Genomic DNA, 72,089 nt, shown 5'->3' with positions numbered 1-72,089 from the left:
GCTTTCAGAGAACTGGACTTTATAAATCCCGTGAGCTTCAGAACCAGTCAAATCTGGAAACCAAACTACAGAAAGTTTTTTTAAAAAATATGGTTCTTGTTTCAACAGCCCCTACAGCTAGTTATTATTTGGATGAATACAAAAATGTGGCAAGTTTATTAGCACTCTAAAACCTCTAATGAAATGATTTAAATTTAAGTCAGCTCTTTCAGGTGAGAAAAGTCTGTGCATCCTATTCCCCAAGGCCAGGTAAAGCAAGCACAGAACGCTCATTAAAAAGAAAAAAATCTTTCTAGAAGATACTATAATGCACAAATTTGTTAATTAAAAGTCAAATATTATAATTTTATTACAAAGGCTCAAGGAACTTTGTGTTATAATCAAAGAGAGGTTAGAGGAGACTTTATGAAGGAGTGGTAAATCATGGGAAAAAAAGTCTCAATTATTTAACAAATCTGAAATAAGACTCTAGGATCCAGGAAGTTATCATCTTGTCCACGATGTTGACTTTTATCTTCTCAAACTGAAAGTGTATGCTCAAAGACAGACAATGAAATTGTCTTTGTTATTCTAAATCCTACTCAAGGTATGTAGTCTGGATATCACTGTCTCAGTATTCTTTGGCTTCCCACTTCTAATACAAGACACCAATGCTGATTATCAGACTGGTGGCCAAAGCTTAGGACCAAACTCTGAATGTGCATCTTGCCTTGGTATGACAGTGAACGGTAGTTACTTATTAGCTTGTTTATGAAAAAGGAAATAAAGCAGTGTGTAAACATGTCAAATTTAGTATCAGTGTGAAACTTGTCCCGTATAAGTAAAAGAGTCAACAGAAAGCCTACATGTTATTTCAGCCCTTCTTGAATTTTAATTTTGCTTTGATTCCAGAAAGCTGCATTGCATTTTTATTCCTCTGTCACAAGGCAATTGTGAAGATTAATTATTGAGTGTTTCTAAATGGTTTGGTGATCAATGATAACTATCACTGTAACTTATGATAATTTGAACACCTAGAAACTTTTTTTTAGTGGCAGAAAGTTTAAAAGGACAATATCATCCTAGGCTTCACAAAGAATTCAAATGTTCAGTAAAAAACCCCACAACAAACCACAACCCAAACCAAACAAAAATTAATAAAGTAAGAGGATGATAATCAGTAACTCTGAATACAAATATTTTCTTCCTTTAGGGGAAAATTCAGTTCGTTCACTTTGCATCTTAAACATTCCCTTACAGTGATGTGAACTCAGGGCAACACCGTTGCTCTTGCATACAATCTAAGCAGTGAAACGGGTTAGGAGGGCAATGCCAGACTACATCACTTTGCATTCTGTGAGAAATGCAAAAGGACGTGTGATAAAATGGGCTTCAACAGTGTAACGATGGATATTGAATTGGTTTTACTAACATGAAAGCCTCAAAGAAATTATGCAGAATTGTTTTTAATTAAAATCACTAATTATATTCTTCAAGAATGATATTTCTTTTATTTTGCTGTTTCTTTTCTTTCTCTCTTCTCATTGATTAGAAACCTGAAGAAAATTGTATGGTTACAGTCAGTTGCCTAAATATCTTTATGTGCACATTAAAAATTGTTCCTTCATGACTTCTAAAACATAGGTGAGGTTATCTTTGCAGATGGCAGGTTTTGCAGTTTTGTTACCATAAGAGAATTAATATCTTATTTCTGTATGCCGTGCTGTCTGAGAACAGTATCCAAACTGGTAACATTTAGGAAAGGAAAATGTGCAGACTTTATTTTACTGCTTCAGCCAAAATTCTTTATCTCTGTCAGTCAGTTTATAGCTCTACATACAAATGTGGAAAGACAGAAATTCTAATAAAAAGAGATTCTAGTCTTAAAAACTTCTGTCGATAATATCTTATGATGGAGAGTATAAAGAGTTAATTGATTTTTGAATGTTGAACATTTCTAAAGCTCCTACTAGAGATATGTTTATTTTTTATATTAGAAGATTAATCATTCTGTCTGACACCTGGCTTTCTGCCTGCCTGTGTAAGCTTCTAGAGGTTTTCTTGGGCCTGCCAGCAGAAACTCGTTACCTAAGTCTATCTGCCAGGAGAAACTCACTGCTTGAGTTTACTAATGCCATCCCCAGACATAACAACCATGAAATTAGGTTATAATGAGCAGAGGAGGAAGAGACATGGCTCTTGTCCAAGCTGGTTGTGGGGAAAATAGTTAGTGAATTCTGACTCTGTGGCTCCTTCCAGTTTGTCTGGATTACACTTGAAACAATAAAGATGATGATGATAATGATGATGATGATGATGATGATGATGATGATGATGATGATAATATTTAGCCATTTTTCCCTAAGAAGCAGGGAGATATCAATGCATAGTTCTATGTAGCCACAAAAAAAAGGAGGATCTCAGACCTCTCATTTTCCTCCTGGTGAATACTGAGAGGTGCAGATTAACATCAGCACCAACTGATGTTGAATCCTTTCACAGACACTGTGTTGTCTGCAAGAGGGTGGAGGCTATTCTGTTTTATATTCAATTATCACCACTAATAAACACATCTCCTGAACCATCACCACCCACTTATTCTAAATGGTTCTTTCAGTTTTCACTTCAATTCTTTGAATGATCATGTTCTATCTTGCACCACTTAGGTGTAGACAGGTGTGAGGGTTTTACTGTCCTCACTTTAATTATCAGTGTTAATGAATGAAATAGCCTGAACCACCACCACCCTCTCACTTTGAATGATTCTACAGTTTTAGCCTAATTTTATCTTTTCAGCCATCATGCCCTAGCTTGTACTTACCTATTAGTATCTTTTTCTTCTTCATAATCATTGTCTTCTAGTACTTAATTTTCACTTAAAGGCCCAGTTCTGTACCTTTGTTGCAATCTCCTGAGCAGCTTTGACTTCATTTGAGATGAATAGGAATTCACTTATCTGAAATCTACACTTTTCTAGGTCTTAGTCTCCTGTTGAACTTCCTGCATCTAGCTTTGGTTATTACTTCTTTATCTAACTGGTCTAGTTGTCTGGAACAATTTGAAACACCAACGCTGAATTTTGCATTCTTAATGGAAGATTTTGCTCTTCTCAGTGTTTAGAATATCAGTATTAACATGAGGCCATTGCTAAAGTCTTGTTTTTTCTTCTAATTATTTTATTTGGATGTTGGACTATAAACAAGTGTTTGTGACAAATTGGAATAGAAATGAAAGATAAAATTACTGACATGTTTGAGATCTTTGTGTTTTATCCATTTAAGGCACTATGTGTAAAACTATTTAATTTATTTACCAATATTCAAGATTTGTCTATGGTAATTAATTTGTTTATAAAATCTGTTTTGCCCCAAGTGGTAAATAATTCCCTACGAACTGTCTGGAAACAAAAACTGGAAAAAATGAATCTCTTTCTACAAGTCTTGTTTTCTTTGAGTAAGATTAACCCTATGATGTCCCTGGGATTATGCAAAACAGCATTTGAAAGATTCAAGCATAAATACATGCAATTCAAAGCATTTCATATCTACATATTTTGATGCATATTAGCATGCTGTTGTTTGTTTTAGAAAAGACTGCATTTAAAATCTTCATGTATCATATTCAGTCATCATATTATATTCCATCATTTTCAGAGCTAGGATGGAACTTGAAGACTGAACATTCAACTGTTTCATTAGATGTTAAGATTTCTATAACACATCTTTTCTTATTGTTGATCTTGATTCTGGATTACCTATTTAAGTGAGTAACTCATTCAACATGTCAGCAGTCCCACTAGTTTCAAGGTATGTGCTTAAAAGAGAGTACATAATCCTCTATATTAAAAGTACATCTCTAACTCCTAGTGCAAATATCTAAAAAAGCTCTATGTGAAACAGATTTCTCTACCTCTCAGAAAAGTAGATGCACATAAACACTGTTTGCATATGTGGGTCCAATGTATAAAGAACACTCTCGTGAATACATTCCTCATATTAATACATATCTGTATGGAGATGTCTTAATGAGTAATTTTTACTACAAAAGCTTAGAAATACTAAAGACTGCTTCCTTAATTCAAACAAGTAACAATTACCTCATCAGTAAAGTATTGGAGCCCTCTAGTAAGAAGGACTGCAGTTTAGGGAGTGTTTTGAATTCAGTTGTCCAGGTCATAACTGACACAACCTGTCCAGGATATATTACCTGGAAATGGACTAAATTTTTGACCAAGTTATTTTATAATTAAAAATCCCACAGATTCTAATCAAGTATTTTGTAAATTCATGCTGTTTTGCTGAATCCTTTCTATTAAGTAAAAAAACCCATGACTACTAAAATTCTACTTTCAGAGCAGATTTCTTCTCACTATTTTAAGAATGCAAGATTTTGATATTTCTGTTTAAGAAAACATTTAATCCTGAAATTGTGAATAAAATCCAATATATTTCAAAAAGAAGTAAAAGAGTCTTGCAATAAAATAGAATTATTTATTTAAGCCAAAAAACACTTTTCGGTCCTGCCTGTGAATCAAACATTCCATTATCTATATTACACTCAAATAACTTTAATCTTCAAATATCTCAACTGTCGTTATGTCTTTGTTGATCTTCAATCCAAATGTTAAGTTCTAAAGCTTTCACAGCATCATGTTAGGATGTAGATAATGAATTAATCATAGGCAAGCACTCTGTAGCAGAAATTATGGGTGTGTGGCTTGTTGTGACAGGTGTCCGAACACCCAGACAATTTCTCCTGTTTTTGTAAAGTGGCATCTAAAGGGATCATGAGCTGATTCCCTCTGGCCTGTTGCTCCTTCAAGTCCATGAACATATTCATCTCCCAAGGAGCCCATGGGCCGCTGTGTGCTTGCGGGTGCCTGTTGAATGTGCTGAGATCCATATGGCCCTGGTTGTGTCAGAGGCTGTGCTCACAGGCAGACACTGTCCATGATGGTAAACATGTCGGTTGAAGAGAATGTCTTCTGTAGAGATCTCCTCAGCATATATTCGTACTTGCATCTTCCCCCTTGTTTTTCTGAAGTTACTCCACCAATTTTAGGTCTTACATTAATGGATCAGTAGAAAGGAGTACTCAGAATAATAACTTAAAAGATCCAAAGATGAAAATTAAGAGATTGCCCAATTTATATGACTTTTTTGCCGTTTACCAGCTTCTTCTTTTTTGTCTTCACCATCATTATTAATACTATGAACTGTATATATATATATGTATCAAAACAGTCTAAAGAAAGAGATAATATTTCCTTCAGTCATTAGTCTGAGTCTCATTTGTACTAATATATGCAATATCTCTGCGTTCAAAAACTCTTTTGAAAGTCAGTTTCCTCATTTGTAAGGTGGGTGTAAATTTCCTTGGCTTCTTGAAGGTTGATTATTTACTGTTTGCATATTACATTAAAGAGTTAAACATTAACATGGATATTAATAGTGTTATTATTGCATAAAAATAAGTATACATAAAGAATCATATAGTGTAATCTAATGTTATAACAGGTTCACAGGAAGTCTATCACTGCAAGTTGCTTGGTGTCTTCAATTAGGTAATCACAATGAGATTAGACAAGGTTAAAATTATCATAAAGGGAAAAAAATGAGCTAGTCTACTGTTGTAAGCTGTTCCTTGATATTATATCCTATATCCTGAAAAATCCCATAGTTCTAGTCAAAGTTTCCAGGACAGTGAATCCAAGAAAAAGTACAGTTTTGTGAAAAGTTGAAAACGTAGCTTTTTGCTAACGGCAATTTGTGAAATTTATTTTAAATGAGAAAGTAATTTCTCTCCTTACAAGGTTATCACACCTGCAGCTTTTCATCATAGTCATCCTGCCCAGTCTGTTTTATTCCCATACCTCATGATGTTTATCTTTTCATTTCCTTAGTGCTTTTTCTCTAAATAGCTGTATTTGCTCCCCTTAGTCCCTGCAAACTGGATCAAGAACTCTATGATGAAAGTTACATAAGAGGATTGTTTTTGTGTATATGAAACATTTCCTATGTAGAATGTTTTCTGGGGGTTTGTTATTGGATTCATGTGAAAATGCAGTGTCACGGCAATCACAGAATCACAGAATGGTTGGGGTTGGAAGAGACCCCTGAAGATCATCTAGTCTAACCCACCTGCTGAATATTTAACCACATGTACAATAGTTTCCTGAAATCTGGATAAATCTACAGACATTTGTTTTTTTTTTATTAGATGATCCTTTATTTCTTATGTACTTAGTCTCCTTTGAGGGCCAAATAGCATATTTTTTTCAGGAAGCTTTTTATTATTTTTTTTTCTAAGTCTGCATTCTATAGTCCTACCTATTTGTAACTCAGGGTTAGATCATATAATTAACATAATTCTAAAAAAATATGTGTAAGAGAATGATCCTCTCTATAGGCTGTTTGACAGAATTTGGAGCATAGTCTAATGCACAGATATTTTTGTCTGTGTCTCAAAAAGCAAAAAAGTAACCAGCCAGTTCAAGGGTCTATAACTGTAAACTCTTTTTTTTTTGGTGTGTGTGTGTGGGCTGGGAAAGTAATAGCAGAGCTCTTGCTGTGTATTCACCCTTTTATGAAAATCCATGTCAATCTTGTCCTTTGGAAACAAGTACATGACTCTGCAAAACACTGGTCAGCCTCTCTCCCATTAGGAGATTTATAAGGTCAAAAAACCCCCAAAGAATCCTTTGGTTTTCTTCTTGTCTCTGTAAAATCTAATCTCCTATCTAATCTCAGTCTGGACAAATTCTTACTTTATGGTGCAATATTTGCAATATTTGTATAGCAAATGTCTTTCAATGTCCTTCTAATTCTGAACTTCAACAATTCATGACAAACCCACTAACACACTCAGAAATTTCACAGATAGCAGTAGGATTAGTTCAAGCTGCTGAAGGATGATGAGATTACATGAGAAAAGTTGTGGGAAAAAACGCATCAGGAAAGAAGTTCAGTCAAAATGCATTACTAAATGCAGAAGACTAGATGAAGGTTGACACTAGAACTTTCCTCCTGTCATTTTATCTTCAGAGGATGAAATGGGAGTCTCCAGCACGGATCAGACTCAAGCTGCAGAGTTACATATACTGGCATTTTATAATGGCTTCTTAACTCTCTGTCATGTTCACCTCCCTCCCTTTAGTTTTAAGGGATTTTTACCAGCCTTTATGATGGCGTTAGCCAGGATATTCTACTGAAAGCAAATGTTTCATATTAGAAATCTGAACCCCATCATTCTGAAGACAGAGCTATACTCCTACTGCAGGTGTTCTCGGTTTTATGTCCTTTTAAGTTCTGTCTCGTGTCCCAGCTGCTGTTCTGAAAATGGCACACTGCAAATATGAGATTGCTTTTGGTGCCTGTTTGAATACCCTTTCACCTTTGAGCTGCCTTGACTGTAATTGTACAAGGCATAAGAAGATGTATAGATTCATGGGACTGTCAGACAGTCCTGTTTTACTGTGGTCCAAAATGGCTTTTGCGATTGATCTTTCTTATTCATCTATTTAATCTTCTCAGCATTAAATGATGAAAATTATTTCTTTTCAATATCAGCTTTGCTATCATTATTACAACTATCTTTTCCTCGTCCTGAGTCATTTTGTTTTATGAAAGACCATTTTTTCCTGATATGCCTGGAAATGAATGACATATGAGCGTTGGATGCTAAAATGTAACAAGAAATGATGCACACCTGGTTGCAAAGGTAATAAATCCAGATCGTCTGGACAGATGAGAACCAGATGTTAAAGTTCCTGTGGGATTTTTTTGTCGTCAACCAAGGAATATTACAGTCTACTGACTGAATGTAAAATGTCCATATTATTTTTGGCTAGTTCACTTAATATGTGATGTTTATCTGAATTGATGTTTTCAAACAGACCGTTCACATTGTCGATAATTCAGATGCCAGTGAGCTGTCTTGGTGTGCCAGACTACATATGCTAACATTTAATGCCAGACTGAACTTGCTGTGCTATTCAGCAGGATGAATCAACATGAGGGAGAATGGCTCCCCATGTGCATTGTGCCATATGTTTCATGGTGTAGTTCATAAAGAATCTAAAGTGTTTGACCCACATCTTGCAGCAGAAGTTCTACCATCTTCCTTGGCTTAGGTTCTGGGAACTCCTTTGATGGTTAATGTTTTACCTCAGTGTAAATAAATGATATAACACCAACTATAGCAAATCCCAGTGATGTTTCCACCGAAAATGTTGAATTCACCTAGCTGGAAGAATGTGAGGTATGCATTCACAAAACCAAGATAAAGAAAGGGTAACAGAAACTATAAGATAACATGTGCAAAGGTCCATTCAGATATGTTGAACTCCCAACTAGGAGTTCAACTGGAGCATCTTAGGGTTCAACATAGCTCCAAAAACCTTCTTCAGCATTCCTGTTAAAAAAAAGAATACAATAAAATCTTTCATTAGTTCTCTAATAGCAAAATGTATTAGTTTTTCACTGTACTAGAACAGAAGGATTTCCAAAATTAGTTTATTTCCCTGGTGAAAGGGAGGGGAGCGCGGCTGGTTTGATCTTTTTGTCTTGAGTGCTTAAACATTTGTGTTGCCACATGGGCACACTGATGTCACTGTCATCTCTACCTCCATCCAAAGTAAATAATTTTCTTAAATTTTCTCTTCATAGCAAACTGCTGTTTCCTGCAATAAACAGAAGGTAATTAACAATTATTTATATCTGATAAACCACTATGATTTGTTAACTTTGAAATGAAATATTATGACAGACTGGTGTAACACAACTGTTTCTCCCTTCTCTTGATCATGAATTGGACAAGAATTGGAACAGCTGGAGAGCAACCTATATCTAGCCACCATTTTCTTGTTGTAAAATAGCTGTATGTTGTATTTTTTGCTTTTTAAAAAGTTACTGTTATTAGCACATGATTACAAAATACATTTAAATAGCATTAAGGTTGTAACACAAAACAAAAAAAAATGGAGATAGTTAATTAAAATTATGCCCTGTTTAAAATTATTTGCCTGTCCCTTTTTGTAGCATTTTTGGTCTTATATTATGTCCTGCCGTTTGTTGCCTTTCAAGCCGGTATCCAGCAGTGATAGACACCCATCTCTTCTCTATTATGCAATATTTTTAAACCCTTTCCTCTTCATTTAATTTTTGGTGCATTACTGGAATTACTATATCACTTAAACTTTCAGCTACTAAATGTAGTCGCAAACAGAGGTATGGTTTTGTGTGTCTGAAATTATAAATGTCCCAGTGCCTTCCCAACCGGTCATACAAAGCTGTAGACAGTCTCTGCTTTATTCAATTCTCAGTTCTGTCTGGTTAGGCTACTCATTATTTTTGGAAATTATTTGTCCTTCTGTACTATTTTCTTCCTCCTCTGCCTTCAGTGACTAAGAGACTGTCCCTCTCTCTGTTTGCAAGGAATATCCAGAAATAAGATGGTAACCTTGATTCCTTCCAGTGTTTATTTTGAGAATAATGACATGGCATGGACTGTAATTCTTACTGCATATTGTATACTATAGAACTTGCTGTTATGTTGTGTAGTTGGCTTCACCTACAAAAATACGTAAATAAATAAAAACTGTCCAATGATTCAGTCCAGGCTTCATCGATTGGGACAACTGATTCCCATGATTCATAGCTTCCTAGCCCATCCATTATTTAAATGTCAGTATAAACATATTGAAATTCTTTCAGAGTTCTGCATCTTCCCACAAGAATGAGCCTAACAAACACTGCTGGTGGAGTGTCCTGATTGACAGGTCTTCCCCCAGAGATAGCAGAATTATATTCAAGCTCTTTCCAGTGAAAGAGCTAGAGGAAGTATGTTTGAAATTATCACTGCATTTCACCTTCTAGTATTTTCTCATATGAAGATGATTTCTGAAAAAAACTTGTTTTCTCAGAGGACTGGATGTTTTCAGAGTGATGGCCAGAAGCAAATAAATAAACAAGTGTGTTTGTGAAGGATATTCATCTTTCACTGCAGACAAACCTAAAACCTAGAGTCCTTGTAAGTGTCGCTCTAGTCCTAAGGGCTTACTTGTTAGCGAGCATGATGTTTGTGCTAGGCTTAAGTGCCAGCATAACTTTTTTTCCGGAACAAATCTTCAGAACATGGCAGTTACACCCAAGAAGTCTTGCCCAAGAAGTCATACTTGTTTACTCAGTGCCTAGCTGGAATCCCAGGCAATATTTACTTTAGCTAAATTTAATGCTCTGAAGCTGTAAATGCAATCTCAGTTAATATTATGTTCTCTCTTAAAATTGCAGTGTTGATAGAAAAACATTGTGCTGTACAAGCCATTAGCACATTCTGCCTATGGGGTGGGATACAAATAACAGAGGTAAGCAAATTATCTCTCGATTCTTTGCATTTGGGAGATACTGCTGGTATTTAGATCTATCTATCCAAGTATAAGCCTGCAGTGGCAGTTTTCAAAGTTCCACATATCTAAAATCCAAGAGCTTGTTTAGTACACTGGTGCAATTAGATGCCCAAAGCTAATCAAGATGTTTGCAGTGCTGTAAAATTAAAGAGTTTTACAATTATCCTTCAAAAGCTGCCCTGTTTTTGCTAAGCTTCTCTTCTGAACATGTTTATAGTGCTACACTGTATCTTTTGTTTGACCTAGGAGTTTCTGTGGCTGGATATCATCCTCAACCATCACATCAACCATTTTACTTGTACTACCTATCATTCATTTTACGTCTATTACATTTGCAAATAGTCTCTGTTCCTACAATGTTCTTATTGTCCCTTAACTACCCTGCTTCTCCTTCTGTCTTCACTCTTTTCCATAAAGGTGTGGGTTGATCTGCTTCACTTTTTCATATTTCTGGTTCTTTTCTTCATCTCTTCCTCTCCTCTTGACATACAAAGCCACCACAGGGAAATGTGTTGTGTGAGCTTCTAAGTGTTCCTTATCTACAGTCTAGCACTCAGGTAGTGATACACTTCCTGGCTATAATGACCAAAGTTCCCTTAGCCATAAACTTGTAATTTCTGATTACTTTTACTGTTTCTTCATATTCTCTTCGTCGAGACAGATCAGATGAAATTGGGCCATTTAATAGATTCTTATGCAGCACTTCATTCAGGTAGGCCCACCCATCTGTCTTAGCTCTACTCTTACATTCACCTTCTGTGAATGCACAAAACCTCTGTTTCTGGCCCTGCAAATCTTTTGTGAGATTGGATGCATAGGTATAGAGAAGAGTTCTGTGAATATGAGTAGCACTAGTGCAACTGCAGAAGGGGAGAAGAAGAAAGAGGAACACAGAATGTACTCTCTGTTCCTTGTAGATCTGCTGTAGCTTCCATGTTTTTTTCTTTTATTTTCATTCTATTTTTCTTTACTATCTCCCTTTTAATCTTCTCCCTCAGTTTTTGTAGTGGTTATGCTAACTCATCAGCAGTCTTCCCTGGCTGTTTCTTTAGGCTTCATTCAAATACATCATTTCCATTTCTTTCATTCTTGAGTGGGAGAATTGTTTTACCAGGGTTTAACCCATTCTGCCATCACTATTGCACCATGTGATACTTATTCCTGTATCATGTTTATGGTTGTGCTTTCTCCTTGACACATTTTTGTGATTCTTTCCACTCATCTGTATGTATGGTGTTCATATTTTTTCAGTCTTTCCTGACTTCTCTAAACTCATCTAGGTCGAGGTTTTGCCTCACCTCTTCAGATGAGCACCTACTGCTTGTTAGACAGGACACTACTGGAAAGGTGTATTTTTAGATTCTGTCTCTGCTGTCTTCTCTGGTTTCGAATATTCCTAGCAATTCTCCATTTGTCACCTGATCATATGCAACTTCTGTAACTTGACGCTTCATAAGTTTGCCCTTCCTCCATGTCCATGTTTTCTTTTTTACATTAACCCCTCTCTTTTTTTAGTACTCTGCATGTTTACAGCTACTACCATAATGGTCTTTGCTTCCTGCCGGTTTCTATCATAGTCACGATTCCTCTATGACCCTCACACATGATTTGGAATGACTGGACTGGGCATCAATTTCCAATCAATGGTGCCAGCTAACTTTCATTTCCCTTGTCATCATCCCCATCTTTTATCTTCTCTGAAACTAGACTGGGCACTCTTTAGGGTAGGAGATTGATGGACCTATTTGAGAATCTAATAGAAAAAGGCCTTGGTGCTCAGTGAAGCTTCTCTTTGCAATAGCAGAGCGTCAGTACAAATAAATAATAGTTTTCATTATCTCAGTGGTGCTAATTGCTTTGAATTGTACAAGACAGACTCAGTTTTGTTTTTCAACTGGCCTTTTTTTTTTTTCTGACAGGGAAAATAAACAGGAAAATAATATTTCTACAACTCAAGAAAAAAACCCAGACGATTTTACATTTGTTAGCTGGTGTTTGTTCTTTCATTAACTAAATGAAATAATGTGCTATACATTAGAGTAAAGGGCCTTATCTGGATTTATGTACTCAGAGGCTTATTACTTATAACAGTCAGAGATGAATTGCCATTTAAATAATGGCTTATTCATTAACATATACACTGAGGTACATAGTCATGCTGTGAAAGAACTCAAACAATTATCATGCTCACCAATATCTCATAATGAGCTGGTACTCAATACCCTATTGTCCTTTCTGTACTCTGAAAATTTTTAAGGATGAGAGAGGTGTAAGATCTCACAGAACCTTTTTCCCAGAAATGTAGTTCCAAAGGATGTGATTAAGGAGTGTATCCTTGTCCATTTCAAGGAAAAATATTAATGGGTGTTGTTTATAGTTCTGAAACAGCTGCACAGGCCGATCAGGCCCATAAGACCACATCTGAAGGTAATTCACTAAGTATTAAAGGCAATGAACAGCAGAATAGATTTTTGAGTTTGATGCTTTTGGTAAAAAATAATTTTCTTTTAATCAGAAGTGAAATAAAGGGATACTTTGTTTTACTTTAGTATTTAATTAATTGTAGAAATCATCTTTTCCTTATTTGTTTCTAGTCTATGCAGACCTGACATTTCCAGAGTTCCTGGGAGCTTGCAGATTTGCAGTGTTAGTCCATAAATTAGATCAATCTGTGAGGGATCCAAGGCTCCTGTTGGTTGCAGGTACCAAGCAGTGTCTGCAATAGACTGATCTTCCTTCTTTCCCTACTGTTGTGTAACAAAATCTTCACTCCTTCGATGGGTAACTCGCTTCAGTGATATGACAGCTCAAAGCCTGTGGTTTCCCATGAAGGTACACATCAATTAGCTAAGCCCAGAAATGAGAAAAATTAATTCCAGGTTTTTTATTCCCATGGTAAGTGCCAACGCACCTATATAAGCATGTACTTGTCCACCACCACAGTGCAGTATCAGTAACTTGGATGAGAAAACATCCATTTAACTTGGAGGATCTCTGGATAAACATAAGGTATGTCAGACCACAGCCTTGGACTTCAGGCATTGACTCTTCTGGTGGATGAGTTTGGCGATGGTGAAGTTATGGATTACAACTGTAAAGAATTAGAAGATGTCCTGGTCACCTTAGCCTGGAAGGACTTCACATACTTTGTTTCAAACTGAAACAGGAGGTTCCAGTCTTCTTCCAGAAATTGCCTGCTTGAGATATATTGTTAGACATGTGTCTAGTTCTAGTTAGTGTATCTGGTGTGTACTTCTCACCAGTTCTTTCCTTTGGTGTCCATAATATAAGAAAATAATGATCCTCCTGTCCTTGAAAATGCTGAAGTGATTTTGTTTCACAGCTTTCACTGAGCACTGGAAGCTGCTACTCCTGCAAAAGGTTTTCATATTGCATTTTCGATATGTATCAATAACATGGGCCTCGAGTACCTTCATCTGACAACAGTGCTGAATACCCAGTGATGTTGCTTTTTTGAATCTGGTCTCTCTGTCTTAATTTCATTAAAGATGCAAAATTCTCCTTCAAGAAAATTGTGCCTCACTGGGGAATATATCTTACAGTCCCCCAGTATTAATGTACCTATAACAAATACGCTAGAAAGAAGCTATTCACAAGTAAATTCTTCAGTTATTTTACAGATATGAGTCCATATATGTGCATAGACACAAAATGCACACACATTCAAAAAACCTTCTCAGAGAGTGATAGAGATTTCAAGGGATTTTTTAGAAGGAGAGAAACTCAGGAAGAGCAATGTGCACTGCCCTTTTGTGAGCCAGAGGTTACCATGCTGAGGAGTGGGGCTGGAGCACGCGGCTCTGGATGCTGCTGGAGGGTGAATTATTTGGCTAGTGTAGTTTTCATATGTGAACACTCAAAGTAGAAATGTCATCTAAGACTCATTGAGAAGGAGTAGGTACAAGTAAATGGGGTTTGTTACAGCTTAAAAAGGGACAATTTGTACTCATAAAAACTAGATAAAACATAATATGACAACCTTTTTAAAAAGGGCAAAAATGTTAGCATTTTAGAGGCAATGTATTTTCGATGTACGTTTCTATATTGCTATTAAAGCTCATGCAGCTATAAGTAATATGCTACCTGCCATGTTCTCATTTTGCTTTTAGTACCTTTGCACAAATACATTTAAAGTAAAGAAACAAAACTCTCAGTGCCTAGCAAAATTTAATTTAAAAATACAGAGCAGATTTTACTTTTTAGGAATATACCTGCCCTCCATCTCTGTGTATACACACATTTCTGTACTTTGAAATGCACCCACCACCCACACCAAGCCTCTAATTCTTTTCCCTCTTGCAGTATAAAACACCCAGTCTGATTTTCTCCAAGTTTTGTTATTAAAAAAATGGCTTCAGAGCAGTGAATGCCAATTTTCATCTCTCGGCAAATATTTATAGCCAAGATGTAAACCCCTGAAAAAAGGGGTTTATAATTTAAGTGCTGACACAACCTTAACTAGAGCAATGGGAACGCTGTTGCCACAATAACTACCATTCTCTGGAAAGTATTTATGGCAAGGCTTCAACCTTCCTTAAAGCAGAAATTCAGGCCTTTGGCTACCATTGACTGTGGGTAATGGCAGTGAGATCTGGATTCCTGGGGATGAAGCCATCAGTACTCAGAAACTGAAGCCATTTTTACGTGTCTGCTAAACCTGTTCGTGACCTTGGGATGTGTTTGATCCTGCAACCCTGAAGCCAATGGAAGCTTTTTCCAGCGGTTTGAACAAGAGCAGGTCTGAGTCCCTTGTGTCCATCAATATCACATTCTTTTGTTCCTATCAGGACCTTCCAATAAAACCTGTTTATATATCTGTCTTTCCTAATTGAAACCAGAATATATTTCTTTGCCTCCCACTTAAACAATGCTGGAATTAATATCTTTTTACACCATAAAAAGTATAATGTTACAATTCTGTAAATATACTGAAGGAAAGGCTGGATATGAGATTAAATTGTGACCTCTATTTAGAAAGACTTACTTGTTTTAGAAATTTATTTTGTGCTTTCTTGCTCTTTCTTTCTGTCTCTCTCCTCCTCTCGTCTTGTCTTTTTATTTCTTCCCATATACCAAACAAAAATAATAGTAAAGCTTACTTTTTAAACATATCAAACAAGGAGTATGGAAATACATATAAAAATATTGCATAACTGTAATGTGTAAAAACCAAATACAGTTACATTTAAGTGTGCGGTCTCATTCAATTAGATTTTTTTTTCTCAAGGTAACGTGGAGTTGCCTCAAATACACAAATAATAAATGTAACATGAAAAAATATCACACAAATGTTTGCAATATGCTATCCTATTGATGACTCTTACTTGTTCCCAAATACTCTGGTTTCAAGTCTCCAGCACTAAGATGGCTCCATGCCATTGTCATGTCTAAAACCAGAGCTAAAGTTAGTGGCTGCAGATGCTGAAACATTTTCCAAGCTCCGAGGGACAAACTTCTGCAGGATATTCTGATACCTCTTTCTGGACTTTTCAAGGGCAGAGCTGAACAGTTTTTTCTTCTCCCGTATTATCAGATCTCACCTTAGTGGTAGCCAGTATCAATTAAAGCAGCTTCTAGTTTTTCATTTGTCATGCAGAGATCAGATCATTGTGTTTCAGCTTGAAGACTTGTGTCATCAGAAACTCATTGCTGTTACCTGTTCCCAGTTCGAGCCACTTTGAGGAGGACAACAGGGAAGTTGAGGAGGAGAACAGTGGAGTTCAGTTTTTTGGAACATAATGCTACAAGGAAATATCACATTGCCACTTCAATTTGGCAAGCAGTCCCTGGTAAATACGTGACTGACTTCTTTGTGGCCTGGGTAATATAGGAAAAGGTAAAAGAGCAAAACATGTCAAATTAGTTTCAAATTGTGAAATGGGACAAAAAATGTATTTCATTCACAGATAATATAACAAATATTGTATGAGAGGGTCAGTTCCTTCATGTAAAAGATTCTAAGGTTTTGTGAGCCTCATGGGAGTTTATCTACAAAACTCTGAAGGCTTGCACACATTTTAGAGCATCACTGCAGCTCTCATTTTGAAGTTTGGGTTATAACTGTCATTTGTAACAGCACTTTCCAGCTTGTAGCACCACTGTAGGGTAAGACAAACATGATGAAATTGCCTCTAAGGATCTACCTGTTCAGTGGATTAACAGAACTGCTCTCTTTAGGAACACTGCTTTGAAATTTCATTCCAGCATGAAATTCACTCTTAACCAGGCATTCCTGTCTTTTATTGAAGCCTACAATTTTATTTTTTATTTTTGTTTTTTTATTTTTAGTTCTCTCAGAAGTAGATTTGATCATTTAAGTTGGGATATTTTATTTTCTCAGAGCTGTAAGGAGGATAAAAATTAGCATGACTTTGCTTTTTCTTTGTAGGTGAAGTTCATAAAGACTTTCCAAGAGTGAAATTTATATGCTCAAGTAATATTTAGAGTATGTAGAAGTGACTATTTGTATCTTCTTCCAAAAGGTATCTAAGCCAGCTGTTAAGAAATGCTGAAGATGTTTGAAGCCCTGTGTTTCCCAAGGTTTGATACTTCTCTGCAGCTGTGAGTGAGCTGAGTTTGTGTACCCACTTGCTGAGTTCAGGATTCAAGTTGTTGTTCCAAATATTGAACACAGGCTGATGCCTTATTGTCATAAGAATGCCTCATTCACCACCTATTGGCTAGTTTTATGCCATGCCAGCCTTACACTTACCCATTAGAACAAAGCTCTTGTGCAAGAAATGGTGCAAGGACTGGGGCCAGACTGAAAAAGCAAGCAAAAGAGGTCAATTGTGAGACAATGAGATGTGTCCATTGTGGGAACAGGAAGGTTCCCGTGTTTCAGTTTTTCTTCCAGTATTGCTAACGATTTTATCCTAAGACTGTTACATGGAAAATACATATTCTAGGCGGACCCTCGGGAAAGAACTATTTTAGCTTCCCCTCCTCTGCAGCAGAGTGTTTTGCCTATTAGATTACAGAAATAGACGCATCTTTGCAATTTTCTTTGCAGGCCAAACAAATTCCACATTCCTGGCTGCACAAAAATGGCACAGCTTCAACAAAAGCCATGTGGCTAGGGCATTCTCCAAAGAGATGGGAGCTGATGACGTATATCTTTCAATTTCCAGGACAAGCCCTGTAAGCAAAATACGATGACTTCAGCAAGATTTGCTAGTACCCTGTCTGGCAAACGAGTGGATGGATTTGAATGCCATGCTGTTTTGCATTCTGAGTGTTCTCCACTAATTAATCAGGTTCAGACAATCCTTGTTGGCTCCTGTTCCGATGGGCATTAGTACCAGGTGCCTTGTTTGAGTATCTCAGATGAGAGGGGTGTCAAACTGCTCAACTCAGCTCTGATGGAGACAATTCTATTTTCACACCAGAGCAGAACTTAAGTTACTGAAGTAAGTTGTCTTGCAAGATGTACTTCTCTATTCCCTCTCAGATGTCTGATTACTTGAAAGAGAGTTGTGATAGTTTGTGGCTTGCTGTTGTGACCAAGGGCAAGTAAATTTCGACTAAGTAGTACTTTGGGAAACTGAAATCTTTTGAGCTCTCTGTTTTTATTAAAAAGATCTCATATGAGGTTAGGAATTATTAGAGAGGGATTTGCTATATGCTACAACTCATGGGTCCTGAGTTACTCTGCAGGTTATTCAGTGAGAACACCACAATTTCCTCAGGGTCCATTTTATTTTACACATAACAAGGAGAAAGAATAATATACTTCCTCCTTTTCCCAATTTGTTTAATAGCTGCAATTTAAGCTACTGAAATCCTGATTAAGGAGTTCAGAAGGTGGAGTTAAAAGAAGCCAAGGGGTAGAGTCAAGGACTTCAAACACCTTAGAAACCCCCTTATTTTATGAAAAGAATTAAGACTTTGAATATCCCCAAGGATAATCTATGAGATTTTATCAGGATTCATTACCTTCTAACTTCATCTTTGAACCCTAATAAACTGTGAGAGTTCTCTAGTCTTTTGAACACAGAGGTTAGAATAAACAGCCAAGCATGAAACGCACTAGTATTTTGTATGAAACTTGTACACAGAAAGAAAAAGAAGCATTTTTCTTTGGCCACATCTGGGCTCTGTAGCATGTGATATTTTATATGCCTGATCCTTTACAGTGAAGTCTGCAATCCATTCTTCTGTTTTTATGAAGAAACTATGCATAGAATGTTTGCATTTTAAAATCAGCTTATATCCAGACCATGGGGAGGGAGAAAACTGCTTGAAATCAGTCTGTGAAAGATGTGATCACGGCTGAGTTCTGCTTTCATGAAACATTCCCTGCAGAGATCATTCTTTGCATCCTAAGCTGTGTGTGTGTGGGAGAGAAGTGCCTGCTGGTTACTGTGGTCTGAAAAGAAAGACAGCAGCACACTGCATCTCTCTCACTGTCGTGTGACATACCACACACTGCAGTGCACACATTGCTTTTCTTACTCACCCAGCTTTAACTTCTCACCACTTTTTCTCTTTGTTTGTTAAACAATTTATTCAGCATCCCTACTCATCCAGGAATGATTGCTGGAAGGTACATGGAGCTGAGTGGAAGTCAGCTTGCTGTTGCATGTACTAAAACTACCTTCTTTTAGGAAAGATCTCTTAAGTCTGTATTAATATTATTTTCAGTTTAACGGGAGAGTCTGTATACTGTTCTATAATTATGTATCTATGTTATGTGTTTTCTCACAAGCTCCTATTAAGATCTATATCTTAACAAGGACTGCTGCTTTTATTCAGCTAAAGATACTGGGACTGTTGTGTTCCAAAAACCCTGGATGTTTCTCCTGCTAGTAATGAAGCAGAAAAAAATCCACCTGTCTGTTTCTTGGGACAGTAGAAAATGAAATAAGTAAATGAAAATAAGCTATCTGAAAAACTAGAAACTGTATTTACTTCAGCACAGCTCCTCCAGAACACTTATGTTTTTCAGTAATAGAGAGTCAGTCAACAGTTGCCACTTCTGCCTTTTATCCTTGGATTTGATTCAGTAGAGTTCAATGCTATCTCTTTGCTAGGTTTGCACATAATGTACTATTTTGCTATTCACCCTTTTATGTCTAGGCTTACTGAAGCTGTGCACAAGGCTCTGGCAAATGCTCGACCCCTTTTAAGCTTCCTTTTGCCTACCTTTCTACCAAAATAGCTCCTACATTCAGACAAGCAAGTAAATCCACTTATTTTTTATTTCCTTACTCCTCAGAGTGCCGAAATAAAATAGCTTCTCGGAGAAAGTGCACTGAACACGTGGGGCGTATGGGGCAAACATATTATTTGTCCTCTTTCAATGCTATCTGTTCTTTTACTTTGGCACCTCCACCCTGAGCTGTTCATGATCCATAATGAACCCTCTCACTGTGTGGGCCTCTGCGGTTTATTTGATTTGGAGCAGTCTAGGCTGAATGCTGGCAAGAAATTAAAATATGAATGTAGGTAAAATAACACTACATTTTTGTCTGTTGTTAGAGAATCTCTCAGGTCACTAAAAACTATTGTGAACACCCGGTCCAGGATTAATTTTTTGTTTGAAATTCATTAAAATAAAAAATGTTTTGGTATCAGCAAAAGAATATTTAAATATCATGAAGGTTTTGACAGAAATCTGCAAAAGCATGGAAATGCCCAATTAAGGCAGAAATGCACCATATGGACTTGGATGTGATAAGTAGTAAGCAAGCTGCTATAGTGACACCCTGCTGTGGTTAGGTGTGGAACACATATGTCCCTCTTAGGCTTTATCTACAGATGTTCTTACTTTGTAGCTCTGTTTGTTCTACCACATATGAAAGGATTGAAATGGAGAGGGTGGGTGAGATTTTTTGCTTTTGCTTCCTTGGTGCCTTTTATTTTCACATTTGAATTTATAAATATTATTGAACATACTCGTATGGAATCACACTGGGCTAGAAGCTGTTCCCTGCTTGCACACTTGTTCACAGAGTTCAATTAACTCCATAGAAAAAACTCCTCTGCTCTAAGCTGTAAGGAAATCTATAGAAAAAAAATGAAGTTTCTCAATTTTTTATCCTCATCCTAAAATTCAATTTGGAATATAAAATCAGCTAAACATAATTTATTTGGCTTCATGCCAAGATAATCCATTCAAATTCTGTGGTTTAAAGGAAAGGTGGCAGAACCACTTCTGGTCTCTTCTGGTTATCAGTTCCATCACTCAATTTCCAGCAAGAATTTATGAAAGAATAACCCATTTGTGAGCAGAGTGTTCTAGGAATGGCCTCAAGGATATGCAAATCAATATCACAGTTGATACTCAAGATACTTCTGGCCGTATTTCTGCATACTTATCAGCTGGAACCTTAAGAATGTAAATTAGAATCACAGAATCATAGAATCATTTTGGTTGGAAAAGACCCTCAAGATATTTGAGTCCACCCATTAACCTAACACTGGCATTAAACCACATCCCTAAGAATATAATCTATGTATCTTTTAAACACCTCCAGGGACGGTGATTCAGACACTTCCCTGGGCAGTCTGTTCCAAAGCCTGACAACCCTTTCTGTGAAGTTTTTCCTAACATGCAATCTAAACCTTCCCTGGCACAACTTGAGGCCATTTCCTCTTGTTCTATTGCTTGTTAATCAGAAGAAACAAATTCCCTCCACGCTACAACCTCCTTTCAGGTAGTTGTAGAGAGTGATAAGGTCTCCCCTCAGCCTCCTTTTCTCCAGGCTAAACAGCCCCAGCTCCCTCAGCTGCTCCTCATAAGACTTGTGCTCTAAATTGATCAATGTATTCTAAATGTACCTATCTTGTGATCAGCATCTCCAAAGGTGGGGTTTTTTTTGTTTGTAACAAAATATCCTCCCATTGAATGTGCCTATCCCTGCCCACTCCCCACCCTGCCCCCAATAGACTATTTGGTCAATTTCTCACTTCATCCTGAGGCTGATTTTGTTTTTTTCTAATTCTAGAAATGCCAAGAATAACTTTAGGGTTCTCCTAGATCACGAATTGCCTTTTAATCTCCAATGTTGTTTTGTTTCCTGGTTTTCTGCACTTCACACAACATTTCTAAGGTGCAAAGACATGTGACTGTCTTTAGCCAACTTTCATACAATTTTACAATGCCTTTTTATGAGTTAAATCCCACCAACGTGATTTAAGTATCACAGTCATCAGCACTTAGTGAGATATGATATTAAATGTGTCTGGCAATTAAATAAACAAACAAGCACATAAATCCTGCCATCACAGGAGATTAATTGCCTCAATTTACTACTAATCTCTTCTTATTCAGCTCCCTCTTTTGGATGTCACCCTCAAAACAAAGTCTATGTGATAATAACGACTTGATTAAGTTCCAGGTTGATTGATCATTTTCTCACCTTAAAAATGAAAAAGCAAAAGAACTTAAGAGGATGCTGGTGAAAAAGTAATAAATAGTTTAAGGAATGCTTTCCTCTCACAAAATTTAATGTGAAGGAAGTAGAAAATCTCATAGAAATAAGATATATCAAAACTTTGGAAGCAGATGTATGCACAACTTCAGTTATTTGCCAATATTGGAATTTCTACTCAAAAAGGAGAACACTATTAAAAGAGTAAAGACTACTATTTTACACACAACTACTAATGCATGTTTGAAGCAGGAAAGGCAAACACACTTATAGAAGATACAGGATCAAATGAAAGAAAAATCACAAGAATAAAAACTTGCAAGGTTTGCCTGATTCTGTGGGAATGTCATTCTAATGTTAGAGCTGCTGTCTTAGTTTCAAACAGCAATGGAAACAAAGGGCTCTATCAGGATACATTAACTGAACCACTGCCTTAGGGCCACCATATGCCCCTTTGTAAGACCAGGAGAAATCAGGACTAGGTTGATAAGCACTTCCTTTGCCTATCTTCTTTGTGTCTCTTACTACCTTCTTTCTCCCTTTTTATGGGGAAGGCAACAAGTATACGGCAAGCCTAAGAAACAAAGAAATAACTGATTTGCATTTGCCCTTTTTCTTGTCAAGCCTAGCCTCTCCTACTTACTGAGAAGGAAAGCAACTATGGGCATGACATGGCAAAGACTTCTAGGATTGTATATGTATAGCTGCTGGTGATGAGTAGATCTTTTTAATTTCTGTCAAATTTTAACACAAAAGGTGATCAGACAGAGTGATAATGGGTGCTCTATGAGTACTTGAATGTGTAAGCACAAGCAAGTCAGGCTGTCAATGTAAATTATGATTAAAGTATGAAAGAAACAATTTTAAGATTCTTATGAGGCTGTCTGTTATTGTGCTTAGAGAGGGGATTGAATAAAAGTAATTGTTTTGTGGTTAAATCATGGAAAGAACATATGAATTTAAAATTTTGGCTCTCATGAAGAAAATGGCAAGTCTCCCAGTAATTTCTGTAGTGTTAGGATTTCACTCCAGCTTCCTATTCCTGTGCTGCTAATATGCTGGATATATAACCTGGGACAAATATAATGGCCTACATGGGTCTCTTCTATAATCATTAAAATGGGAAACTGTACTGTTTTTTTCCTATTTGTTCAAAGATATTGGAGACTCTTGGACAAGAGGTCTTATGTATGCCCATGTGATGATATCTGTGATGGGTCTATAACTGTCTACAGCTGAATATATTTTTTTTTTGTTTCCATTTGGCTTTACCAGTTTGGTGTCTTTATGATGTAAACACGCACAAACAAAATGGCCATTGTTCACATCCTTATTATGAATCAACACCTTTCTTCAGGGGAGAAGATTATCAGATTTCTTAAAATATTTCAGCTGATTTTGAAAGTTGGACTTTGGGCAAGCTGCAGGGATGAGAAGAGGGGTGTGTGGGGTGAGAAATTTAAGGAACCCTGATCACTGACAGATCCAAAAGAAGGTGAAGATTCTCAGTCACCCTTCTTCAGATTCCACCTCTTGACCTTCACCAGAGAAGTGGTCTTTGGCAGCCACAGTATTTCGGAACTGTTTTCAGTTCAAGTGATCTTCCAAAGTGGTGGTCTGATGCGGGTTGTGTATGGGACATCCATTGACTGCATAGGATCCTTTTTGAGGCAGGCAGGATTTTCAGTTTTGTTTTGATCACCTTATCCTGCACTGCTATTCTTCCCAAGTTTATCAATTGCTTTTTAGGCCTCTTCCTCATGTGAGGTCCTAGTTCTTTCCAAAGCTTAAGGTCTGTCCTCCCCCCAGTCCAGGATCAAATAGGCTGTCAACTTTCACAAGCACTGAATTCATCTAAAACATGTTTATTTAAAAAAAAAAAAATACACCAACCCTTCAGATTAGAACCAGAAAATACTGTGGGAAGATGGGGAGGAGGGGAAAAACCCTTGGTGGTTTAAAACTAATTTCATGAACACTAGAAATATAAAGGAAAGGCTTAAGCATGAGAGAATTTTCTATATGCTGCATATTGCAATCACAGGAGGACTATAACTCAGGCCCTCTCAATCAATTCCAATTTTTTATAGTCACCTATTGTAAAGTATTTTGCGCCCTGATTACACAGCAGCTGCTGAGACCTGAACTTCCTGAAACTGAGAAAAGCTGATCCCAATGAAGAAGTAAGCAATCTGCTAAAACTCATGGTACCTGACCTACTTTTCAGAGGTTTTCCCAAAGGTGTCACATACCAGTATATAATTCCCCCACCAACCAAACCATGCAGTGATTTTGTTACTGTTCCATACACAAAACATACTTTTCAAGAACCTCCTTTCCCAAAGATCACGTGTATGTTGAGTCATACATCATGTAATAATTTTTGCCATAATTGCTCCCAGTTGTGAAGCTCTCATTTATACTGAAAATTCAAGGATGGGTGAAAAACTGAAGATCACTATGAAGCTTTGCTTGCTTTTGGGATGCCTTTGACTACTCTTTGAAAGTGCTTAGAGAGATATTTTTTCCCCACTTCCCTTTTGCAGCTTGGACTAGACTCTTTAACCTACAGTGAGAGAAACAATGGCCTTTACCTAAGGCTCTGAAATAAGTTCCTAGGGACTGATATTTAGATTCTGGCTTCACCATAGATTTCCTGGCTGATCCTGGGGAATTCACTTGGGACTTAACTAAATGAAGAGATGTGGAGTTTTTAAGTCCAGTGCTGCAATGCCTAAACTTTAGGGTCCTGGCCCTCCGATTGAGCTTTAAAACCTGGAGCTGGAAATATAACTACATAGTACACCAAGAAAATTAGATATGTGAGTAAAAATATTAAAGAAATCTTGACAGTAAAAAGGTGAAGGATCAAGTTGAAGCGGGCAGGAGGAGATCCCTAGAGGCAGGCACTTGTTAATGGTGAGCATAAAATTGCATATGGAATTTCAGTCTTTTTCATTGCTTCTGGCAGGCATTTTGAGTGCAGAATTCTCTTATAAATCTAGATGACTAAAATTACTCTTTGAAAGAACAGGGTCTCAAAGGCATCAATGCCACTGATGCTTGTCTTTATGTAACAACAGGTCAGTGCATTCATCTGAGAGGTAGGAATTTGGATTGTCTCTTCAATTTAGCCAGGTTAAAATTTCTCTCATTAAGGATCCATAGTCTACCTTTTAGGCAGTTACCCAGTGTATGTGATTTGTTGTACTGTAGTTAGTGCTATCCCATGACTGGTAACAAAGCAAAGGAGTGGCTGAAAACAGATAGTATCTTCTTCTAGGTAAGTGCATGGTATCATTCTGAGTTGATTGGAAGGTTTTTTGCTGTTTTCTTTTGACCATGTTTTTTTTTGTTTGATTGTGTGTGTGTTTTTTTTTCTTGTTGTTGTTGTTGGTTTTTGTTTGTTTGTTTTGTTTTGTTTTGTTTTGTTCTCCTGACTATGAATAATCTCTCATTCTTCTACAAGGAGAGGGAAAAAAAAAGCCATCTGTTATTATGCATCTCCCAGTATCATGGGACCATCTTTGCATCTAGGCTTCTATATGTTGCTGTAAGCAAATAATTAAAACAGTCACAGACAAGCGCAACAAGTTCTTTTTGTAGTATTTCCAACAAGAATAAGAATGGAAAGCAATACAATTGACACAAAAAGCTCTCTGAGAATTACAGCCTCAGTTTCCAAATTAGTATACTAGTGGAAATACTCAACATGAGAGATGTATATTTAAAATCTCAACAGTCTCATGTGAAAGAATTAATAGAACCAATATATTGATCAAAATGGTTAGAGTAGAAATTTGGTTTTCTTCATAATCTGCCTTGACAGCTTCTTGTACAAAAGTTGTTTGCTTTGGTCAGAAATTTCCACTTCTCATTTAATACCAAGACAATGGTCTGATTTGCTTTTTAGATCGATAAATACATAAATAAACTGAAAAGATTTAGTTATTTCAACATCAATATCGCTCTTGCTGAAACATTTAAAACTTTTCATTTTCTTGTGAAATGTTATTTCTTTGATGGATCTCTAGTGAACATAAAAATCAGGCCAAGTTTGAAGTCTTTGACATAAATCAATGTACACGATTGACTACAAAGATGAAGGGATAACATGGTCTGGCAAATACATTTGTGTGTGTGCTTCAGTTTAACTGAATCCTAAGGGACTTAAACACTTTAAATTGGTTTGGTAGATGATTAAATGCTTTAAAGGATCAAAACCAGAGGTCCACTGCACCAGATACCTACACAACGAAAGTCTGGAATGAAATGTTGGACTCTGCTAGAAAACACATAAATAGAAAGAAGGTACTAGAATCTAAAAAAAAAAAAAAAAAAAAGAAAAGAAAGGAAAAGAAAAAGCGCAGCATTTAGCCCCTGCTATATTATACAACTAAGTTTGGAAAGAAAACTTAAAAGAAAAGAATAACAAATTAAAATAATTTCACCAGGTCTGTGAAAATTTAAAGTATGAAATTTATTTTCTTTCAAACAGTGTGTTAATGAGGCAATTTTGAAATATTGCCTTTTGGCATAATGTCTGTTTACTTTTCATTTTCATGAGCAAATCTGTGAACAATAATGCAAAGGTTCAAAGTTAAAATAAAACAAAGAAAAGCATAAGGGAAGGTAAATGGAACTGAAAACCATATTCAGCTTTTCAGCTTTTTGCAAGAAAAAAATCAATAATTAGGACAATGAAAGTTATCAAGGAAGGCAAGGAATGGTTTGGTGTCCCAGAACTTTCCATCATCTTCATTAAGCTAGAAGCATGTGTGCACTGTGGCTATATAAGAACTTCCATACTAGAAGAAAGGAGGGAATTCTAATTTATACCTACTTTGGTAAAAATGGCGAGAGATCATTTTTACAAGGAAGTGAGTAAAATAATGGGCTGGGACTTTGGATCCCTGCATTTAATTTCCTGTTCTGTACATAGATTTCCTGTGTGTCTTGGAACAAATTGTTTAACCCCTGTTCCTCAGTTCCCCTTTAGAAACAGAGCTAACAGCGTTCCCTTACTTTGTGGGAACCTCTGTGAGAACCTCTGTGAGGGTAAATATTGTCAGAGACTAAGGATTCTGTCTAGTAAAAAATTGCTTTAGATAGGGGTAGCTGAAGAGTTCCTTGTCCCCAGCTGTGTACTTGCTCCTACTGTCCACCTGAATATTTGCATTTTTGATACAGTTGCTGTTTCATTGTTTAGACTTAATGCAGAACTGACTGTAATTTGAGTGGATAGATCATTCTTTTCCCAACCTGTAAAGCTCAGGCACGACTCATGAGAGCCTGTATTATAGCAATCTGCACATCTCACTAACAGCACAGGAGGCTGGACAATGGAAACTTTTGTCTTAAAAAACAATGTGAACAACTCCAGCTTTAAAAAGTGCTGGGTCATGTGTGGTTGTGATCTCAGTCAAAAGAAACTAAAGCATCCCAAGGCAGGTCAGGTATTAATGAGGTACCTGTGTTGGGGCCATATCTTAACAGACAGCTATGGAGTGCAACGCAATTGTTGCCCACACCCAGCACAGGTCCCTTGATCCTTTTTATGTACTCTCAGAAAATGATTTCACTGGCAACGGTGAGATGGTTGGAGTGTGGAGGCCTTTAACAGTCTTGGGCTTGTAAATGTGCAAATTTCATGCTGGAAATACATCTCTATACTTTACTTTGGATGAGGTTTGTATTTTTTAGTTTGCATTTTTGGCAATCAGGTACTGACATGCTGGACTCAGCTGTGTAACTGTTCTTAGTCTGTCCTGAGGAAGCTAAATTAACTGCTAAAGCCACACAATACACAATGAGAGGTAGTTTTAGACTACTCTGTCCTTTTGCTTTCTAGATTTTATTCTTCTTAAATCTGATTGGAAACAAAAGAATAATTCTCGGACCCCGTTGAAAACAATTTCTGAGTATAAGTTCATAACTTTCCTTCCAGACTTCTGAGCTAATCCTGCAGATGTTTTCCAGGCACATGAAGGACAAGAAGGCAATGGGAATAGTCAGCATGGGTTCGCAAAGGGGAAGTCATGTTTGACCAACCTGGTAGCATTCTACAGTGAAAAGACTGGCTTGGTGAATGAGGAGAGAGCAGTGGCTATTGTCTACATTGATTTCATTAAGGCTTTTGACACTGTCTCCTCTAAGATCCTCCTGGAGAAGATGATGAAGTATGGACTGGAAAGGCAGACAGTGAGGTGGATTGAAAACTGGCTGAATGATTGGGCTCAGAGGGTGGTGATCAGCAGCATGAAGTCTAGTTGGAAGCCTACACTAGCAGTGTATCTCCAGGGGTCAGTGCTGGGTCTGATCCTGTTCAACATCATCAGTTTCTGCAAAATTATCATGATTGTGTGCCTCTGTGGAGTGCCTGTACACAGATTCCTGCCTCATGGGGGACAAACAGGAGTAACCATAGCTTGGTGTGCAGTTGCAGGGCTGTGGTCTCCTTGGGATCAGAGAGATATGGTGGAAAGCTCACATCCCTGGAGTACTTTCATGGGTGAATAATGGCTCTTTAGGAAGGACAGTCTGGGACAGTAAGGAGGCGAAAATTGACCTTGATATGAGGGAACGGTGAAAATGCATGGAGCACATGGTTCAGGATAGGGAAGGCACCAACTGGGGTGGCACTGTGGCAGATATCTGCTACAGACCACCTGATCAAGAAGAAGCAGATGAGTCCTTCTTCAGACAACTGCAAGAAGCCTCACATTCACAGGCCCAGGTTCTCATGGAGGGGCTTAAGCCTGCCTGAGACCTGCTCAAACGATAACAGAGCAGGGTACAAACAGCCCAGGAGATTTCTGGAAGGTATTACAGTATCACAGTATCACAGTATGTTTGGGATTGGAAGGGACCTCAAAAGATCATCTAGTCCAATCCCCCTGCTGGAGCAGGAACGCCTAGGTGAGGTCGCACAGGAACATGTCCAGGCAGGTTTTGAATGTCTCCAGAGAAGGAGACTCCACAAGCTCCCTGGGCAGCCTGTTCCAGTGCTCTGTCACCCTCACTGAGAAGAAGTTTTTTCTCAAATTTAAGTGGAACCTCTTGTGTTCCAGCTTGATCCCATTACCCCTTGTCCTATCATTGTTTGCCACCGAGAAGAGCCTGGCTCCATCCTCATGGCCCTCACCCTTTATATATTTATAAACATTAATAAGGTCACCCCTTAGTCTCCTCTTCTCCGAACTAAAGAGAGCCAGCTCCCTCAGCCTTTCTTCATAAGGGAGGTGCTCCACTCCCTTAATCATCTTCGTTGCCCTACGCTAGACCCTCTCCAGCAGTTCCTTGTCCTAATTTGTATTGGTCACAACTTCTTAACACAGGTTATAGAGGAACTGATGAAGGAAAAAGCTCTGCTGGAACTGGAAGTCAAAGGAGAAGTAGTTCAGGACTGAGAGTTCAGGGCAGCCTTGGCCACATTGACTGTGAGATGGTGGAGTCCAAGATGAAGACAAGAGGCAACAAATAGTAATTGAAATTCAGGGAATTCCACTTAAACATAAGAAAACTTATTTTTACTGTAAGAGTGATCAAACACTGGAAGGGGTTTCCCAGAGAGGTTGTGGAGTCTCCTTTCTTGAAGATACTCAAAACCTGATTAGATATGGCCCAGAGTAACCTACTATAGGTGACTCTGCTTTGAGAAGGTGGGATGGGACTGTCCAATCTCCAGAGCTGCCTTACAACCTCACTCTGATTCTGTGATATTGCTTTCCATATCACCTATATCTGAAACTTCTGGACTTAAGGCTGAATTAATGTTACATTTGCAGGACACAGGACTAAATATGAGAGAACCATCAGTACCCCAGTGATGCATGGGGGAATAAATTACTGTGTGGTTCTCAGTGTTCAGCTCTCTGTGCCACAAGATGGCACCCTAGAGTAGTTGCGATTTGGTCAAATGTCATTTAAATAATTCCTAAATCTCATAGCTTTCTATATTTGTTAAAACGGTGTGACAGTTTTCAATATGGCATATTAAACTGATTCAATACACCTTTCTATTTTAAACCTTCCTTAGCTAGGACATAATAGAGAATCTGTTCTGAGCATGTAGAGGTTAAAAAAATAGCATAAAGGGAAAAGAAAAAACGGGAAAAAAAGAGATATTTGGCCAAAGCCTTTCCACCTGTAACAGGGGACCTAAAGTGGATAGAATATGTATAGACTTTGGCATAAGTTTTAGGTGGAGTTGTTTATACTAAAGTTTCTCAGAATATGGAAATTTAGAATGAGTGTCAGTGGGAATCCTACAGAAAAAAATCAGACCTAATTTAGGGTGAAAATTCAGTGTACATTTACAGTAAATTATAGTAATGAATAAAATTAACCAACAAATGATGTAAAAATCACAGTGCTCTACATTAAGTAAGAAGAATGGATAAGAAAAGCTATAGGTTCATAAGTGATATTACAATATTCATTCTGCTGATCAAAGACATGATCAAACTATACTCAAACCTATCATAAGAGATAGTCGTAAAAATGATCTCAATTTGAAAGATGTATTTAGGCTACAATTATACCCAAGTTCAACTTTTTTTTTTGCTTATCAATATTGTTTGCCAGTTCCTATCTGTAAAGTAGGAATAAGAGTAATTTCCTTCCCTGTGTTTCAGAAATCTGTTAAAATCTAGTAGGACAATGGAAGTAACAAATTAATTAAAAGTGAGAACAATGAGATTGCAAAGATCTTTTCCCTTCTCTGGCAGGCTCTGCCATCAGTAGTCTAAGCTGACTGTAAGGAACAGTCATTGTCACTCAACCTCACCAAAGTCAAGAAATGAAACAACTCCCGATTTAGTAACTCCAAGTAAACTTGCAACAGTTCAGGCTGAATGGATTTTTGAAATAAGGTTTTATTTTTCATAACAGGCAAAGTCCATTCCTCACTGAATTGAATGGCAAAATTTCAATGTAAAAAGCAAGAATAACAGAAAACTTCAAGAAGTGAGATTTCACTGCTTTTGTTAAAATGAATGGAGTGGAGAAGAAGGTAGTAAAATGCATAGAACACATTCAATACTGGAAACTGTACTAAAGGATGAGCATGTGCTTTTAGAAACTCTGCTCTTGGAAATGTTAAAGTGGAAGCTTCTCCACTGTCTTTAAGAATAACAAATGGGCTTCCTTCAGCAAAATCCTTGGAATGAATAAAAACTATGCTTTTATATAAAATTTATATACTGCCAGAAGGCAATGTTGCAACAAGCAGTTTCATCATAATTAGCTCTTTTCTTCTACCAATATAGTCTCTCTTGCCATTGCCACTAATTGCATGGTTATGGTAAGTAATTTTAAACTAGATGTCAATAGACATTATTTGTTAGGTAGCTGTTACATTAAAGAAGTACTGATAGCATACCTAGTGATGATGGTATATGGAATAATTTTTATTGGTCAAAACTTGTAAATTATAAACTTCATGGAAACTGATCAGGTAAATTGCAGGGTACTTAAAGTACATCTGCGTGAAGTGGTAGGTTGGTATATTTTATCAGTGCATTAACTCAGTTGAAGATAAAGTCATTGTACAAAACTGTGCTTACCTTTATGTTCCACTGGCAGGCTTCAGCTACATGCATTGTCTCTTTGCGTGAGGCATAGAACAGGACATTAAGCTTGCTGAGTAAAAGAAAGGGAAAGCTAAAGGTAGGAGTTGTGGTAGACAGCCAATAGAGGTGGCATTATTTGTCTGAGTACACATTGTGAATTTCTGATAGAGAGGGAAATACAACTCAAGGTTCCTAAATCCCACTATAGCTTCTTGTTCAGTATATGATGTCATTAGAAGTAATGTCTTCTGAGGGAGAAATTCCACTCAAAATTAGTTGCAGTCAATCATGTTGCTCTTATTGCCTGGTGCCAAAAGAAGATATTATAAGTTTGTGGTCTATCTCACCCTGTTCTCCAGTCTTGGAGTACTTGCTGCACAAGACAATGAAAGACTGAGGCACAAAGGTCTGAAGGTTTTGGCCACTACAGCTGCAAATGAGCAGAAACCAACTGGGGTGAGGAACTTGGCTCAGAATAGCATAAAGATAAAGATTACCAAGTATGTAAGTCTGAATGTATTAACTTTCTTGTTCTTTTCCTCTTTTCGTTTCTGTGCTGTCACAGAGTGGGAAGTGCTAGAAATGCCAAAAAAGACTGGCTCATGACTTTTTAAATATTTGTGATACTCCAAAAAAATCTCTAAATGTCTTCAGAAGATGGTCTTTGGAGAATGTCTTTGGAGACACCTTGTGTGCTTATTTTAGGAATGTAAACTTTTGATGTGTTTTAGATCTTTTTATCAGTATTTAGATGGCTCTGTGGTGGTCCAAATCCCTGTTTTCATCAGTGCTGTGCAAATACAAAACAGAAAGACGGTTCTTATCACAGAGAACAAGTAGGAAGTATATCAAAAGCAACCTACAGGGGATGTGGTAACGTTTAGGAACTTCTGAAGATCTCTGAATGATTTCAAGCAATATAAGCTTTTTGCTTTATAAATTATGCTTTTAGATTTAAGGCATTTAGTCTAAGTTAGATGAAGAGAAAAACGAAAGAAGAATCAAAGGAAGTTATGAAAAGATGTCAAGTGAATGAATTTTCTACCTTATTCACATAGAAACAGTTTAACTACCAGGCAGAAGATGAGGTGGTCTACCTGACAGTGGGGGTAGAATAAAAGGCACAAATTGGACCTAATCTGCCCAGAAGCTCTGCAACAAATTAAAGACATCCATCTGCCACATTTTTGTAAATGCAAATTCACATTGAATGGCAAAAAAAGGAGTTCTTTTATCAGTGTTCCTTGGAAGTTCAGTTCTTGCTTATGATGAGATTTCCAGCTGCAAACACAATAGGTATCATCCTGATTCACGGCTTTGGATATGATATTTGAATAACTTTTATCCCTAACTTTCTGGCCACTAGTTAGCCACTGGTCCATTTATAAGGATTTCACATATGTGTATATGTCATTTATGAAGTGTTTGCTTCACACAGCATTTGCTGTAATCCGTGGTAAATATTTTCAGTAAAATTATTTTTGAATTCATGCCTTCAGAGTATTTGCTCTTCTTAAAGACAGCTTCCCGAACTCAGTGTTTTACTTGCTTGTTTCATGGGTCCATACATGGGATTTGCACATGTTTCAGAGTGCATCTATCCCTTCTGCTTTCAAAGTCAACAAGAGAAGACCTAGATAATATGTTTTTTTCCTCCGGAAAATACCCTAAATCCTGATTGCATTTTGTAAAATGGATAAGAAGCCACTGAGGCATACGATTCTTACAGATTAGTTTCCTGAACTTTCTCAAGGTTCTTTGTAAATTAAATGTGAGATTTAAGAAATTATTAGATAAATGGCCTTCTATTTACAAGTCTCTTGACATGAAGGTGGACACTTAAAACTTTGAGCTGTTTGTTCAACTTAGCTTGGACATATCATTGTTCAGAATGGTTAACTCCAGAATTTTCAAACTGTTTACTTGAATAGTCTCCAGAAACAGCATGAAAAACAATGGTCTACTTTCAAAGTAACATAGAAATATATAAATTGTACCCAATGTGGTTAGACTGCTCATTCTGGGAGGAAGAGCACTGCATTCTGGTCTCAGCCCTAGGCATTTTATTCAGTTCGTATTATTTAATATCTGTTTAATGCAAGGCACAGAAACCCTTTTGTGATACAAATCATTTGCTGTGCAAAGTCCTAAGTATTATGTTATGTTACAGAGCCAGACTTCTTGGAATGCTCTTTCTCTGACCCAATATATTCTTTTCCTCACAATGGAAGAAAACAGCTTCAGGAAGAGAGGTGTAATGTGCTCTTCAGTCTGTCATCCAGAATGGTTGATAATCAGATGGTTGGAACACTGTCTCAGCAGACATTGGCCTGTGGATTTGATCCTCCTCAGTCAGAAAAGGGCTTAAAATCCAGTTCTTTAGCTCTGTGAGTGAATATTCTAACCACTAAACCATTTTTTAAAGAAAAGCAAGTAAGCAAAAAACTGCAACAACAGCAACAACAAAACACCAAAAAACAAACCAAACAAAACCCAAAACCACCCAACAACCAAGCTCCACACTCCTTTTATCAAAGGCAACAGTTGTAAATGTCTGCTTTCTAAAGATCTGGATATCTACACAGTATGGTAATTAAAGAGACCTCCCTGTATTATGAGCTACACTAGATGAATACATAACAAAACTCTGTGTTGTAAAATCCATATAGATATTCTATCTTCCTTTGAGCATCTGAGAAAGAACAATTCCCTCTTTCTGTGTATGCATCACCCACACAGTCATCTACAACAAACTTTTTCCTACAAGAAGGCTTGTGAAATGTATTTAGAAAATGAGGAGTTCGGTGTTTGATAGTAAGAATATAAAACCAGGGCAACCAAAAATCAACAAGTAACTGCAAAGATTCATATTGAATACAAAATCTCTGTTTTCAATAATTGTTCAAAATGATGGCACTGTGTGGTTGGTTATTTTCGGTAGCTGGAATCTGTTCTTTTTTTGTGTGAATTTCTTAGGCACAAACAAAGACTTTTTTGAGAAAATTTAAATTGCACTGCGATTCTTTTTTAAATGAACCGATTTTGATAATTTCTTTTTAGGTTTCCAGGTTTCAAAAAAACCCCAAAAAACAACAACAACAAAAAAACCACAAACCAAACCAAACCAAACCAAACCAAACAAAACCAAACAAACAAACAAACAAACAAAACACAAACAAACAAAACATCCCCAGAAACAAACAAAAAAACCCAAAACTTATTCCTAACTGAAATACAGAGAAATCAATTCTTCTCTATTTGTTAATACCTATTGCTGTGTTTGCACTTTCAACAGCAGAAGATTGCTCTGAACTCAAGTACTCAGTCTTCCTAATGGCACTCTATAAATGGCACTCTGTAAATGAATGGTGACCATCATCTTCTTCCAAACTAGCTTGCCTAATCTAAAGCTGAAGTACTTGGAAAATGTTGAAGTACACTCTGTCTTTCCTCATCTTTGCTTTTACTGGTAAGATCTGTTGCTGGCCTTGTAGGTCTGTGATCCTTCTGGAAAAGGTACATATCATGCCCAGCTTCAAGAAGAACAGGAAGCAACATCTCAACAGCCTAACCTCTGTTCTTAGGAAGGTTATGGAACAAATCCTTCTGGAAGCCATAACCAAGGCTCTGAAGGCAAGGAGAGACAGGCAGCATGGATTTACAGTGGTGAATTATACTTCACCAACATTATGGCTTCCTAGGTTTAGGTGCCTGGTTTTGTGAAGGAGGGAAGAGCAGTAGCAGTTGTATACCTTGAACTTTAGCAAGCGCTTTGATATGGCCTGCCATAGTTTTCTCTTAGTCAAATGGTTGAAATATGGAGTGTAGAATTGGACAACAAGGTAGGGATGAAAATTTTATGGATCACCAGGCTCATCAGAAGTATGAAGTTTGGCTGGCAGCTTGTCATGAATGGTATTCTAAGGGGTAAATACGAGGGCCAACACTGTTTAACACTTCTATTAAAAATATGAATAAGACAGTCCACCTTCAATAAATTCACAGATAATATCAAACTGAGGGAGTGGTTCACACATTGGAGGGCAGGGCTGCTGTTTAGAGAAACCTCATCAGAGGTTTGGAAAAGTAAACTGATGGAAAATTCATGAAATTGAACAAGACCAAATGCAAAGCCCTGCACCTTGAACAGAACAACTTTATTCACCAGTGAAGGCAGGGGGACAGCTGGTTAGGGACCTGCTTTACAGAAAGGGACAGAGGATTGTTGTTGAACAAAAGTTGAATGTGGGTCATCAGTGTGCCCTTGCAGCAGGGAAGGCAAATGGCATCTTGGGCTATACAAGCAAGAGTGTGGCACAAGGGAATGTCTTTGATGGCACTTGTGAGATCACATCCGGAGCACTGTGCCCAGGTTTGGGCTCTGTGGTACAAAAAATGACACTGGCACACTAGTATGAATCAAATGGAGAGCCACCAAGGTGGTCATGGGCCTGGAGAACATGGCATACACGGAGATGCTTGGGGAACAGGGTTTGTTCAGCCTGAAGAAGAGGCAGTTCAGGGCAATTTTACTGCTGTCTACAACTACCTAATGGGAAGGCATATAGAAGACAGGCAGACTCTGCTTAGAGGTGGTAGGGATAAGATGACAGTTAACAGACACATCTTGCAACAAGGAAAATTTCAATTTGATATTAGCAAAAAAAAAGCCACCATGAGTGTGGTCAGACCCTAGAACAGGGGCCTGGAGGTCTGGACGTTCCACTGCTGGAAATATTGAAAGCTTTCCTGGTCAAACCCTGAGAAATTTGATCTAAATTAGCCCTGCAGGTGAGGGCTGGGAGTTTGGAACAGACAATCTCCAGAGGCTCATTCCAGTCTAAATTACACTATGGCTTTACAGTTAGATTCCCATGTGGAAACGCATTCACCATAAGAACTGTGTGTGACAATACAAGGATCACACAGCCTGCTCGTCTCTCTCTGTTTAACGTGATGTTGCACTGTCTAACATGACTATGCACCATTTTCTTCCTGCTTGTGTTGTACCTGTGTAGTTTAAGTACCTTCAGCATTTTCATCTCTTTAAAATCTTTTTTGAAAAATCACTCCAGATTTCTTTTACTAGGTTGTGTCTGTAGTTGTCTTTCAAAATTGTCTAGTTTACTGGAGGCACATTAAATATATATTATTTGGTAACATTTTTTTCCCTGATAAAAAGCCCAACAGCCAAATATGCTTTAAGCACAATTTTAGATTTATAAACAAACATAGTAGAAATAACACTTAAAAAACAAAACTCAGAGAAACTTGACTTCATAACACAATGAGTGATTCACATTCATGTAAGCAGTAGAATTACAATTTTACATCAGGAATGAATCATCTTGATTAGCACTGATGAAGAAGGATTTAAATGTTAGATAAATTATCATTTGTATTGCATGCATAGAAAGTTTCTTTTCAACATTTTGTGTATGTGAGTATTTTGTAAGAACTTTCTAATTTGACACCTCTATTCCCATATAAGTTAGATTTGCACAATAGGAGTGGGCTGGTTATGACAGTTCGAAAAGAAGAGTGGCAGTAGCATTTTGGTTATTATTTTTCCCTTTAAAAGGGAGAGAGTTTTATATGCTACTATTGCAGGACCACAAAGAAGATTTGTGAAAAATACATGCCTTTAAAACAGAGATTACAAAATAATGACTTTAGTTTTACCAGTGATTTATTTGTAAGTCAGGAAATAAAGAAAATTTTCCTTTCTAAACATTTATTCCTTAGTTTAAATATGCAAGAACTTCATAGCCAGTGAATTTATTGATCTTCTAGATAATTTTTTACTGTGGTTTCTCATTATGAGATGATAAATACATTGTCACAAACTGTTGTATCTCAGTAAGGACTTATATATGCTTGTTTGTTTTATTTTTCCCCTTACCAGTAGGAACTAAACAGATAAATCAGAGATAGAATAACATATTTTGCTACTTTTGTGCTATTTGACACACGTTGGTAGGAATGAAGAAAAGTGCAAAAGGAGGAAGAATTAATGAATTATAATAAAGCCTTGTTTTGCCTCTATGTGTTTTCTGATCTCTGACCTATGCATAATGGTTGTGGTTAAAACTGTCATCCTTTTCTGCTGTCAGCATATTTGCCAAACATAAATACAAAAGTTGCTAACCAAAATATTGTAAAGAGTATCAGTTACACAATTGTAATTCATCCTTATTAAAACAGGTGCAGGTACAAAATAATAAAAGATACAATAATAAGCACATTGAAAGGAAATACTCCATTTACCACAAATATTGCAGAATTTAATATTAAAGAAAACAAGAATGATGTAGAAAGTAGAAAGGGAAAAAAGAATAAGTTATAATTAGGTTAATATTAAAGAGACATAAAATTTTATTTCTTTTGTGCATTTAATGAACGAAACTAATTTCCAATATCTTCAGTTTGAATATTATGTTTAATAATAATGGATTTCTCTATAGACAGAGGTTTCATAATTTATTAATGGGGACATCGGTGCTTAAAGATTAGTATTCAGTTCCTCTCTACAATATTAGAAAGAAGAAAGTCTTTTTTGTACCCCTAGTGTGTATGATTTTGTATTGGATGAAGTTCCATTATTGCATCTTTATTTATTTGCAAGCATAAAATAAAAAATGAATAGCCAATCCTGTTGGTGAGACAATCAGTGAATCTTTATGAAACTGTTGGTGATCAGTAATGTAATAATGAACATATGGAAAGAACATCTAAAGGAAACTAAACCATTTTTCATGGAGGCATAAATCTCATCTCTAGATAAAAAAGACTAAACCAACTTTCAGACTCAGTGACTGGCCCACAGTGAACAACTCATGATACTGTAATAATCTAGTTCCCACATCTTCCTGAGCCAGAAAAAAATCACTATGATCTTTCATTTCATTTACTGTAACATGGTGGACAGAGCAATGATTCCTATGTTAGTCCAGAAAGAAGCAAATAAAAAATAAGTAGATATGAAATATTTAAAGAAATATTGGACTTCCAAGATTGTGAGTACATGCACAAAAAAAAAAACCCAAAATAATGAAATAAGCAATTATTAGTTGCATGGTATGATACAAAAAAAAATTAACCTGAGTTGGATAAACTAAGCTACCACACATTTATCAATATCATTTACAACATTGAACTTCCTTCGATGTTCACCCGTCATTAGAATAACCTTTTCAGGAGCAGAAAAATGAATATATCAATCAGCTGACATTAACAGACACCAATACACTCTTGCCATTGATGTGTGTTCACTGTTTAAATATGAAAAAAACATAAAATGAATAAAGGAATAATTGCTCTTCTATGGATATTACTTAGTATAGTGGTAGAAAAATAGTTTCCTCCATTTCTGTTTGTGTCCATTGCCTCTTGTACTGTCACTGGGCACCCCTATGAAGAGTTTAGCTCTTCATGCAGTTTTCAATCCACCTTGCTGTCTCCTTATATAGCTTATGTTTCATCAGCTTTTCTAGGAGCATGCTATGGGAAGAACATCAAGAGGGACTTCACAATGACATTGGCCAGCTTCCTCAGTACTCATCTAGGATTTTTAAAATATTCTCTCATCTGATCGTCCTCCACCAAGGACTCTTCTTTGCTCCAGACTTTTCTATTGATTGCAGAGACCACTAGCCTTACCAGGAAAAACTGAGGAGAAGAAGACACATGGTACTTGGCCTTTTTCATGTCCCATGACATGTCCTTTTTCATCTGGTCCTATCTCCCATTAGCGTATTTTCCCTAGCCTTCATGTCCTTTTGCATCTGGTCCTATCTCCCATTAGCGTATTTTTCCTAGCCTTTCTTTTGTTGGCGATGCAGCTCTTGAAGTCCTTTTTGTTGCCCCTCATATCCCTCACCAGGTACAACTTCAGATGGGTTTTGACTTACCTAATTCTGTCCTGACATGCTTGGACAATGTCCCTATGCCCTTTCTGAGTTACCTGGCCCTGATCTTACCTCTTGTGTGCTTCCTTTTCATGTTTTTCAGGAGCTTCTTGTTTATTCATGCAAGCGTCCCGCCATCTTTGCTTGCTGTTCTACACATGGGGATGGAGTGTTCTTGAGTTTGGAGGAGCTGACTCTTGAAAAATCAACCAGGTCTGCTGGATCCCACTTCTGTCCACAAATATATCCTGTGAGGTTCTTCTAAGAAGATGATTGAACAGGACAAAGATGTGGTCTCCTGAAGTCCAGGGCTGTGATCCTGCACTTTGCCTTGCTCCTTTTGTGATCCATCTCATGGTTATTGCTGCCAAACTTGACCCATCCTTCAATCCCCAACTAGTTCTTTATTTTTAAGTCCCTGGTCCAGCAAAGATTTTTCTTGTCAGTCACCTGTATTAGGAAATTGTCACTAATATTCTCCATAAACCTCCTGATTTGCTTGTGCCCCACTGTGTTAGCATTGCAGCTATATTGACCATGAGGCCTCACCCCTCCAAATTACTCTGCACCCTTTGCTTTCCAGGCTGGTCCACCACTTCCTCAGTTTACTGTTGCTTGTCATTTTCCTCCCTCATTGTGGTCCTCTGTAGTTGCAGATTTGCAGGGGGAACAGAAGACATCCTTCTGGTGCCAGAAGTCACAAGCTTCCAGCCTTGGTCATCATGGAATTCTTCTTTTCACATCCAGATATGCACAGATTCTGCCTTCACCTCTGTCAGTTGGGTTTTCAGGCTCTTTTATCTGCATCATTTTGGAGAAGTTCCAGTGAACTTCTTTCTTATCACCTCTGATGCTCTGAAGTCTATCTCCTCCTGCAGCTCATTTTGTTGGCAACAGAGACCATCCATCAGTGTACATTTCCTGCAGGCAAGGAGCCCACCTTGCCCCTCAACCCCCGTCCAAGTGAGAGGTCCCAGGTAGCCCTACAGCCCCAAGCCTGCAGGGCTGTGCCATCCATTGGCAACACTTCCTTTGCATCGGCCATCTGGGCCATGACACTGATGATACAGGGATGGTTGCTCCAACAGATGCTGGAAGTGGCATGTCACCAACACCACTGAGGCCATTTATATAGTCCTCAACAAAGTTCCTGTCTCCCTTCTGCAAAAACTGCCACCTCTGTTAGCTGCTTCCACCTCTGGAAGATGTATACTGAGCCAGCACTTCTGTAAACCTCTCCTTAGCACCTGCTGAAAGCATTCTTCATTCTTCTCCCCAGTCAGAGCTGGAACAAAAGCTCAGTGCACTCTTTGATCAAGAACAGCTGACAGAGCTTGCTGGAAGCTGCTGGAGCTTTCTGGAAGTCATGGGCTTGGGAAGTTATTCTTTCCTGGCAGCAGCAGGCACCCTGATGTTTCTCAAAGCATTCCCAGGAGTACCCTGACAACTACAACGTGAAATTCCCATAGTATCTAGACGACTCTAGAGCCCAGAAATGATTCCACTGAAATGCTTCAGTTGAAGGCTTGATCAGCGTTAATTTGAACCTATTACTCCACCATATTAATTGCTTTAGAAAGAGAACCTTTTGATGATTTTAGGTATAAGTTGATGTACGGCTCTCTGAATTGAAACCAGTTTCAAATAACTCCTTTGCTTTCTTCCAGTGTACTAGAAGTATGAGCAGTGGACTGTAAGACAATTGAGACAAGTAGCCAAAATGTACAATACTTGGATTATTTTGGCTATGGCACCAAATAGCTCCTGACCAAGCTGTTAAACTCTTTTTCCCTCCAAAACAGGACAGCTGTATCCAGACTGAAAATGGTCCTTGGTCTATGCTAACTCCAACACTGCCTTGAAATTATTTCAGAGAGCACTATTTGGCCTGGCTGAAATCTGTTGAAGGGGCTGTTATAACAATTTAACAGCGTGTATTGTCAGGTTCCAATGTCCGTGAACGTTCCCCAATACTAATTCAATTAAATACCTTTTGTACGCCATTCTTTTATCTCAATAATCACCAGTAACTAATTGGTCCAAGCTTACTAGTCTGCACAGCTTCTGAGGGCTGTAATCTCTTGAAGCTGAGTCAAAACAGGATGATGTAGGTGGGTTTGAATGCCTCAGGTACACCCTTTGAATAAAATCACTAGTGTTTCCTAATATCAATAAGCTCTAGGTCAGGTTTACCTAACACAAGAAGACAAAAAATAAGAGGGAAAACTTATGCTACATTATCTAGCAAAGTGGTACAGGACAATATAGATAAGAAGTATGTAGGCAATGTTCTTCTGGGTATTTTTACTCAAGCACAGATACGTTCTTAGGACCTTGTTCTCACTGGCTGTAGAATTAACCATGAGAAACGGAATCCGACTTAAACCTCCCTCACCATCAGCAAACGCAGCATGATTTTAAGAAATGGGCTACCCTCCTCCCGCCAAAAACAGCACCAGTTCTAGTCAACTTGTTCTTATATTCAGTAGTAGTTTCCAATTCAAGTTTCAAAATGTGCAACCCTGATATAGTAGTTCCATACCATTATACTTACTTTTGCTGTTGTTTTTATATGTATGTTTGAAATTTTATTTTTCTCTTTCAGCAAGAGGAAACAAAGTTATGATGTGACACAGGGAAAAAAATAACTGGAATTTCTTAATGGACTGTTATGAATTTAGAAATCAAATTCAGCCAGTGCCAGAGGCTTAAAGAATTAAAATTGTATAACTATAGCAATTATGCTACTATTCAAAATATGTTTAATGTAGAACACTCATAGAGTTATCCTGTTATAATCAAAGATTTCTTACAAAGTCACTTCAAAAACTTCATATTAAGAAAGCAAATGGTTGTCTTTCTGATAATCCACTAAACAAAATAAGTTAAATGAAGGTATGAAAATAGGTGACACATAAGTAGCACTCCATCTGCTTTGTTGAAGATTACAGGTAGTTTAGTTACAGTTCATGAGTGAAGTCCTGGAACTGGAGTAGCTATTGGCAAAACTCCCTCTGTTGTCAGTAGACCCAGAGTGTCATCCTGTATAGCTGCTGAAGATCAATAAGAAAGAAATCCTAGCTCAGTGGCTAAAAACCCATTTTAGATAATCATTCTGCAAGAAAAGATAAAATTACCAAAAATCCCTACCACTATTAATGTAAAAAAGTTAATTGACATGAACTAAAAGATGGGACTCATCTGCATTTCTGCTGAAACATATTTTCTGACCTACGAGTTAAATTAAATGTAGACATTTTTACATCATGTATTAATGCATATTTTTGGTGGAAAGTGCTATTTTTGACTTAAGAACAGATGGGTGATTAGATTTGATTAGTTCAGTTTGACTAATGTGAAAATGATCTAAATGTAGTAATTGGTGCTGTACAAAAGAGAAGGATTTTTTTTTAACTGGATTCTTTTAGCAACAAGAACAGTAGCATACGTATTTAGCTTGCCAAAATTTCTGCTTGTTCCTTGTCAATACTGATACACATTCTTCCAATTAAAAGTTTATTCTAATAAGCACAAAGATTAGTTCTTTCCACTGGGGGGAGTGGAGAGAAATGCATATACAACAGAGTCCATACTACCGTGTCTATGGAGGAGAGCTTTAGGTAATAAATAATAATTTTTTTATAATGCAAAACAAACAATTCTTCCAGACATCCCATTCATTAATATTTCTGCAAAAACTATTCTGAAAAAAATATTTCAAAGCTGAATTTGACTACAGAATTTGCATATCAGATAAAATTGAATTTCAAAGTCAAGAGAGTTCCACTGCAAAACCAACAAATAATATCTTGCATTTACCCTCAATTATAGAACCAGTTGACACAATCAGTTCATCTCCAGCAGACACATATGAACAATGGGAACACCAGAATCTTCTTAATCAGATAGTGGGTCCTAACAAGATATGAGAAAACCTTTATGGAGAAGTGCTATGAAATTTAATAGAATGAAGCCAGCAGTAGGTTATATGGAATTTTAATGAATTGTCAGGATCTGCTCTCATTAAAGTTAGCAGAAAAAAACATACTGTATCTCAGATTGTGTTTTAAAAGGCCACAGAATTTCACAAAGAATTAAAGTAAATGTTCAACCTTTATAGTATCTTACAGGCCTGGACAATTAGGATAATATTGTACTCATTCATTAAATGGTTAAAATTTGGGGAAAATATCTAATTGCTGATTAAATTTTAGAGGATTATTCTGTAAGTCATAACATTACCAGGCTTAATATCATAATAGGTCACTGCTTTTACAAATGCATAAGAGTTGAACAGACTAAATTTTCTTAAAATTCAGTAAGTTTTACCTTCAAGATACATGCAAAAGATTAACTACTTTTTTTTTTTTTTCCCCACTCTTTAGTTACTTCCTTGCTTAAAGAAATAGCGAAATAGCGAAAGCAACCACATTTTCACTGTATGTAAAATCTGAGATTAAAATACTGTAAAGAACCTGGACTTAACTGGGATTTTTTTTCCATTTTATTGTTGAAATGTCAGTGAAATAGGAGATATTCTTGGCATGTGAAATCAAAAAATGAATAAGCATGTAATGAAAGGATGTCATGTTTTTGCAAAGTGTGCTTTAGCCAAAAGTAGAACCAGTGATTTCAAACTCAACATTTTATCACCTTTAATGATTTCATTACTCAGAGAAAATGATTGCTCAGTACTTGCTTTCCTATTAACTGTTTTTGGTACAGTATAATCTACACTAATAAATTACACAGGGGAATCTTATATCATTAATTAAACAAAGTGAAGAAGATACTTCCTATTTCATGAGGAAAGTATGCCTGGCCGTAACATGGGATCAAAGCCGAGGTCATTTCTGGAAAGGGAAGCTTCATGACCCTAAATCAGAGTTAAGTGATGTCAGTGACGCATGCAATGCCGATGAACTGAAATACTGAAAGTGATTACTTCACCATCTTTTTTTTTTTTTAATGTCTTTTTAAGAGGCAAGAAGAGTAGGCACCATAATATAAAACATCATGGTTATAGTGTTATGAAAACAATCTTTTGCCTCAGCAGAACCACTAGTCTTCTCTGAAATAGTTCATTAGCCAAGACTGAAAATAAACTAAATGAGATTAAATGTCAGAATAGGTAACTATTGAGGGAAATAAACCAGTCTTCTCTACCTAATGCTGTTTTAACATTTGATTAAATTAAAGCTGGGATCTGGGATTACATTTAGAAGAGAAAGGTTTCATTCCACGTTGAGTGTCATGGTGCAGCAAGGGCTGACTACACCATGAGCTGGACAAGTGGGGAGGTGAGGGTGAACCCACATAGTCTGTGCCCTCACTGATGAGCCACAGTCCTGTAGAAACTGAACATTGAGGTCTGAGACAGGGACTGGTAATAAGGTTCACTGACAGTGCCTGGCAGCTCCAGGTCCTGCATCCTTCCAGGAGCCCAGCTGGGGTCAAAAGGAGGTGGGGCCAGAGACAGGCTGGAGGCAAGGTACAGTGTAGTCTGAAGTCCATCTTGTGATGGTGCCTGGGACAAAGAACCTACAGCATAGCTCTGAGGTTCACCCAGGAAACCAGACCAGACACAAGGCTGAGAACAGGCACACCTGTGACAGCCCAGGCCAGGACTGCTGATCTTGGACTGAGCTGATATGTAGCTCTTGGCCTGTGGACAGGAGGTGGGTGGGTGTCCTAGGTAAGGCTGGCCAGGGCCAGTTAAGACCTGTCAGTGCCCTCAGGGCCCTGACCATGTGCATGTCAATCACTCTGAGGTTTCTCTCCTGTTCACCTGATTTATATCCTCCTCAGCATGAACAACATATCACAGGTAGGAATGGATGCCCTAATAAAAGCAGAAAAGTGAGTCTGTTAGTTAAAAGTGACCCCTAAACATTGACAAAACTTCATATTCTGCAGTAAATTCAACTGATGAATGTGCTGGCTTTGTAAAGAATACTTAATTCTGTCCAATGGTCAGTGAACACAGATAAAACACTTAGCTAGACTTCAAGAAATAGACAACTGAAAATACCATTGTTTTCCTAGAAACAGCTATATGAATCCTCCATTCTTACCCTGCTAATTGTTCTGGCCCATGAGAAGCAGAGGTAGCCTCTCCTGGTTCTCAAGAGATCCAAAGCAGATGGAAGTGCCGTATTGTTGTGTCACACTTGAGAGCATATGGGTAACCAACAGGAACATGAAATAGGCTGTTTTCCTTGTTGTAGGTCCCTAGCTTCTCAATAGGTCAATGAAGAAAGGAAAACTCACTAATATACTTTTTCCTGCTCATGAAGGAGTCTTTTTTTTTTGTATCTTGTACAGGAATATTTTTGTTGTGATGGTGGATTGTGATGACTTTCTGGCACTGTCTGTCTCTCTCCTCTGGAGAAGTTGTCCAGCATTTTGACAGTACCTAAATTAACCTCCTAAACAGGCGGGCTTTACTCTCAGTGCTCACAGAGCCACTTCTAGGGCAGACACAAATTTTTTCTGACCACATGAGAAGCAGTGCAGTCCTGACAGCATTCTGGCTGACTCAAGAATAAGGAGGACTCAAGCAGTTAAAAATGCATGTGTGCTATCTTCAAAACACAGCAGGCCTGTTGAGGTGATACTTTTCCCTTTTTCAGTACACCGGCATTAGACTGAAAGAGCATTTAAGGATTGCAGTGCTCTGTAGGAGGCCTCTGTTGCATTTGGCACAACACTCTAGTGAAAAAGTACACTCAAATAAGTAAAACAAGAAATGGCAGTAAGTGAACTCCTCCACTGCAGCTGTCTGTTACCTCCCAGATATTGAAGGCAGCAACTGTTATGGTTTGATGCTTCTATTTCTTATAGCAGTTTGACACCAGAGACTCCAGTGATTTCAGATTAGCACTTGTGTGTGGGAGAATAGCTGAGCTTTTGGCATTCACAAAGCTCTTCCCTTTTGATCCATTTTTAACTAATCACAAGAGCACCTCTATGGGGTAAGCTATTGCCTTTTCCTCTGTTTTAAAGAGTGAAAGGGGAACTAAATGTAAATTTGTGAAGTGCAGAAAGCAGTGATTAGGAGTTAGGAGTTTCTGTCTGTTTGTCTCATTCTCTCACAGTGAAGTCAGATTCTAGGTAACTTCACGCTGCTGTACTTTGGTGTCTAGTGATGTCATCAGCTGTGCTGTTGTAAGAAAAATTCAGGAAGCTGAACTCAGGCCTTGGCAGGTAAAGGATCCTTTTCCGTTTAGCTTTCATTTAACTCCCAGGAACTCCACTGCACCCTGAAGCACAATCCTTCAATTTACCGTTAACAGCTCCAGGATACTCATGTTCAAGCTGCCCCTGGTGTACTTTCTGCGTGCCTGTGGCTGCAGGGTTCTGGATGTAGTGCAGTTTTAATAAAGTTTGGTTTTTATAGCTTTCTTATTCTATATGCAGTCCAAAGTTGTGGATCAAAAAAGACTTATGGAGATGCTCTGAGAAAGCAGCTGCTAAATAATTTTTTTGCAACTGGATCCATTAGTGGAGAGTTATTTGATTATATCTATTGTTGTTCTTATTCTCCAGTTCATGATAGTCACCAGTTTCCTTCCAATTTGCTTTAGCTGTAAATACAAAACAGAAGGAAGAAAACAATCATGCCTTTGTGACACACAGTGAATTTGGCACTGTATGTACAGTATGTTTTAAACTCAATTCCCTTAGAAGCTAGCGATTAGCAGATGTCAATGCCCAGTTTGCAAGTAGAAGCCAAGACAAAGACTAGAGACCTTCACACCAACAATCTGGATATTAAGTAGGAAAGAAAATATTTTCCAAGCATTTTACGTCTCTTTGTTTCCTAATGTGGTTGTAGCAATGAGGATTCAGTTGAAACAGCTGTGCTGAAAAATCAGATTTTTATCAATTTGGCGTTTTTCTAGGAAAAATACAACACTGAGACTTAAGGGCAGAGCAGGACAGGCAGCTTTAATGCACTAGCTCTGCAGCAAATGACACTTAAAATGGATGTACTTTGCATTCTGATTTGGCTGTGAAAATGTTGAATCCCATCATGGGATTATTTGCATGCTCTTTGCTGGAGGAACAGTTCTCAGAGGAGGAAGCCAAAACCTGAATATCACTGGGCTATCAACATGCACTGCATGATTCCTTAGAAGCTGTGAGGCCCCGAAGTATTTTGTCTAACAGCTTCTGGTCTCTCCAACTGGCTGCTGCCATTAAAGTTACTGAATTGCTGAATCAATCAGATTGGAAAGGACTTTGCAAAGTCTCTAATCCAAAGTCATGCTCAAATCAGGGTCAACACTGAATTCAGACCAGATGCTTCAGGACTCTGTATGGTTGGATTTGAAATCCTCCAAAGAGAGACAACCTACAACTTGTTGTGCAACCATTTTCAGTTACTACCCTTTTTTTTTCTTATATTCAGTCAGAACCTCTCCCATGTCGGTTTATGACCATTGTCTCATTCTGCTGAGCATCTTAGTAAAAAGTCTGGCTTCACCTTCTCAGTAACCCATTCATAGGCACTGGGGAGCTCCTGCCAGGTTTCCTGCAGTGATCCTTTTCCAGGTTGAACAAGCCCAGCTCCCTCAGCCCCTCCTCACAGGGTAAAAGTGCTCCAGCCCCAACTATTTTTGTGGCCCTCTACTCAGCCTGCTCCAGTTGATCAATATCTTCCCTGTACTGGGGCCCCAAAACTGGTTGCAACATAGTAAAGCAGAACAATTTCATCTCTCATACTCACTATGCTTCTGTTAATGTTGCCCAGAATATTGTTAGCACTTAATGCTGGCAGAGACATATTGTTCCAAATCATTTTCTACTCCTTTAGGGCCCTGAAATGGCCTGCAGGATGACTTGCCCTATGTTTTTCTCACGTACTGCAATTTGCCTAGTGATAATGAAAGAAGTTCTATGGTACAGAATGGGAGCAAAATGAGAGATAAAATTAATGTAAGTAATGGAAAAAGAGTTTTCCTTTCCTCTGCTTCACACAGATAGGAAACTGTGCGTAAGTATTTTAAGTCTTGTTATCCTTCAGGCTTTTGCAACTAGCAGCTGCAATTTTTGACTCAATACTAAAACTTACATTCACTTTATAAAGATCAGGATTCTTTAATTTTGTCAAATGTGGATTCACAACCTGGGACTCTCTCACGCTTTGGAGTATTTACATTGCTCTTTTAGGAAGAATACTAATGTTTTCTTTTTAATAATGCAGTCAGAGAGGAAGGTTATTTTGTGTTAGAATTTAATAGTAAATTTAAACTGTCAGAAGATCTGAATTCAGTTCCTCTTTTTATCTTCATGGAGTATCCAGTTTTTCAACCCTTAGAACACTGGGGAAGGCGGGAGTGAAGTACAAGCCTCTGCAACATATTGTGCAGATTTCTAAGATATCAGAAAGATAGCTGATCTGCCCAGAGATGTTCTTCAGAGTTCCTGTGCCTGCAATACGAATATTTAACAGTTTTTACTGGTGAATATTATTTATACAAGTATGACCTTACAGTTTTGAAAATGATACCTTTAATCTTCACAGTGATATCTCATATGGCAGTTTCTCCAGAACATTAATTACATCTGTCAATAATTCTAGTCCTTCTATGATTGCAATGTATCCTTTAAGATGATGTCCAGATTCTATGTATGTAAAGAAAATTTCAATGACTATGTATTTTGAACTACCTATTTCAAGGTAAGAGAAAAATTCTTTCTCTCACCTACACTTTAATTAAGACCACATATATGCGTAAAAATGCGGAGTTTAAAATAAATTTCATTTTGAGGAAAATAATCACAGAAATTGCTATTTACAAAATAGTCATAAGAATCATGAATAATGATAAAAACAATAGCTCATAGTGCTACATTTAGAGCTCAGATAGCTTTTCGGTTAGCTATAATAGGCAATTCTGATAAGCAAATAAAAATATGGAACAGTTTCTCCAAAATATCGAATTGGTTAGGGCTTATTTGTACCTTCCCAAGGTGAACATAGAGGGGCTGTAAAAGCATTGTCATTATTTGGTAAACTCTTATGATCATTTTGCAAAACTCTTTCTTACTTTTAAGGAAAACATTCAATAAATCTTTCTCAATAAGCCTGTTCTGGTCCTGGATTTCATATCTCTGTGTGTCAGCAATGTTTTCTACCACTTTCCCCCTAAAATATACAAACACTTCTTTAAATCCATCTCAGTTCAACACAGCATGTCAAGTGCAAGTCAAGTAATAAGAAGCACATGGATAACTGTTTTATTGAATGGGCAGTGACTGCAGGGACAGGAGAAAATAAATAGGTATATATATATAACATATATATGTATATCATTTCCAGTAACTAATAAAACCTGAAACATTTTTATTACTTTTAGGTTGGATAAGACAGGGAAACAGGAACTGCCAGCAAGGACACAAGTAAAGCCAAACCTCTTTTCTTCATGATTCAGGGAGTGCTCTGTTATTTATTTTTTTTTTACCTTAGTTAAAGCTTCATTGCTACTTCCAAACTTTTTTAAAATTCTCAAAATTACAGTTTGCATTTAAAAGGTGAATAATTTTGCCCATGGAGCTGGTGGAAGCTCCATCCATGGACATATTCCGATCTAATCTCAAAGTTAACCCTGCTCTAAGTTGCAGTGTGGGCATCACACACTGAGATGCCTTCCAATGTAAGTTATTCTATGATTCTGTTCTGCGTATTTTTATCCTCTGCATTAATGGTCATGATAAACATCAGGGGATACAACAGGAGAGGACAAAGGTGCAATATTGCACCAAAATTGCAGATGACACCAAGCTGGAAAGGAGTGTTAATCTGCTTGATGGTAGAAAGGCTCTACAAAGGGATCTGGACAAGCTGGATCAATGGACTGAGGCCAGTTGTATGAAGTTCATCAAGGCCAAACGCCATGTCCTGCGCTTGGGTCACAACAACCCCTTGCAATGCTATAGGCTTGATGAAGAGTGCCTGGAAAACTGGCTGGTGGGAAAAAGACCAGGACTGTTGGTTGACAGCTGGCTGAATATGAGGCAGAAGTGTGCCCAGGTTGCCAAAAAGGCCAATAGCATCCTGGCTTGTATCAGAAATAGTGTAGCCATCGGGACTAGGGCAGTGATCATTCCATTGTCCTCACTGCTGGTGAGGCCAAACCTTGAATCCTGTGTTCAGTTTTGGGCCCCTCATCATACGAAAGACATTGAGGTACTGAGGAGAGTGCAGAGAAGGGCAGTGAAGACAATGAAGGGCCTGGAGCACAAGTCTTATGAGAAGCAGCCAGGGGAACTGGTCTGGTTTGGTCTGGACGAAAGGAGGCTGAGGGTAGACCTTGTTGCTCTCTACAGCTACCTTAAAGGAGGTTGTAGCATGGAGGGTATTGGTCTCTTCTTCCAAGTAACAAGTTATAGGAGAAGAGGAAATGGCCTCAAGTTGCACAAGGGGAGGTTTAGATTGGATATTAGGAAAAAGTGGTGGAGTCACCATCCCTGAAGGTGTTTAAAAGACATGTGGATGTGGCTTTTAGGGACATGGTTTAGTGGTCGACTTGACAGTGCCGGGTTAGTGGTTGGACTTGATAATCATAACAACCTTTTCCAACCTAAAGGATTCTACGATTCTATTAATATAAAGAACCTTATTTAAGTACTGTCTCTAACCAGAGCTAATATTTCAGGGCTTTCCTTGGCAAGATGCATAAAAGTTGAAATAAGTAGCTAGCATGATTTTTTTTTCCACCTCACTGAAATAATCAAGGGCTGGATTCTTACATCCTAGTCCTATGAAGTTTTTAGTCTTTGTGTTTCCCATGAGTCAAGATTACATATGATCATTCAATAGTGGAGTTGATAGAAACCTTCAGATTTATTTCAGTTAAGCAGTGGAAGGCAGGATAAAACCCTGCTTTGAATGGAAAGGCTACACAGCTGTGACCACTCATGGTACATCCATGTACTTTGCTGGTTGATGCTTGGGAAGGATGAGTGAAAGATACAGTTTATTTCAGCTTACCATAAATCTGAACTTGTTGAGTTTTAGTAATTTGTTTTCTGTTAACAATATTAATTTCCACTTTGACTGACGCCTTTCTTTTCTGGTTTCATGGCTTCTACCTGCTACTATTCTGAATGGTAAAGGAGCCCCTTTTTTTGTTCCTAGTCCTTTTACTCAATAAACAATATGGGGATCTCGGTTTATCTAAAGTTATCTTTTTCAGTTTGCAGCTCTAAAGACATTGTTTAGTCAGTATTGGATGGACGGTTTGATCAAAAAGAGAATAGAGTTATGCTTGATGTGATAACTATGGATATCAGAGATGAAGACCCAGAAAAGTGTAGTTCACAAGTGGAATGCAGCTTTGGAAAATTTACAAATATTCTTGCCATTTTATCATATATACTCACTTTTCTTTCTCTCGTTAATGCTAGCAGCATCTTTCTAATATTCCACTCTGTACAACAAAAAAGTAATTATATGTGCCATTGGCAGGGTGCTACCTGTGGCAATTAATTTAGCCTGTCTAGTGATTTATGAGTATTGTCTCTTTGTGTACAGGGGTATGATGCACTTAATAATATCAATTCATTAAATCAAACAGGCTAGATAATTTTAATTCAGCAAGAATATTTTGCAATATTTAAAGCAGATCTGAGCCCTGAATGAGTTTAAAAGTTCTCTGAATAGTACATTACTTTAAAAAAAAAAATAAAAAAAAAAAGAAAAAGAAAAAAGTCATGACAGTGTAGTTTAAGAGAGACCTTGCCAGGATATTCCGGGATTAGATTGCATAAAGTCATCTTTGTTTCCAGTGTAGAGCAATAGGAAAAAAAGGTACATCAGCAATATTGTTATTATCAATCAGAAGTCATTGCCCTTTTCTCTCAATGTTACTGCTTAACTGACTTTGTGTTGGTGTCAAGGCTACACTACAAATATGTAAATTGCTATGCTAGGAAAAGTGTATGAACAAAACATCTTTCTGGAAATTCTTTTTCACTAGCACAATTATGTATTCATATGACCAGAAAAAGATTTTGTGGCTTGAAATATGTTTAGAAATCTTTAGGCACCCACCTCAAAAACTATTGTTCACAGAAACACATTGAGCTTGCTGAAACAGGGGCTCTAGTATCTTTAAACACCCACGTTTCACTCAAAAATCCTCACCTGGGCCTGTATCTAGAACTATAAAAGTTCCAAATCATATCCATCAACTATATTCTCCATTACTGAACTCTCACTGTTATGGATTTGAGCTGAGGTTTTTAGATCACACCTTCTACACATTGATGGGTTTCCTCCTAAATGCAGTTTTAGGTCTTATTTTAAAAATAGACACCATCAGCAAAAGTGTCATCAGACTTTATTTTTTGTTCTCTTCTGTTTAATAGTGAGTGGTTAGGGCTATTTCAGAAGTCTTGAGGAAGGCTTCAGTTCTCTTCTGTATCTCAAAAAATTCTCACCTTGTTTGCCCATATTAATATGAACAAACCAGTGGACTGAACGTTGGGTTTTGGTTTTTTTTGTAATTATGCGCGAAAGGAGACATCCTCACCCCTCCTGTGAAAACTGGGCCACTGTGTAGAAAGCAGAAACTTTGTTGACGCTTCTATCTGAAGGGATATAGATTATAAACTCTCACTCTCTAGGAAACTCCTGAAAAAGCCTCTTCACGTTCAAGTCATATCATGGTGCACAAAATAACTACAGGCTCTCTGACCTGTGGAAGGAAACTGTAACAAGAACAACATTAAGCCTGCCATCTAGACATTATACTTGAGGAGCAGGAGAAGGGGAGAGGACAAAAATCCTCTCAGATTGTATGTATGTTCCCAAGAGCTCAAGGGCTTGGTAGTTCTCTGCTGCTTCTCTGTGAAAAGGTGTTCTGAGTTTTTGAAATGTGAACTTCACCAAATGAAGGAATTTGGGTTTAATAAGGTTCTCTTTGAGTAACGTGGAGTATTATTATAGAGACTACAGGTGAGATGTTTACTTATTTCTTGGTTACCTAATAAAATCATCACTATTTGTACATCATGAGCAGTGACAAAAATTGGGCAAAGGGGAAATCAACATGAGAACGTGAAGCCCAATACTGAAAGGTCTACATCTGTGAGAAATTTTATAATTTTATGAGTTAATAATTTGCTTGAAGCAACACAATAGGTAGAGAAACAAGAAGTATATTCAGAATCTATTTATGAAACGTACTTTTCATCTTGTCTTTTTTTTTTTATTGCCTCTGATTTTTTCTTTTATTTTCCAGATGACTTTGTCTAAATTAACCTTTAAAAAGAGAATATATAGCTTTCATCCTCTTCCAAGAAAATGAGCTTGAAACAAATTCTCAGGAAAAAATGGAATAGAATATTAAAATTTGGGCCATATTTTCTCACCTTCCTCTAGTCTCTTCATGTTTTCTATTATCTGAAAGATCAGATTTATACAGAAAAGACATGACCACAGGAATCTTTTCCCAGAACCTGCTTTGGCTACTTTGGAAAGGTGAGAGGGAATCTATTGGACTGCCTGAATGTCTACGCAATAGTTTTGTCATTTTTATGTTGACCATTTTTGCTTATTGCTTTCCTTTTTTTTTGATGCAAAATCTTTGGAAGGCCTTCAGTTACATGTAGGAGATTGAAACTCTGGTGTCTAGGTTTTACTTGTGTAAATATTTATGAATTATATATAGATAAGAAATCTTCCTAGTGCAACCCATAGTTTTATTTTGTAATGATGTATATTGCAATTCAACACCATCAATCACTGATATGATTCTCTGGCACCTAGTTTTAGAATGACTTTAATGATCAATATAACGTAAAGCAACTGCATTGCAGGGTAAATCTAGACTTTAAAACAGAAAACAATGCTATTGTAACATATCTACTATTAATAAAATGTCAGTACATACAGCATATGGGAGATACAATACAGCTGCTTTGTAGTTTGACTTGACTCCAAGTAATAATTTCTTTTCAGAATTCCAATCTTAGTTTTATATCCATATGGTTATTAAGGACTGTCTCTGAAAGAATTAATGTTGTGATGGCATTAAATTCAAATTTATTTGTATTTTTAAATAAACAAGATTAACATTTAATGAGAAATATTTGTGAAAGTATCCTTCAATAATTCATCATGCAATCACAGGATATGCATAACATTTGCACATAATTTGTGTAAATATTGTTTTTTTTTTTACTTTTGCAGGCAAGCAATTTTATTCTGGCATAACAGCTCAGAAATCTGGAAGAAGTGCACTAACATTTACAGACAAATGAAGCCAAAATAGCAGGTAAACTGTATACAATATAGTCCTTATTTCTTACATGCTGACCTCCTATTTTGGGACCAATGGTGTGTTTTAAAAGTGATTTTAAGATTGTAAGGAGCAGTAGGTATTCTTAGAACCTGTTAACAGTCTTTCAAAATATGGATGTAAATGTATTCATTGTCTGTTGGTGAGGTTTTCCTCTAAGCAAGGTTAAACTTTCTCATGCTGCTCAAAAGTAGAAAGCATAAAACTGCAGGTTAATATGTAAGTTTGCTCTAGGTTTTATAGATATTTATTTGCCAGACAATACACAGATAATTTGAATTCTGATGTATTCCCTACCTATAATTTTTATGGACTAGTATTGTATTTAAATTAGATATTATTTAAATTTTATTTACTAGGCAAACATAAAGGAACAATCTAGTTGATTGTTATTCCTCAAAGTATACTGAATACACCGTTACCGTTATGATGATTGGTATTTAAAATGGCAGCTATATGGACTCTGCAGCTACAAAGGGCTCACTCCGGGAGTGAGATGACACACAGCTAACATAGGTATGCTGATTACCTGGAATGGCTCCATGCATGGTGCTGGGCTCTGTGCTGTGACCCTGACATCTCTCATTTCTCTTAAATAAAGTAGGTAAGAAAAACATGACAGGAGCTGAATGCAAAAACTAATGTGGTTAAGGGCCACAGAGGATGTCAGAACAGCTGTTGTCAAAGGAAAGGTCATGAACTAGATGGCAGAAAAGAAGGACTTCCTCTAGGACCTAGTAAAACTAATTGGCTCAGATTGCTAAAGGAAATTAAGAAATAGTTGAAAAATGTTTTGCTGTTGCCTAATTAAGATTCCATGCTGAGTTTCCAGTATGAGATGCTGGCAAGTGGCAGGTAGGGGAGTAGGGAGATAACAGGGAAGTCCCAAGTATTTTGCTTCCCTGTAACTTGAAACTGTGCTTGGTGTCTCTGTCCCAACAACAGAATTTAACTGGGCTGACTGCTGGGGCAAAGCACCAGCTGAGTCTTCCAAGATGGCGGAATTCAACTGTGTTTCAGATTGCCATCCTGAGTTTTATAATTACTTCTGTAGCATCTTCTGCTGAAGGATCTCAGTTTATCAGCTCTAATGAAAGAAGTATCCTGTGTCAAATGATCATCTCCATTTGAGTGATAAAGTTAAGTAGCTGTGTCAACATGTGAAGCACCTACCACCTATGAAAAAGAAAATTATATATATATTCCTGAGTCTCAACAGTATTCTTACTCTGAAAGCATTTCCCTGGAAATGAAGCCAGTTTTAAACAAGTACAGTACTGATTAGGTGTACAGAGACTTAAAGTGCAAACAACCCCTCACCTTCCCAAAGTGTTGATGGAATACAACAGCCTACAGTGGATTAGCTGCCTTGAAAGAAAAAAAAAGTAATTGCAAACCAAATGACAAAGTTGTACACTATCTGATGTCTAGGGAGGAACCTGGCAGTGTGTAGGGCAAATCCAAGCTGATTATGATCCACAAAAGTGTCAAGGGAAGGCAGGTGAAGAGCACATATTAGGCTTGTACTCAGTCAACCACATTAACCTTTTGCACTTGTGGGCTGTTTGACACTAATTTCAAAGTCCTTCAGGAGCATGAGAGCTAGATTTTTGTAATTTTCCTTGGTTGAACTTCCCTACCTAGCTTAAAGGAACTACTTCCATGAGAAATACCATGATTGGCCAGAACAACTTCTCATTCTCTCAGCAAATGATGTTATACCCTTGAAACAGATAGAGGATCTAAAATACAGAAAAGTTAAAATATTAAAGCTTCTGCATGCCTGGAGTAAAATCCTTAAAATCTGGGATCTTGAGACAGTAAGCTGTGGGCATAAAAGAAGTAGACTGAAATATGTCGCAATTAGGTGCTTTTTAAAAGCCTATGGAAATCAGTGGAGAAGTTTTTCAGTTGACTACAACAAGCTTAATTTCTGTCCCCACAGTGTTAGTTATTACCTGAAAAAAACCAAGCTCAGAATAGCTGTCATATAAATAAGAAATAGTTTATTTTAAAACTGTAAATGTTAAAAATGTTTCTGTTAGTACATCACAGGCTGGTGACAGTAAATGAACTTTCCAGAAAGAGTGATATGTAAGGTCATTGCAATTCAAGATCATGAAAAAAAAGCAAACCAAAAACATTGATACCAAAACAAAAAGTTATTTGAAAATGTGAGATGACAAAAGTTCTAAAACAGAGGTGAAATAAATCTTCTAAACAGATTACTGCATTAAAATCTGGAAATATAACACCGCTATGATTTGTTTGTTTGTTTTTAATGGGAATAGCAATTCTTTTTGAAGTACCCCTTGCTGTTAACAAATTTGTACTGATAAAAGCTAAATAGGAAACTTGAACTTTTGACAGAAGGTCTTCCTGTTCTTACCATTTGGAAGGCTTAGTGAAGATTATAACATTTGAAGTGGAAACTGACAATATGTAGCTTACTTCCAAGTTTATAATCAATATCAATCTATAATCAATCATGTACTCTTTTTTTTTCATACCTTCCTTATCAAAATTTGCAGGATTTGCCGTGCTGTTTTCTTTTAAAATACAACTGAAGGAGTAAGCTGTATCTATATCTTTCATCTGTATTCAATGTTCAGTTCTTAAATTGCAGGAGAACAGAATTCAGTTTCCTTTGTCTCAAGATAATGAAGTGCATATTTTTCACCGCACAAAACGCTCGTAGCTTAATGCTTGTGAAGTGAGTGTGTAGGATGTATCGAGATGGAGGCATTCTTAAGTCAATCTGCTGAGATTTCCAGTGTGCACAAACATAAGTCAAGGATCAATAATTCAGAGCGACATAAAAAACTAGATTCCTAATCAAATTATTTAGGAGGAAGCAGACTCTCAGATTCAAATGCAGGAACAGTGGTATGTTTTAGGACGTCTTTTTCCCCCACTGAGTTGTGGGGAGCATCTGGCTGTAATATTTGTGTGTGCAAAAAAATGAATTCTCGTAGAATTCAAGAAGAGGTAGGATCTGTAGAACACACAGTTTTCTGATAAAACTCTCTAGCTGACATCTCCTTTTCATTTTCCTATTCAGATGGTTTTCTTGAGACAGCTTTTTCTTGAAATATGTTACACTAAAACAAAAGTTGTTTTATAACAGTGGACTACACAGAAACAGCAGAATAATCTCCAGATTTATGATTTTATTACACTTTGCACGCTATTTTATTAGCTTAAAAAAATCTTTATTTCCTATAAACCATAGAATAGTCACACCATTTGATGCAATGTTATCTGTGTTACACAATCGGGAAATACACAGGCAGACATTTCACCTGTAACCCAAGAGAGCAGATTTGTGTAGTAAGTTATAGACCTTGCTTATGTTTCTGACAGGGTCCACAAAGAAGGGAAGTGACCTACTTCTAAATCACTACCCTCAAATATTATTTTATGAAATATATTTTTTTTCCTATCTCTATCATTTCCTAACTATGAATATTAGGTTCAAAATTCTTTAAGACAACAGACACTAACTCTACTGCTTGTTCTGCTATCGATGCTGCTTTATAGGACCTAAGGGGTAAAATTAATATACTGTCTCTCTTTCCTGTGATCTGCCCTAAACATACCTCAGCACTGAACAGAGATATCAATGGAGTAGCAAAAACTTAAGCATATTAAAACAACAATAAACTGGATCAGAAGCTTTCCTTATGGTTTCTCTGAATCCCTCCTGAGCATTATCTACATGTCATCATCACTTTAAAAGGTGTTCTTTGTCTTGAGATGTAACATCAGATCAACAGACTGAGGGCTGAAGATTTTACCTATTGCATGATGCATTGTGATGTTAGACTTTCACAATACTCTTCTGCACCTTAGCATTCTGTGTGGAAAACAATTAAATATTAGAGAAGACTGAGCGGAGCCCCTCATTTCAGTCTTTTAAAGTAAATATTAGAGGTGGAAGACTGAGTGTTTTGTTGCAGACCACAACTATAGGCAGATGGTTACAAAAATCTCTGCTCCTTGCAGTGGTCAGAAAACTGATATTGTTAAGAGCATGTCAGAGACTGAAACAGGAATATCTCAAACATTGTGGCAAAATGAGTTCTACAACATCCAGCAACAGGAGATTGGACATCCATAGGAGTCGGAGATGGGACAATTCATGATAAGGTGAATTGTGATATGTCAACAGCAAGCTAATGAGCCAAAGATGGACTGGCTGATACAGGAGATGGTGACGTGTTGAAGAGGATGCAGCCCCATCTTCTGATAGACCCAGAATGTCACTAAGAGAAAAGGCCCCAGGCTGCTGAGACCTTTCATGGTGGCCTGAGACCCTTCAGGACTTTTCCATCTTTTGCAATTACCCTCCACTGACACCTGCCAACAGACCAAAGATTATGCAAGCAGGTGATCCAGAGGACTGTAAGAAGCCCACCTGCACAAGAACTGGTGGTGTGCACTTGCCATCCTGAGGATCACTCCACTCACCAGTCTCACCACAGGAAATGAACAAGACACCGGAGGACACTGCACATTGCTGGATCCAAGACAAAAAACCCCACCATGCACAAAACAGAGCCATAAGAATGGTGCAATCTCTCTCTTTTCATTCTTTCCTATACTTCTGTTCTTCTGCTTTCCTTCTTATAAGTAATATAGAAAGATAAGTAATGTAAGATTTACAGCCCCACATATGTTGCAAACTTTTTATACTTACCAATTTAACTTAAATCACATAAATCCTTCAGCCACCAAATAATTTGCGAATTGGGACAAGCTGCAAAATAAAAACTTTTTGTTATAGACCTTAAGTATTGTGTATACTCTTTTCCAGCCAAGGGGACCCACGATCCTGAGTCACCTCTCCCCCCACCCATATCTCTGGGTGGGACGCGACAGAGCAAGATATCTCTGCTCCTGCAGCACAGCAGGTGTCTGTGACCTCACCAACAGTTCTGTACACCAGTTGTTTACAAAGAGATCCTGATGAAGCATTGAAGTGATGGCAGTGCTGAATCTGATGTACACTTGTCTTCAGACAAAATTAATAATAGAAGAGGTTCCGAATACACTAATATTATAGCTACGTTATTTCTCTTAATTGTAAATGGTGTGATCAATGTATTTTTATTTTTAACAGCAAACTGTCTTAAATAGGGAGGTCTATAATAAACCTGGAATATTGCATTTAATATAGATATGAAATATGCAGATCACTTGTTTTATGTGTATGTTCTCTTTTTTTTTTCTTGACAATGACATTCTGTCCAAATTTATTAATGAAATATAGGGGATTTCAGTTTAGTAATAAATAAACTTTTTTATTTAAGGGTTTACTATAATTTTTCCATGCTTTTTCTGTGAAATTTAGGTTTCTGTTTCATCCTGCTCTGCTGGATGTGCTGAATTTTCTTTTTATTTTGTTGATCACACTCAGGACTAAAGTAGCCTGAACTCTGATCACTTTTCAAACTCATTTTGGTTTTAGAAGATATTTTCTGGGGATGGAAAAGACTCACAGGGATGTGGAGGGGAGTCAAAGTGAAAGCTTTGCACAGATTTTGGTTATAATTGAGTAAAACCACAACAGTCTGCCTGGTTTCCACTTGGGTGATGCAAGTAAGGGGTTCATTACTAATAGGTTCCTAGAACTTCGGGTCAGGGAAGACCTTTAGATCATTTCTGACTTCTTGTATTCAGTACATTAACTTACAGTCAGATATTCCTATAGGAAGCCAAAAGGCTTCGATTAGACTGATGTATTAGGATCTTCAAAACAGTAGAGCAGTTGAACCACAACAAACAATGAGTGAGACAAAGCTTCTACTAGTTTCTGGTGAGATACTTCAAGATTATTGCACCTTGCCTTTGATTCAGTAGTTAGAAGATCCTCTAAAAACCCTACCAAACTGAACAGAACAGCAGTTTATTTGTTAAACTAGTGGAGATAGTGGCTTTGAACCTGGGAGAAAGATTTGTTAACCACTGACCTGGAACAAACATTCTTCCACTGCAGAACAGGATCCACCCTTCCCAGTCTTTCAGCTCCAGGCAAAACCAGATGTATGCAAACTAGGAAGCTAGGAACAACCTCCATCTTTCTCAACAATGCAAAGCAAAACAAAGATAAAATAGTTTGGACACCTGTGCATTTCGCTTTATCAAAGGTAAAACAACCGTACTGTACCTGACAATCCCTTTCGCAAACAGAGAAAGGCTGAGATCTGTGTAAAACCTTAACAACCATGGAATTAGCTGAGACCAAATTAGATCAATCAGGTCAAATATCTAGTTGTCTTTCCTGCCTTTTGCACATCGTGAGCATAAGAACAAAGGAAACATGTAGTATGACTTTCCTATTCTATCTTACTCTTCCTATCTCCAAAAATTTGTAGCTTGCAGTGTGCCAGAGCACTAACAGTGTGGATGACCACATTTTTGTCCTTGAGCTTCTACTAGGGCTCTATTTAATTTGCTACTATAGATGAAACCTTTCATTTCTCCCTGTCCTCTATCAGGTAACAGCAAAGGATGTCTACTTGTCTGGGTTTCGCTTCCCTTGGACCTGGGGGGACCTGCTCTTTGCTTTTAGGCCTTGTGACTAGCCTAGCATCTTGCTGGAAAAATTAGCTGGTATTTGCTACCAAGCCACATGATAATTCTATGATTAGTCTGCAGTGCATATTCTTGAAGTATAAGGGGACTTTGAAATAGCAATTATGATAATATACCCAGTGGCAGTGAAGACAGAAATAGTTTAAAATGCAGATTGGATTCAGTGGTAATACTGTTAGGAATATGATCACATTGAAGGTATATACTGTCCTAATTTATGTTTTTGTTCTTATTGGAAACTGTCACATCATCTCGGTAGCCTCCACAAGGAAAGAAGTTAATGGAGCTATCTGACCACTTTGGATGCATCTGAATTTACCAAATAGGAACTGCAACTTATTACAATAGATGCAGTAGCAAAGTTTCTTACTGTCCAGGAAAAGAGAAGAAATAAAAAAGGGTGAGATGTGTTGCATTATGAGCAAAACATCTGAAAACCAAACATTTTACTTTGTGGTTGCTTTTATAAATCATTCACGCATATGTACTTACAATATTTTATGGTCTTGAGAGCCCTTCTGAGTGTCTTTTTCTCAAAAGAGAGATTAAAAAAACCTGAAGTATGACACATTTAACAGAGTATATGCACTATTTTGGTGGAAGCTTAATAGTTATTTATCTATTCTGTTCTGTTTTTTTCTGTTCCGTTCTGTTCTGTTCTATTTCATTCTAGTCTAGTCTAGTCTAGTCTAGTCTATCCTGCCCTATCCTATCCTATCCTATCCTATCCTATCCTATCCTATCCTATCCTATCCTATCCTATCCATCTGTTTTTAAGACACCTACCTATTTAATCCATTTTTAAGTTGTGCAATCACTTTAGCAAGAGAGCTATAAAAGACATAGGTCATAATATGAAAGTAACAAAAACTGGGAGTACATCTAGGGGTATAATTTTATATGTTTAATTTAAGGATTTGTGCCCCTTATAGTATCCTATCTCAGAACAACAACAGCAGTCTCTGTCCCCTACTTCTGTTGTGCCCAGTATGTGGCTACTGAACCACATGGACTTTTGATCAATACAAGCTCAGCTCCTGAACTCTGGCTATGTTGCGTGGTATGAAATGGAAATGTGATAGTACCGGGGTTACCAGGTAAGTCAGGATTTCAGCCAAAAGAGACTCATAATTGAGTTGAAAACCAAAAGCTCCTTCTTCCTTTGGAAATCTTTAGTACAAACAGAAACAGCTACATGATTTGAAGAAAAGCATTAGCCAGGGGTAGATTACATTAAAAATCTTTAGAGACAGACATAAAAAGGAATCATTGTTACTGGAAGATGCTAAGGACTAAAATGAAATAACTCTGAGGTGTCAGCAGAAAATAAAGACGTGGGATCAGTTGTGATATCTGTCTGTACTGAAGTATATGTGGAAACATGAAAATTACTTAGTGTTTTCATGAATTTATTGTAAAAAGTGAAACTACTGAGTCACAATAGACAAATTCTGGTGATTTCCCTATGTCATCTTGTATCCCTGATAAGGCAAGCTTTCAGGGCATAGCTTTCTTATGGGTATTTCTCAACTACTTCAAGATTACCCTCTGGCCTGGCCATAACATCACAGTTCCTTTCAGACATGGTGTAGTTAAAGAGGATCATTGGCAAACTGGATTATTGCCAGAGTAGTCCATTGTGTAGCCTCCCACCCAGTCTTCATATTTTAGTCATCAACATCTTCTACTGCTCAAAGCATAACAGGAGATTAATTGCCTCCTTTTATTTCATATGCAGGTATCGGAAGAGTCAAAAAAGGTTGTAAAATAAATGAATGCAGACTGTATTGTGATTGTACTTGTACTACACTTATACTTTAATTTCAAGACAAGGAAATTCACATCTACTCATTTCAAACATGCTGAATGTATCATAAATGCAATTTAACTTCAGCTCTCTGTACAAGAGGGCTGGCAGGTTACTCATTTTCTTTTATGGCAGTAACTCCTCAAAGTACACAACTCATTGCAAAAAAAAATCGTAAGCCCCTTTCTTTGTATACATTACACAAAAGCAACACCATTACCGTACATTGCTATATAAATATCCTTTTTGTATTTAGTGGCTCCATTAGGCATGTTCTTTGCTTCCTAGCTGCTTTAATTAAGGACTGACTGAAGTTTTAGCTCCTGGCTGTATCAGTTGGAAAGACACTCTTAGTTTCCATTTTTACTAAGTAGCTATCTACGTAAATTGTGGCTAGAAGTGGCCAGCTGCATCAGTGTATGGACTCAGGACAGGTGTTTGCATGTGCAATCAAAGTAGTTCAAGCAAAAGCTATTGACATGTGTGCACACTCAACGGTTTGGAATATGAAGTTGGGATTTGAAAATACAGTTAATTTTTACTCGTTTTTGCTGCTGCTAAGAAATACCTTTTTTTTTTTCTTTTTTTCAAATAACTCAACAATGTCACTGAACTCCTAAATGCTGGAGTGCTGGAGAAGGAGTGAACTGTTTCTATTAAACAGAATATGTGGAACTAATCTGTTTAAAATGCATTAAAAACTTATTACTTGAACATGAACATCTCCTTTACAAGGTTATGAACTGACATTGCAGATACTGTAATTTTTCAGAGAAAAGTACTTTTCAAATAAATTTTCTTATTCAAACAAAAAAACGGAAAAGATTTTTTTTAATACAGTCAAAAGCATTTATTATGAACTAAGATCAAAGGAACTTGCATTGTACACAGTTGTTCTGAAAGGGCCTTTTATTTTTTAGTGTGAGGAAATTCTAAGCAAGTGTAACTCTATTGCTGATCAGACATTTGTACAAGCTTGTGGCATATATTGAACACCAGCCTCCAGCCACAGCCCTCTGAAAGCCTTGTCAGCACAAGGTAAGGAAACCTCAGCAATGTTAAATAAGTCTGTGAAAACTACCATGTGAAGCAGCTGGAAAGAACAGAATGTGTGTAATGAAAATCAATCAGTCAGAAAACAAACAAACAAACAAACAAGCAAAAACCAAACAAAAAAATAAGAGCTACCCTTATCAAAAGCTACCCTTAACAAAATTTCTTAATACCTTTGACAGTTGTGCTGGTTTGGGTTTGTAAAGTTTATTTGATTTTTGGAGTACAGAAAAGTCTTGGAAAAAAAGAGGAAGATTCACAGTTTTACATCCAAACATGTTTTATTATGTTTTGTAAGCATCATTGTTGTTATTGTTATTATTATTATTAGCCTAGCAAATGCTAACTACATCTTAGTTATAGTTCTATGTGTCATGAGAAATAAAATATCAATAACTTAATTATTAGCCTGCTAAGTGTATGACTTTGATACTGACTTAAATAGCTGGCATATATTTGTAAGATTAAATTTATCTAGTCTAGCTCTGCAAAAATTGTTATTGATTTTGAGTAAGATAAGTAAAATGAAAAATATTTGACTTTTAGTAGATTCAGTAGGCAGTATAAATGAGAAAAAATGAACACCAACAAGGTGGTTTATTCCTTGGTACCACTTACAGTTAATTTCAAGAAGTATAAGATGACATAAAAGGGCCTACAGGAAGAGGAGTTGAAGATATATTAATGTAGAAGATAGAAAATGAGAAATAGCTGCAGGACTACTTGTGAGGTGGAGGAGGAAAAGATTTCATATAAAAGATTTACAAAGTAAGTATTGGCAAAGTATTATCAAAAATAATCAATCACCTTTAAAAACAAATGTTTTCTCCCCTTGGACATCAGCCAATGACCAGGGCAAGTATGGACTCCTCAAAAGAATTAAACCTGCTAATGTCTACAGTATTTATTATGCATATTATTACAAAACATTCCTTCATAATGTAACAATTTCCTGAAACACTTCCTATAATTACAGTTTGTGTTAGAGGAGTTTATCTTATAAAGCCAAAAGATAAGGACTATTTCAGCTAAATGGAACATTTTATGAATGGTGGAGTTTTCAATCTTATCTCCCTCTCCCAAGTGCTATTGGAATTCAGCTGTCAAAGTGAAGGGGCCTCACTTTTTCTTTTCTTAGCTGTCAATCTCAAACTATACATGAACTCCCCATTTTAAAACAACAGCAAAATAAGCTTTTTGTTTATACAGCTCTTTCGCAGTCTGGGAAGACAAGCAGAACAAAAGCATATATGTCATTGTTGATTCCATATTGTGATAGAGGGTAATCCTGATGATTTTTGTTGTGATAGATCCTCTGCTAAATTTTTCCAGATTGAATCTCTTGTTTACTAATTTTTAGAAACCTGCCTTGGAGGACCTTTTTTGGCAGTAGGAGTCACCATGTTTTCACAGATAGTCCATGCAGGTGCTGAGGAAATGATCTCTTCCTTGAGGATCCTAGATAACAAGGGATATGTGTCTTGATCAGTCAGTTGTATTCATAGCAGGGCTGTTTATTGGTTAGCTAAAATGTCTTTTCATTAGTTAGCTGGTCTGCATTTTCATTTGCTAGTGGACAGAACTGATGAGGTTAAAGGTGATCTAGTGACTATGGTTCTACAGGTATGTACCATTTCATCAGAGAACTCATGTCCAAACTAAGAAAAACTAAACCAATACAATGTAATAGGATACAAATATAAAATATATACTAATATAATTTGGAAAATTTCCTTCCAAATGTAATCGTAATCCATGTATCCTTGTTACTAGTGTACTGAGGAACTACTGGGGATCCAGGATTACTGTACCATTGTTTCTTGGATAGTTTGGTGTATATATTTAACATATATCTCTAAGAATATATGGTATGGACTACTGCCCATTAACATGATTTCATTCATAATGAATAGTTTACTTGTTGTGTCAGTTACACACCCATTCTCAAAAAGACCATCTTAGATCCTCATTCTCTGGGAAATGAAAAATTTATTAAAGAGTTAATTTTACTTGAAAAAATTATCAAAGAGTTTATTTGACTTGCCTGGTCAACACAATATCGGGACTGATTGCAGACTAAGTGTCAAAAATTATTTATTGAATTTGAGCTATTGTAGAACTAAAGATTATTCTGTTTATGCTCCTCTTATGCTTAAAGATTTCTAAAATGAGTGGTAAATACTAGTTAAATATTCCCATACTTGAAAGTAACTGCATGTGAAAAAAACAAAGTAAATCAATTAGTCCATGATAGAACTGCATACCTGTTATAAAAGAATTAATGACTTATTTTGTCATGTCTCTCTGAAGGCAAGAGCCCTTGAGGGCCGGATTGTATGTTTTTGTCCAGATTGATCAAATAGCTTGGTACACAGCCTCTGCCTGTTTGATGAGAGAGAAAGGTTTTCCCCTAGGTAGCCACAAGATAAAGGTAAGTTTTTCTAGAAGCATCTGCTATTGCAATGACCACAGCATTGCCCAATAGAGAAAATAAGACTGGGAGTGATCCCGAGACTGAGAGCACTGAGATGTGTGCTAAGGCTTTGTCTAATATGTTCTTAAGGGGCTGAAGTATTCCACAGCTATGACAGGCATTTTTTTTCAAGTGCTTCCTTTTTTTGCTTTTTCCTAGCATTTGAATCTTACCTTTCTTGCTGCAGTTTAAGCTCATAACTTCTTGCCATCTTCACCATAACTTGGAGAGAACTCCACAGGTAAAACAACTTACGGTTTCTCACTGTTTCCTTTTCAACACTGCTGAGCATTCTGACTGTCCCTTAGATCCTCTACAGTTTGTGGTCTATATGCCTCTGATTTTGCAGTTCCTGAATGAAGTGACACGTGACCAATGTAGAAACACAGGAATGTTTTCTTCTTTGTATTCCATTTGTTTTGCAGTTCTTTGCAGACACTTGGATCTGTTTCTGAAGGATTGCTAGGTCAGTCACTCTATAGTTTTGAAATGGAAGCTTCTTAAGTGAGGATGGCTTCATCTCACTTAAGTTTTGTCATTTTTAGGATCTATAATCTAAGCTAATTTTCTAGAATCCTTGTTAGTCATTGTAAATAAAGCCTCTGACTAAGAGACAAAATCCTAAGTCTATTTTTTCATAACTGCTTCCCAACGAATCTGTATTTTGGCTAGACTACTCAAGAGCTAGTTGTTCTACTGAAATGGTACTTTTGCAGCAGCACCTATCACGATTTGGATCAGCGGATTAGAATGTAGGTGGAATCTTGTCTGGACCACCAGGTTCAGTGGCTTATGATCAGCAGTGCAAAGCATGGCTGGCAGCCAGTCATTAGTCAGCAAAGAGACAACTGGAGCCAATACCAATTTCACATGTTTATTAATGACCTGATAGATGGGATAGAAAACACAGTAAATTTGCAGATGAGACAAAATCAAGGGAGCAGTCAATAAGATGGAGGGTAGGGCTACTATTCAGAAGACTGGAGTAATGGGCTGATTGAAGCCTCATGAAGTTCAACGAAGTGAAATGTCAAATCTTGTCTTTGGGGACAAAAGTCCAATGCACCAGTACATGCTGCAGTCTGGCTCACCAGCAAGTAGTCTTGCAGGAAAGGACCTGAGGGTCCTGGTGCACAAAAAGGCAACAGCCTTCTGGACAATATGAGCAAGAGCGCAGCCAGCAGGTTGGAGGAAATAATTCTTCCTCTCTGATCAGCACTTGTGAGAACACATCTGAAGCACTGTGTTCACACATCTCAATGGATTTTGTTTCCTCTGGAAGGGGTATATTCTTAAGAGATGGGGAAGAATGGTCTGTGTAACCTCCAAACAGCACATTTTGGCAGAACATGCAGATTAAAAAAAGTTATTGTATATGAAAAAAGCTATTGTTAGTGTGATGACTAACTTATGTCTTGCCCACTTCCTACATTTATTTCCTTCTCAACATGTACAAAAACTCATTTCTCAACAGATTTGGACATAGATTAAGAATTAATGCTTCATTTGAATACCCAGTCATAGTGCAGAAGGGTTATCATGCTGTGAATATATTGTATATATTATTATATAATTAATACATAATGACTTGAATCTCTAACTGTGTTATTCTGTATTCTGTGTTGCCGGTTTTAGAGCTTAATATTATCAGTTGCCCTCAGTAGTATTTACTGGATAGATATTCTGAGATAGTTTCCATACTTAGAACTTAGGTAGGAGTCTTTGATGTTTCTCTGTCCTGTCAAATAAAGTATTTTTTAATTTTCTTGGGTTTCCTGAATTCAGATATTTTCATTATATTTTGCAGAGGAGGAAGGTTCAGGTCATTTTTCAGTCATTGTTGTAGCACTTGGCATTACCGTGTGGTCCTTTTTGGCTTGTCTTTGAGGATTCTTCCTTCAGTATGATTTTGATGAGAAAACCTAATCGTGTTGTGAAATTCCACATGCAAGTTACTCAGAGTTTAGCATGGTTGGAAAAATGACACTTGCAAATGTAGGGATTGATACACACATACAATGCAGCCATTACACGTCTTTCTGCATGAAACATTTATAGAAATTTGCCTTTTGCCAGAATGCTCATATAAACCATGCATCATGTTAAGCATATTCAAGATCCAGCTCTTCTCATTAACACAGAATATATCTACCATGAGATTCAGCAGGAATGTAACTTTGTCTTACCTTGCTATTTATGAAGCCAAACCACACTGAAATCACAAGGTCCAACAATGTTCTTCTGAACAGAGCCAGGCCTTGGCTGGTTAATGATGCTGGGAATTCTGAGACAATTAGGTTCCACCCATAAATTCTGGCATTTTCCGTAAAAAGTTTTATCAAGAAGAGTCAGTTTGTTTGGTGACAGAGCATAAACGCCTCACTTCCTACTATACTTGTAATAAATCAATCAGCAGAGAAATTCATTGAAACAATTGTATCACACAAAAATATATTCCAAAATATGTTATATTTTGGCTGGCCACACAGCACTAGTGAAGATAAAAAGATTTGATACAGATATAATAATTCAGCAAAAACATAAAATATAATTCATACCACCGGCTGGGATTTGTAGGTTGCATGTTCTACATTTTCTGGATATGGAAGTGTTATTCATTGGGTCAGATGAATAGAGTTCTAAAATTGCCTGGATCTTCTCACCTCAAAAAAAAAAAATCATGGTTGCCCTGCAGCTCTGATACAGATGTTTCCCTTGTAGGTAAATGAAGTTAAGAATACAAGAACACGGGACAATGCCTCCATACTTGACCAGAATAAAGGTTGACACCTTACCTGCAGCAATGACTAATAAAATATTTGAGAGGAATATAAAGATATAAGTATAGAACAAATATATTCTGATACTATAATATACAGTATGCCTCTTTTCTCACTTTCTCACCTCCATATTAGAAAGAAGACATGTAAGCATATATAGGGATACTTCTCCCAAATTGTCTCCTATTTTGTTAACTGTAGCCTTGCAACTTACTGAGACATAAGGTGGAGTCCTTTGTATTTCAAAGTCTTTGCTGTATTTTTCTGCAGTGAATTTGTCTAAATCTGTTAAACCCAGTTAAAGTTTTAGCAGTGTTAAGTGAGATACATCCTGCCATAACTGACCATTGCACATATACTGGATTATGATGAATGCTAAGATTTTTCTTTGTATATCTGCTGTATGTTTTAATGAAATACATATTTTGGTTTTTGGAACTTGGTTTTTACTGTGATTAGATGAAAGATACCTGTTTATATTTTGCAGCTTAGAAATATGTGGGCCTGAGGCAAAGTCAGAGTAAAATGATAATAGTTGAAGAAGTCATGACAGAGGACAAAATCTGGGTGTTCTTGAGTTAAATTAAGAATGGGTGTAGCCCTGGGAAATTAAAAAAAATCACTAATTTGTCTAATGTAACAAATAAGCTTTGCAGATGGTTCTAACTTCAGGAGAGGCATCTAGATGAATAAGGCATGACTCACATTTTTCCTAATTTTATTCAATTTCTTACTTCATGTCATGAAAGATGGCAAATGAATAACGGATGCTATTAGAAAAAACACTATTGACTCTTTCTTTAATTTCCAGTTGGAAATTAACAATGGAGAAGGATTTATTTTTCTGTATACTGGTTTTGGCTAGGGGAGATTAAATGTTCTTCTTAGTAGCTTGTATGGTGGTATGGTTTGGATTTGTGATGAAAACAGTGTTGATAACACACCAGTGTTTTAGTTATTGCCGAGCAGTGTTTACACACCATCGAAGTCTTCTCACGCTGCCCTGCAATTAGGCTGGGGGATGCACGGGATGCACGAGGGGACACAGATGGGACAGCTGAACCCAACTGACCAAAGAGATATTCCATAATACATGATGTCATGCTCAGCAATAAAAGCTGGAGGAAAGAAGGAGGAAGGGAAGGCATTTAGGGTCATGGCATTTGTCTTCCCAAGTAATTATCATTATGGATGATAAAGGTCTACTTTCCTGGGAATGGCTAAACAGCTGCCTGCTGGTGGGAAGTTGTGAACAAATTCCTTGTTTTGTTTCGTCTGTGTGCATAGCTTTTGCTTTGCCTATTAAACTATCCTTATCTCAACCCACAAGTTTTCTCATTTTTACCCTTCTGATTCTCACCCCATTCCACCAGAGGGGAGTGCACGAGCACCTGTGTGTCTGAGCTGCCTGCCAGGGCAAACACACAGCACTCTATCAATCTGTTATAGATTTCCTGTCAAATGTATTGGAAAAATAATTTTAAGATATACTTAAGACTCCTTACTGGCATGGGTTGGGCTAAAGACTACTTAGACTGCTAGGTAGTCCTGGCTTGCAATTTTTGTGCTACAGTATTTCTTAAATTAAAGAATTACTGACATACAGCTGCTTATTAAATGTATTGTGTAAAGTATGTGGCTTGGGTGAGAAACTAAAAGAAAATTGATTCTCTTCAGATTGTGGAGAACATACTTGGCACATTGTTAAATTGGTTTGTTCCTAGAAATATAGGTATCCTTCCCTAAATCTCTAATGAATCACCTGAAGACACATATCTCTCTTAATTGTGTATGCCTAGCTTGGACTGAACACCTAAATTTGGAGGCTGAATTTAAATAAAAACAAATTATATTTATAATGCTTAGAATGAAACCTCCTAATTTAGTTAAGGGGAGAAGATGTCCTTCAAAGTAATTTCTATTCCTTCAGTCTCTGACCAGCAAAATAGGAAAAAATATGTACTGAATAAAGTACAGAAATATTATAAAGTACTGAATTCTGCTACTCTTGCACATCCAGAAGGTACTTTGTATTTTAACTTACCCATGTTTCTCTCTGCTTCTTATGCATTGTAGAGGTTTGTAAAATAAATCTTAAGATAGATAAATGTCATCTATATTCCATATTTGGGTAACTGTCCACCTTTTCCTTATATTCCCACAAATGATAAACATAGAAATTATTTGCTACAACAGAAATTTCTCACTGTAGAGAGGAGAGTTTGTGAAGGTTAGGATTATAACATTTCAGTCAAACTGTGACTGAGAAGTTACCTATCAGTCTGTGAATCAGATGTAGTACTGTAATCTTATACTCTGAAGAGGTTCCTGTGATATTCTGAATGGTAACTGTGGAGGTGAAGATTTTCCATCACTGGAGGAAAAATATGTAGTACATTCAGAGTTTTAAATTGTGTTTGAATTTACAGTCCTTTGAAATAAATGGAAAATAACATGTTCACTACATTAGTGACTTCAATGCAGCATTTCAATCATAGTATAACCTCAGAGAAGAGGTTTTTCACATGTGGTTAGCATCAGGATTGTTGTTCTAGATCTGTGACAACAGCTGGATTACCAATCATGTTATAGCTTGCTGCTGCCCAAACAAGCAAGAAACCAAAAGAAAAGTAAAGAAATCTTCACTTCAAACATTTTTCCATCACTTCAGCATAAAATTTCCTAAATATTTGTAGTGCTCTTTTTTTTATGAAGGCTGCTTATAAGTAGGAAGCTTTATCCACAGGCCAATAAGTGAGTTGAAGTTGTATATTTAAGAATGAATTTTCTAAAAAGATATAACAGATTT

At 37.1% G+C, this 72,089-nt stretch overlaps 1 long non-coding RNA gene across 2 annotated transcripts; it reads left to right on the top strand.

The window, feature by feature from the left end:
- The first annotated feature begins 23,218 nt into the window (after positions 1-23,218).
- On the top strand, positions 23,219-64,169 carry LOC110362411 (uncharacterized). Of its 2 annotated transcripts, none has more exons than XR_010470730.1 (3): positions 23,219-25,063; positions 54,462-54,546; positions 59,387-64,169. It is a non-coding gene; the product is annotated as an uncharacterized LOC110362411 (long non-coding RNA). The 2 variants fall into 2 exon arrangements; XR_002419765.2 differs by lacking the exon at positions 23,219-25,063 and adding an exon at positions 49,675-53,750.
- Positions 64,170-72,089: the final 7,920 nt, after the last annotated feature.

This window comes from Columba livia, chromosome 2 (genome assembly GCF_036013475.1).
Source record: "Columba livia isolate bColLiv1 breed racing homer chromosome 2, bColLiv1.pat.W.v2, whole genome shotgun sequence".
NCBI lineage: Eukaryota > Metazoa > Chordata > Aves > Columbiformes > Columbidae > Columba > Columba livia.
Note: the sequence above shows the minus strand (reverse complement) of the source record. Positions and strands in the feature narration are given on the sequence as shown.